The sequence below is a fragment of the Telopea speciosissima genome, chromosome 9, assembly GCF_018873765.1.
Source record: "Telopea speciosissima isolate NSW1024214 ecotype Mountain lineage chromosome 9, Tspe_v1, whole genome shotgun sequence".
NCBI classification, from domain to species: domain Eukaryota; kingdom Viridiplantae; phylum Streptophyta; class Magnoliopsida; order Proteales; family Proteaceae; genus Telopea; species Telopea speciosissima.
Window position 1 is genome coordinate 24,003,953 of NC_057924.1, and position 72,089 is coordinate 24,076,041.

Here is a 72,089-nt window from a genome sequence, read left to right on the forward strand (position 1 = left end):
GTCATCATTAGTTGTGTGTGTGCTCGGCCGGGCCATGGCGCTGAAATTGCAGTCGACTTGCGTAGGCTCCGACCATGGGGTCAGTAGACGTGAAGCTCGGCCGTGATGGGGAGATCTTTGGGTCAGTATTGACCTGTCGTCGTGCCGTGCACTCAGAGATCGGCCTAAGAGCTCAGCCTACCAGGTCAGCCTCGTCTTGCCCATGTGAGTTCCGCTCGGTGTCTGGGGTTGACTCGGGTGTGCTTGGCAGCTCTGCCAAGCAGTAAGGTTTATTGAAGATTGGGTCAGCCCAGTCTTTCGTTGAGCTCAGTTAGGTTCTTGGACTGACCTCGGCCTGGCCATGTGGCAGCTTCTGATTGGTGGGGTGTTTTGTGCCTTATCACAGGCCCCCCCACTCATCAGGGATCGGCTCGGCACTGATGAGTGAAGTTTCTTGGTCTGCTTGTTTGAAAGATTCTTGCGGCTGAGCCGAGCTCATTTTGTCGGGGATTTAACATTGTACGATCTGACAGTTGGGCGTCAGTGCCACATCAGCAGAGTCATTATGTCAGGCTTGGGAATTAGAATCGTCTTTTGATCTGGGCCGTTAAATCTTGCTGAGTTCTTCTTGGCCGTTGGATCAATTAAGCCCAAGAGTTATAAATAGGCGACTCCTCCCTGTTCATTCTTCACTGTTACAAGTTGTTGATTGCTCGGCTAGCTCGGATTTCTCAGCTCCACAGTGCTCGGTGCTTTCCAGTTCGTGCTCAACTCGGCTTTTGCTTCATTCATGTTTAGCTCGTCTTCAGCTCTTCTTCAACCAGTAAGTCCTCTATGCCCAGTCTATCAGTTGGTAGTAGTCATATGGGCGAGCTGTTCGTCGGGGCGGCAGAGGGCGCGAGTCCGAGCCAAGAGCTCCCAGCTCATTCTCCCACAATAGACTTGTTGGGCTCGACTTCGGACGAGCTCGGTGTAGGGGAGCCTCGTCAGGCCGACATTGCCGAGCTTTCGTTGCCTCTGGAGTCCTGCCTCGAGGCCCAACCAATTCCCGAAGACCAAACCGAGAGCTCTGGGTCATCCTCGTTCGATGATGAGGAGTCAAGTGAGGACAGCTCTTCAAAAGCGGGGGTCGGTTCGGTCAGCTCGTCTGCTGACGCCCCTGAACCTGAAGAAGGGAGTGTCGGCACTGTCCCGAGCATGATCAAGGATGCCGACCTCAACCGCCTCAGGACGATCTACGCCATCCCCGAGAACATCCAGCTTCGAGCTCCCAACCCAGGGGAGATGGCCTGCTATATCAGGCCCGGCGAGGTGGCTTTGTACGAGCTACCCTTCAAGTACGCGTTCAGGCTCCCCTTGCTCGACCTGGTGGACCAGATCTTGGACCACTTCCACCTGTCTCCAGGTCAGCTGGTGCCGAACTCTTGGCTGGCCGTGTATGGCTTCTACGCCCTATTTTGTGAGATGGGTCAAGGTGCAAGCGTAGCGCTTTTCTCTCAACTCTTTTTCTTGAGGAAGTCGCCAGAGAAGGGGTGGTACTATTTCACCCGTCGAACTGGGAAGAGTGCGGCCCTGGCGGCCACAAGTTTTTGGTCGGCACGCCGAGCTTCAATAAATATTGGAAGCCTCATTTTTTCTTTGCTTCCGTTCTAAACAGCTCTCTTCGAGCCGAGTAGAAGGAGATCCACTTGAACTACGTCAACAAGGTATTGCCCCTGACTGAGAACGAGCTAACCTCGCTTGACCTGATCCTTTAGCGTTAGCCCTTCAATGTCCTCCAGCTTCAAGACGAGGGGTTCCTCCAAAGGTGGCATATGACCCCTGGTAGGAGCCCAAGCTGACCCCTTTACTTAGTTTTCTTTCTTTTTTGATATGCTTCTAACGTTCTATCTTTCTTGTAGTGGTTGGCCACATTCCCCCAATGGATTCAGCTCTGCTCAGGGCCGAGACCATCGCGGACAGGAGGAAGAATGCCGCGAAGAAACCTCGAGGCGAGTCTTCCAAGGCGCAGAAGGGCAAGACGACGCTGCCGAGCCTAACTAACACGGTGGTCGGCCTCAAGGCAGAGAAGGATAGAGCTCCGCTGAGCCCCTCCAGAAGAGGGAAGGGTCAAAAGGGCGAGCTGAGCCTGCCGAGGGAGATCAAACGCCAAAAGCTCTCAGTCAATTTGACGAGTGGTGGTCCTCCGCCCATGGCCTCACCCCCCGACATCTCCCGATACGTCTTGGGAAGGGCCTCAGCCAGCAATGTTCTGCTGAGGCCGACCTGGCGCCTCTTCCCAGGGGACTCGGCTTTGATGTCGGCCGTGCATGCCAAGGAATGGCTGGACGCGGGTTGGCTCCCAGCCGATAGGGAGCAGCTCGAGGCACTGTCCGACCCCGAGCTCCTCTCTACCCTGTTCCAGGATTTTAACATGGTAAGTTTTCTATTCGGCTCTTGTGACTAGATCCGACCTGTGGAGTCTAATCTGACCTTTGTTCTAATGCTTTCTTGCAGGGCTTCGCTAAGGCAGTGGAGACCATGCTCCGTTTTGAGCGGCTCTTGATCGAGAACCACTCCCTGGGCGTCCAGTGTAAAAAGGCCAACCAGGATGCTCAGGAGGCCGTTTAGAGGCGTCGGGAGACTCAAGAGAAGCTCATTGCCATCGAGGCTGAGGTGAAGAGCTCTAAGGCCGAGGTGACCAGGCAGAAGGAAAAAGTCAAGGCTCTACAGGCTCAGCTCGACGAGGTGAGGGAGAAGGCCAAGGAGGACCTGGCTCTGGCTCCGGAAGAGGCGATCAACGACTACCTCCTATCGAAGGAGTACGCTGACGTATGCCATGAGATCAGGAAGCCTCCTTATGTTGATGGTTTTGAGGCAGGTCGGGCTAAACTCTTGGCCGAGATCAAGGCCGCCTATCCCAATCTCAATCTCTCACGCTTTGACGATGATGCGACCACTGTGGCTGAGGAGTTGGGAGATGAGGAGGGCGCCGAGGTCACGCAGGCTCTGCTAACCGAGGACCCTAAGCAGGCCGATCCCCTCGCCCTTGGCGCTGAGCCCCAAGACCTCCTTGTTGAGCATACTGCCGTGGAGGTCGCCGAGGTCGCTTCTAAGAACGCTGCCGAGGAGAGTGAAATGTAAGTTTTTTTTTTTTTTTTTTTTTTGGTGCTAGGCCGAGCTACCCACTTTTGTAACCATGCCGAGCAGTCGGCTCTTTAATCAATGAAAATTTTGTTTCTCAAAATTTGTCTAAGTGTTTTAGCTCGAAAATTTTAGCCTTCTTTTCCTTGTGCATGTTGTTCCATTTGATGTTGTGGCCTAGCTAACGACCCGTTCTATTAGCCGAGCTTAAGGACTTGGCTGTGTTTTAGCTATGCTTTATCGGGTCGTTGGTTCGGCCATGCCATGTCCGAGGTCAGGATGACTTTCGCCTTGGTTAATTAATTTACTGTCCCCAACGGTCAGCTCAGCTCGGCTACCACATAAGTGGCTGTGTGGCCGAGCAGCCTCTATGGCTGAGCATAATGCCTTAGCTTAGTTTTAGACTTTGTTCAATTCGGCCATGGGGAGAGTTTGCTCTTATTGGTTCGAGACGTCGGCCAGTCTTTGTGGGTTGGTCTTATGACTTAATTGCTGACCTATGAGGGTCGATCTTTGAGGTCGGCCAGTCTATGAGGACCGGTCTTATTGGTTGCTGACCTATGAGGGTCGGTCTTTGAGGTCGGCCAGGTCTATGAGGACCGGTCTTACAACTTGGTTGCCGACCTATGAGGGTCGGTCTTTGAGGTCGGCTAGGTCTATGAGGACCGGTCTTACGACTTGGTTTTGGAGCTTGAAAGTACGCCAAGTGGTGGAGAAAGACTTTATTTTATTGAATCAAACATCGAGGCCAAAGCCAAATACAAATATGCTCGTCCTAAATCGTGCCGAGAAGAATACTTAGGAAAATTACTGAAAAAATTTCTTCAAATTTTTTGAGTTCCAAGGTCTCAGTACCTTCTTGCCCCCTGGAGTTTGCAAGTGATACGTCCCTGGGCGAATTTGCTTGGAGACTATGTACGGGTCTTCCCAATTAGGTGCTAGCTTCCCTTGCTGCTGTGGTTGTGACGCGCTGAGCATTCTGAGGACGAGGTCCCCTTGGTGGAAGTGTCGCTCTTTTACCCTCGAGTCCTAGTATTTTGCCGTCCTTTGTTGATATGTCGTATTCCGGAGTAGGGCATTTTCTCAAATTTCGTTGAGGAGATCAAGGTTGGGTCTCAGCCCATCTTCATAGGTCTTCTCATCGAAATTGAACACTCGGTATAACGATCCCATAACCTCGACCGGGGCGAGGGCCTCAGTCCCATATGCTAGGAGAAAAGGGCTCTCCCCGGTGGGTGTTATTACCGTCGTTCTATATGCCCATAGGACACTTGGGAGCTCTTCCACCCATCTTCCTTTGGCCTCAACCAACCTTCTCTTAATGCCGGCGAGTAGTGTTCGGTTGGACACTTCTACTTGTCCATTTGCTTGTGGATGAGCTACTGAGACGGGTCGAAAGTCAATATAGAAGTGCTCGTAGAACTCTCGGAAGGCCGGGTTGTTGAATTGCGTGCCATTATCTGTGCTAAGCACTCTTGGTAGTCCGAACCGGTAGATGACTTTATCTCGGAAGAATTTCTCCATGCTCTTCTCGGTGATGGTGGCCAAGGGCTCGGCCTCGACCCACTTAGTGAAGTAATTGAACGCCACAACACTACCACGTACTTTCTGTTTCCCGACGCCGGGGTGAAATCTCCGAGAATATCCATCCCCCACATAGCGAAAGGGATTGGGCTTAGCATTGAGGTCAGCTTTGTTGCTGGTCGGCTCGGAATTGGTGCGAACAGCTGGCACTTTCACATGTCTTCACATACCTCATGGCCTCTTTTTGTATTCTCGGCCAATAGAATCCTTGCCAAAGTATCTTGTATGCCAAAGCTTGGCCGCCCATGTGACTCCCGCATATTCCCTCATGCACCTCGGCCAAGGCGTACTCGGCTCCCTTCGGTCCAAGGCATCGGAGAAGATCTGCCGAGATTGCTCTTTTGTAGAGCACTCCGTCGATCATGGTGTACTTGGAAGCTCGGATCTTGACCTTTCTTGCTTCGTCTCGGTTCTCCGGGAGTGGTCATTCTCAAGTAGTTGACAATGGGGTCCATCCAGTCGGCCCGTCCTCTTCAATGTGATTTACGCTTTCTTCTTGCAACCATGGCTTCTCCAAGATCTCTATGTACACGATCGCTCGGATATTGGAGGTCGGCCTCTGCCAACTTTGACAGGAGTCAACTGTCGGCATTCTCTTTTCTTAGTATTCGGGTCATCTCAAAGTGCTCGACCTCGGAGATCAGATCCCGTGCTCTGCTCAGGTAAGCTATCGTCCTTTCATCTTTCGCCTCATAGTCTAAATAAAAATAAACTTTAAAGGGGGAGGGTAAAAGAGGAAACTAAAAAGAAGAAAGAAAATGTGGGTAAGTTGGTAAAAGATCCAATCTAACCTAAAGGAGGGTAAAAAAGGAAAACCAAATAAAATCTAAACAAACCGTAAAGGGGGGGTAAATTAGTTAAATCACCGCTAAGATATTTAAAGTAGGGTAAAGGAAAAAAATCAATAAAATCTAAACAAACCCTAAAAGGGGTGGGGTAAGATGGGTAAATCACCAAATCAAACCCTAAAGAGGGAGAAATATAAAAGGCCAAAGAAGATTAAAAAAAGGGGGGAGGGGGCGTCATTCTCTAAGGAGAGAAGAGAGAGGAGAGAGGAGAGAGGAGGAGGGAATGTTTCCGAAAAGAGCAAAACGAGGAAAGAAAGGAAAAGACAGAGAGAGAGAGTCAGGGAGACTAAGAGAACAGAGAAGAACAAAAAAACGCAGAGGAAAAGGGGAGCTGTGATCGTATTTGAGAAAGAGCAGAGAGAAGGAATGAGAGTGAAGAACAGAGAGCATAGAAAAAGAAAGAAAGTGAAGAAGAAAAGGAGAGAGGCAGAGTGAAGGAAAGAACAGGCTGAGAGAGAAGAGGAAAACAGTGAGATAAAGTGGGAAAAATCGAGAGTAAAAGAGGGAGAGAGAACAGAGAGCGGAGAAAGGAAGAGAGACTGATAGAGAGGGAGATATACTGAGATTAGAAGGCCGAGACTTCCCTGAGTCAGGGACAAAGCTTCGCCGGTGGTTCGTGGTCTGCATTTCTTCCTCTTCCCATGTTCTTGGTCTGTTGAATCCATTCGGTTCGAAATCACAGCTTGCATCTCATCAGAAGTTCTACTATCCCATCTGGCCTCTGCAAGTTTGAATGATGGAATGTGTGGATTGTATTCATGGAGGCATGGAGCAGATCGCAGTCTCTTTGCTTCGTTCTATTTTCTGTATTTATTCTTCGTTTGGTTTTTAGTTTGTAATTGATCCCTTCCCACTTTACTTCCCCTGTTTTGTAATAATCCTTTTGGCTCGCGTTCATCACCGGCTGCTGATCGTTTTGGGGAGCTTCAGACAAGACCTCAGGTATCTCTTCTTCTCACTTCTCAATTTGATTTTATCTCCTTCATATCTCAGATATAGTTTTATGCTTCATTGTGTAGATTCAGTTTTTTTTTTTTCTGAATATTTGAGATGCTTCTTTTATTGGTCCTCTATCATATCTGAAATCATCCAAATCAGGGTCATTGTTTAAGATCGGTTTCTCTTGAGCGATGTTATTTTGTTTCTTCATTATGGTATATCTTCCGTATTGCTCATGAATGATTAAGTGTTATTGTTTTTTGGCTTTCTGTTACTGAATATTAGTATCATTTCTAGTACCATTTCTCTATTATGCCTTCTAATTTTTGTGTGTTCAACTGAATATTTTTCCGTTTCGACCCAATCCCCTGCTGATTTATTTGTTCCATCTTCGGATTTTGTTTGATTCCATAATTTCCATTAGACTGTTTTGTATTCTACATTCTGATCATGGTGTGATTTTGTTTGATTCAACCATTCTTTTATTTGACTGTGTTTTTTTGTATTCTACACTCTGATTTTCATGCCACTTGGGAATGGGATGTTTCGTATGAATGGGTCATAATGGATTAGATCAGTCCAATATTTAATTTCGGTCTGGATTTGGGGTTTTGATTAAGGTTCTTCAATCTTGTAATCAAATCTGATTTGAAACTAGTCTTTTAACAGTCCATGGGCCAAGTGAATTTAGGTTTTGGGCCTGGATTCAGGCTGGATCTCTAATATAGACAAGTCAATTAATCTTTTGGGCTTGGGCTTCGCAGTTGTAGGACCTTGGATCTGATTCATTTAAGACTTTGGCTATGGGCTGCACTAATAGTCTAGGCCCATTTGGATTTGGATCCATTTAATCTAGGCCTTGGTTTGGGCTTTGACCCATTAATTAGACATGGATCGAATAAGGGGTTTGGGCCCGAGGATTGCAATGACCCAATCTTTCACCCATCCAATATTAGTATGGTTTCCTTTGGGCTGACCCGTTATTTTCTCTTGGACTTTTAATACGTGTTGGGTTGTTAGTATTAATCACGAGTCTATTTGGGGAATTTCGGAGTTGGGCTTTGACCCATTGATCCAATTTGGGTGTGTGGGGAGGTTTGGGCCCATTCCCTTGGGCCCGCAAGTGCACTTTTAGCTCATAATTTAGGATTTAAATAACTTCCCCTATCTCTTTCAAACTCGAATCGGGGTATGGGATTCCAAATGAGTTTTAAAATTGTTTTGGGTAGAATATAGGGTTCCCTGTGGTCTCGACATGGTGTCTCTTAAACCAATGAGCCTATGACTTGTACTGGAATCTTGAATTCTAGTCTATCGACATAGTCCTCATGTTGCGGGTTTGGAGTGTGTGAGGAAGCGTGCCCACCAACGGGCCGAGTGGAATGCGGATTTTCCTTGAGATATAGATGTATGATCTTTAGTACGGGAGTTGGGCTAGCCCGTCATCTAGCTCATGAATGTTGTGGAATCCTCATGATTTGATCAGTCAAATTCTTTGCTCCTTGCTTTTTGTTCCATGATTCATGCCCTGTGTTTTGATATATCTTTGCTTGATTGAGTGTATGGTTTAATTGGTATAATTTGTTATGTTAATTTGATTTTCTTAATCACATTAGGGTAGAATAACTTAGAAACTTGGTTTAGGCGGTAACCCTTGCACATAGATGCCTAGTCTTAGGTGTTCAGTTTAAGATGACCTAGAGTTAGAATAATTAGCTTTAGGATTTGCAAGCCAGCTCATGCGAGCAATGGTCAAAAGAAGGATGACCGGCTTTGGGCCGGGCAAACTGGGTGCCTAACACCTTCCCAGTCTGTAACCTGACACTTACCCAATGATCTGGGTGGATCTTAGCCTTATCCATGGAGTCATTAGTCTCCCCTTGATGGGAATAGTTACAGGTCCTAGACCCTTTCTAGGTGGTGATTTCCTTTTGACTCATTTACCCCCTTTGGAGGAGTTAGAGTCGTTGGCTTAGGTTTCACCGGCGAGCCAGTTCGCATTTGAAGAGCACACTATCGGGTGGAATCTCGAAATTTGAAATCTTCGGAAACCATCGTTCTTACATACAGCCTTAGCTTTCTCACGGCCGTGACAAGAGCGAATGCTACTTTCTCGAACCTGGAGTATCTTGTCTCGGCGTCGACAAAGACATGGCTGATGTAGTATAAGGGTTTCTGAGCTCGGCCTTCTTCTCTAACCAACACCGCGCCGACCGCCACCGGGGTAGCGGCTAAGTAAACTTGAAGCTCCTCTTTTACCTTGGGTCGGCTGAGAAGAGGCGGGTTCTCCAAGTATTTCTTTAGCTCTTCAAAAGTTTGTTGGCATTCGTCCGACCAGACGAAGTCCTTCGGGTTCCGGATGTTCTTGAGGGCCTTGAAGAACGGTAGACACTTGTCGCCCGACCTTGACATGAATCGTGCCAACGCCGCCACTCGCCCGTTTAGCCTTTGTACTTCTCGGATCGTCCTTGGAGGGCTCATCTCTTGGATGACCTTGATTTTTGCCGGATTGGCTTTGATGCCTTTGACAGAGACCATGAAGCCGAGGAACTTTCCCGAGGTTACACCGAATGCACACTTGGTGGGGTGTTCTTCTTCAACACGCCAAGAGCCTCTTCCAGGTTGGCCAAGTGGTGATCGGCCTTCAAGCTCTTTACTAACATGTCGTCCACGTAGACTTCCATGTTTCTTCCGATCTGCTCGCTAAATATATAGTTCACGAGCCATTGGTATGTCGCTTCGGCGTTCTTCAATCCGAACGGCATGACCTTGTAGCAAAAGTTTTCTTGGTCAGTTCGGAATGCCGTGTATGACTCATCCTCCTCATGCATCATGATTTGGTTGTAGCCGGAGTATGCGTCCATGAAGCTAAGCATTTCGTGCCCTACAGTGGCGTCAATCAAGAGATCGATCTAAGGTAGCGGGTACTCGTGAAGCTAAGCCTTGTTGAGGTCAGTGTAGTCGACACACATTCTCCACTTCCCGTTCGGCTTAGGGACCATGACGACGTTAGCCAACCAGGTCGGGAATTTTTCTTCTCGGATGAACCCTGATCGGCGAAGCTTCCCCACCTCCTCTTTGATCGCGACTTGCCAATCAAGGGCGTAGTTCTTTCTCTTCTGCTGGATCGACTTTCAGCTCGGATCCATGTGGAGTCGGTGCTCGGCTATATGCCTCAGTATGCCCGGCATGTCGGCAGCCGACTAGGCGAAGACAACGGCGTTCGCCTTTAAGAAGTTTTTGAGCTGATTCCTTTGATCCTCGCTCAATAATGATCCGAGCTAGACCACCTTTGTTGGGTCTTCCTTGCTGAGGGGGAATGGGGTCAGGTCTTCCATGGGTCGTCGTCTCCTTTCGATGAGCTCATCCTGCTGATCCTCAGGGAGGTGCTCGACGCACATTGCCATTCCTCGGACATTACCTTTGTTTTGCTTGACAAAAGTAGCATAGCACTCCCGTGCCTTCTTCTGGTCACCTCGGACCTCGCCTATACCGTTCTCGGTAGGGAACTTCATCTTCAAGTGCGTCGGTGAGATGATGGCTTGGAGAGCGGTCAATGATGGGCGGCCGAGTATGGCGTTGAAAGCTACCACCGACCGTACTACCATGAATTTGACCTAGATCGTCGCTTGACATGGAGCTTGTTCGATCGTGACCAATAGGTCGATTGAGCCCTTGATGATGGCAGCGGCTCCCGAGAACCCATGAAGTGAGGTGCCCTCTAGTTTGAGTGCTTCATTGTCGAAGCCAAATTGTTGGTATGCATCTAGTGACATAAGGTCCACGGATGCGTCGGTATCAACCAATACCCGATGGACGGGTCTCTTCGCAATTTCTACCTGCACCACTAAAGCATCATCATGAGGTAAACTTATACCTTCAAGGTCGGCCTCGGTGAAGGAGATCGTCGCCACTGGTTTGAGCTTCTTGGTGGACATCTCGGCGACTCCGACGAACCGTGCGTTTGCCTTGGCCTTTCGAGTAGACTCTTGTCCAGGTCCTTCGAGGATGGTGTAAATTGGAGCTCCTTTGTCAATACTCGGCCTGGCCTCCTCATCTTTTTTGTTAGCTCGAGCTTTACTCTCCTCTTGATCAGCTCAGCGACCATCTGACCTCGGCTCAATTTTCCTCTGGTCGCGGTCGACGTTTTGGCGACCACTCCTTTCTTCCCGGTTGCCTTTAATGTACTTCTTCAAATGCCCTGCTTTGATCAGCTCTTCAATCTCTCGTTTCAGCTGATAGCAGTCTTCAGTGTCGTGGCCGTTGTCTTTATGGAACAGGCAATACTTGTTCGGGTTTCGGGATGAGCCGGCTTGCATTGGGCGATGTCGGCGAATGTATCCACCGTCTTGAATTTACATCAGAATCTCCTTCCGCGATGCATTCAAGGGAGTGTAGTCGGGACTTCGAGCTCGATCAGCTCTTTCGGCTTGGCGATCAGTCCGGGTCCTCTTCTCATCTTTTCGATCGCCAGTGGATGACCTCTTCTTCTCACTTTTGATTTCACTCCCCTTGCGTGCTCGGAGAACGTCTTCCATGTTTGAGAACTCGTTACACCTGTCAAGGAGCTTGGCCATACTTTTTGTTGGTTTTCGAGCCAGGTCCTTGATCAAGTCCTTATGTGCGAGTCCATTGCTCATCGCGGTGTGAGCTGTGGCCTAATCCAGGTCCCTAACATCCAGGGATTCTTTGTTGAATCGGGAGACGTACGATCGGATCGACTTGTTCGACCTCTATTTCACGCTGAGGAGGTTCACCGTCATCTTCTTATGCTTCATGCTACTTTGGAAACGCGTGATAAAGGCTCGCCCAAGTTGGGCAAAGCTTGTAATAGAGTTCGGCGATAGCCATGAGAACTAAGAAGTTATCGCACCCTTTAGGGACGAGGGGAAAGCTCGGCAAGAAACAATCTGAGGCCCGCCGTACATGGTCATCATTGCATTGAAGTAGTTGATGTGGTCGGTTGTCCCATCATACCGATCAAAGGGAGGTGGCTTGAACCCTATCGAAAGCGGTGCTGTCATGATCTCAGGTGGATAGGGGTGACGCCCGACCAGTGAGTAAGCATCTGGGGTGGCTTATTTCTTAAGCCCTTCAACTTGCTCGGTCTGCTCCCTTAGCTTCTTCTCCATTTCAGACTCTGGAGCTCGGCCATTTTGCTCCTCAGCTCGGATGGGGTCTTGCACTTTTTCTTGCTGAAGTCGGCCGTTATGGTCGGCCAGCTCATCCTAATGAGGTCGGCCAACTTGTTCCTCACGCTCGTGTTGATGAGGCTGGCCATTATGTTCAGCTTTGCCTGCATCACTTCTCCTTACGCGCCCGTCATTTCTATCGTCAGACTCATGTGGGCTCCTTCGTTCATCTCTCCGGCGAAGTAGACTTCGTCGTCGGGGGCTGCGGCAAGAATCCTCTCCTTCCCTTGCAATGGGCCGCCCTCGGGGCTCTTCTCGCGGGTCTTGGTGCCTCCTCGGTCCTTCCCCGTCACTTAGTAGCCCAGAAAAGACAGATCTATGCGTAGCCGACCCTGCTGGCTCGACGTCCCTTGCGGCCCTCGGGCTTCGACGATGTCCTCGCTCATCTCGCCGATTACTCCCACTTAGCCGTGGAGGGGGAGTTCTTTGGCCCTAGGGATGGGATGACGCAGGTCGACTAAGCTCGGCCCTTTGTCGACCACCTTGCTACTGTTGATCTGTGACACGCGCGGGTGCCAGTGGAGGAGCGATCCCGGGCTGACCCATTAGCCTGCCTTAAGCCATCTGAGTCATGAAGGTGTGCAACATCTCGTTGGTGTGGAGTATCTGTAGCCGTAAGTCCATAACTTACCGATTATTTGTCGGTACTTCGGGGTCCAAGTTGTCTGGCAAAGGCGGCGACAGCGGCAAGGTCAGCCCATTCAGGATAGGCTCATCTTGGGGTCACCCTTCCTCGACAGCCGTGTCCACCACCCTTCCTCTATTCTCACCCACCGACGGTGGGATTGGATCAGCCGCGGCTCCTGCACTCCTCCGCTATGCTGCTCCCCCTCGCAGAGCTCTTCTAGTCGCGCCTTGCAGCGACGTCTCAGGAGGTGGCGAGTGTCTCGCTTGCCTACCTATCAGGCTGCAGCTCATCCCCACGGGAAGTTGAGCCATGTTGACCTGATCTTGTGTGCACCATTGTTGCTGCTCGTGAAGTTGGTAGAAACGACGATGACTTGCTAACATCATTCCCACAGACGGTGCCAAATCTTTTGCGCGTGGAAACCTCCGATGCCCGGTTCGCCCATGGATGAGCCTGCAAAAAACCGAGTGAGCGCAAGGGAGCAGGTGTGGCTCCGGCCTAGGAGTCTCCGACGCTCAAGTCAGGTCTCCAATGCCACAGCGTAACAGCTGGTGAAAGTAAGATCTGCAATTGTGATCCATACCTGGGTATTTATAGAGTGAGGATGAGGTGAGGCGGTTGGGAGAGTCCTAATATGGTAGGAGTCCTTTTTTTGGAAGGCTCTCTCGCGTAGAGCAGAGTGGAGAGACATTTTTGGGGTCGGACTCTCGTTAAGGTAAGAGTCCATGTAAAGCGAGATTCCGTATTGCGCTGGGATTGTGGATCGACCCTTATACCACGATTCTCGGGTGGTACTGACGTGGCCCCGTGATCTCTGGTGGGGCGTTATGGTTGCCTTTGTGGAGAGCTCAGCTTCAGAGCTCGGCCTCGACCTATATGACCTGAGGGTCATCATTAGTTGTGTGTGTGCTCGGCCGCACCATGGCGCTGGAATCGTAGCCGACTTGCGTAGGCTCGGACCATGGGGTCGGCAGACGTGAAGGTCGACCATGATGGGGAGATCTTTGGGTCAGTATTGCGTCGTGCACTCAGAGATCGGCCTAAGAGCTCGCCCTACCAGGTCGGCCTCATCTTGCCCATGTGAGTTCGGCTCGGTGTCTGCGGCTGACTCGGGTGTGCTTGGTAGCTCGACCAAGCAGTAAGGTTTATCAAAGATCGGGTCGGCCCGATCTTTCGCTGAGTTCAGTACTGTTCTTGGACTAACCTCGGCCCGACCGCGTGGCAGCTTCTGATTGGTGGGGTGTTTTGTGCCTTTTCACATGGTGGGTAATTGGGTTAAGTTTGCTTTCCCCTTTCTCCTAATTTATAGTTTATAAACCTACCATCAGCGTGCTCCTGTGTCATCTTAATTAAAGGCTCCAAATTAAAATCCTTATTAGATTTTACTTGAGGACCAAGGGGTCACGGACAGCTCACATCTCTCTACACAACTCTACCAGTTTCATCAGAAAAAAACCTAAAAAACTCTACCAGTTGTCAGGGCCCACAACGCAAAGGCCTAGGGGTACTTAATTAATGGGAAAATGAAGAACCATAACCACATAGTTAGTTAGTTATATAGCATCAACTGCTTCTGATTTTCTGTTTTGATTCTAACTTCACACCCTTAACCGCACCGACAAGGTTTTTATCTCCTACAATTCTGACACCCTCCAATTCCCCTACAATCCCTCACATGGAGCTGAAATGACCACCCCTACCCCCACCTTGGGAAGTGTGTCCTGACAGTGGGTAGGTGGTCATTTCAGCTCCCATGTGAGGGATTGTAGGGAATTGTAGGTGATAATGATCCCACCGACAAGACAGGACGAGAAGAGATAGATTCGTTCAGTGTAGGTCTTTTGGGGGGTAAAATGGTCCAATCCAACCTAATACAACCAATACATATTGATATCAACGGTGACTAATATACATTGATCCGTGATTAGAATCCTTGCTCTTGTGTTGTGGGATTTTTTTCCTAAAAAAAAAGTTGCCAGCTGACTAATTAGTTAGCAGTAAGGGTGTCAAAGTTCTACATGAACCGGTTGAACTGACCAGAATGACCGATTCAACTGTAGACCGAAATCCTTATTGGTTTGGTTGGGAGGGTATGAAATCGTTAGAAACTGAAAATAATCAGATGCGAAACCAAAAACCCAAAAATAAATAAATACATAAAAAATTCTCATTGCCAAGCTGGATCGAACCCGATAGTAACTCGATTACAAGTCAATTATGAAAAACTAATCAGATATTAGACAAAAATTGTAACATTTTTAAAGGTTTGATTTTGATTGGCCGGGTAAGCCAAAGAGAAAACCAAACTTGGTTTTGGATTGGTCGATTCAGACTGACCAAATTGATCGATTGACACCCCCAGTTAGCGATGTGGCTACTGTTTCTGTTGAAATATTAGCAATGAGATGAACGTGAGGTTCTCTATGACATGAATGTACGCCTCCTTATTTAACTATACAGGGACGGACATTAATGGCCCTAAGATGGTGGTTGAACCCTGCTGTATATAGTATACAAGTGGAGATTTTTTTTTTTTGATGAAATGCAATTGGAGATGAATGTGAGGTTTTGTCTGACATGAATGCAACCACATCGATACATTGATGTTTGCCATGCATTTTTGTGGCTATGGTGATGAGCTAAATTCTATATAGACAATGTCATGACCATCTGAGGCTTTGGACAATGGAATTTTTTGTTTTTGGGGAAGGCAAGAGGTGCCTTTTTCTGGACCTTTATCCGCTCCAGTACAGCAGCCGCTGCTGTATGCATCGTGCGGCGTAGCAGCAGACATGTCTGCATAGTGGGGCCCATTGTGCACACATGGCCGCTGCTGCGCCGCACGATGCGTACAGTAGCGGATACAAATTCCCTTTTTCTCCAAACTCTTTTCATATTGGGTCCTTCAAAAGCCGTCCGTCCTTCTCAAAATTACATCTCTAAGCCATTTTTTTCGTTTTGCCTTCACAAATAGGTCCAGTCCCTCATCAAGGGGTGTAAATGAATAGCCGAAATCCGCTTCCATATCCGTTTAGCATTATCTGAATCCGTCTGAAAGCTAAACGGATGCGGATACGGATAGGCTATAGCTACCCGAAAAGCTATATTTACATGTAAATGGATAAAATATCTGATCCAAATCCGTGTCTGTATCCGTTTAGCACTATCCAAATCCATTCGATAGCTAATTGGATGCGGATGCGGATATAGCACTATCTGAGCCGAATCCGATCCGTTTACAGCCCTACGGCCTCATCTGCTTTTTCACATGCACCCTGTCTATTCCCTAACCACAGATTCTCAACCCTCCTTCGTTTAAGAATGTTAAACGGTCTAGTTTGATTTAAACCATTTAATTAAACGGCCTCAAATTTGAAACCATAATCAAACCATTTATTAAACGGTTTTATAATTTCAGTTTAAACGATGTGGTTCAATTTTGATAAACGGTTTCGATTTGATTTTGACACCCTTACTCCAATCCCCTCTTTTCTCCCCACTTTGTTATTATATGTCTGTTTACTCATGGCCCCAAGAGGTAGAGAAGGAAAATCTCTCTAATATCCACGTTTGTTGATATCTCATGACAGACAACACACAAAGTCAATCAAGTAATTAATACATGCATCTATACTAATTATTATGGGTTAGAGTTTTTTGTTCGGGAGTGCCTGCGCCGGACACATGGGGTGAGACAAAAACGGGTTTGCATCATTGGGGGGAGGGCTGGTCATTTTGTCCATCCCATGTGTTTGGGCATACCTTGCGCCCTCAGTACGGAGAACTTTATTCCACTTATTATATTTGACCACTCCAAGTACGACATCACTTGTTTGTGACAGTTGGTGGAAGTAGGAACAATATCTTTTTCAAATCTAACGGTATAGAAAGATGTAATGGCTGATGAAATCACACAGGTTTCATGCATGCACAGGTAACCTAAGTTTTGGCATCGCCTTACCCATAATCCAATACTCTTGGAATAATCTGGATTTTTATCTACTGCTGTACTGACACGCTCCATTTTACTGTTGTACATACTTAGATGCTTGACGTGTGTTTCTAACTGATCCAACGGACACTAAACCAAATTTGAACATTTGTTTTTTCTTTTTGTCATTTTGCTTTTCAATGTTTCAATTTTTTAATTTTTGGTTTCACTTTTTTATTTTTACCTTTCTCTCTCTTTTTCTCTCCCTTTTCACGAGACCTTTCGTTTTTCTCTGGTCTCCAGCCAGTTTGGAGAAGTCTCCGCCGATGATGGAGCAGATATGAAGAGCTAGGATTACTGGCGAGGTGTTCTGGTCCGACCTCTTCCGTCTCCAACAGCTTTCGTCCATCTCTACTCTTCCCAATCTCAAGAGGAGAGCGACATATCTGATTTACGATTGAGATCAAATCTACTCGACAGTGGATTTTCTATCTAGTTTACATGGCATGTGTCTGATCCAAGCTCTTCCTTCTCTAACCCCTTCCACTAACACTCCATCATATTTTAGTATGTAACAGATGGGAACAAAGAACTACTTTCTGCTGCTCCCAAGAATTCAAATGAACAGATGGTGGTATATACGTAGATGAACCCTTCTTCCCTATCTTTTAAGGCTTAAGAGATTGAAAGGGAATAGAATTCGGACACAGTATTGGTGAAATAATTTAGTAACAGATGGCTCTATCGAGGAAGCCAATACCTCCCTACTCGAGAGTAGAATAGTTTTTGGATTGAAAAGGCTAGTAGATTATTATCCCCTAAATTACCTCTTAAGAGTTATCTTGAGAAGAGGACTGGCAACCTCCTAATTGTGCCAAGACATCCAGCGGCTTCTTCTGTAAAGCCCCAAATTTATCTGTCTTCCTCTATTTCTCTCCCTATAATTTCTCTTTTATTTTATTTTCTCTTTCAGATTATCTTGCACGTATCAAATAGTATAAGAATATTGACCAATATAGACGTTCTCATCCTTGGAACGTACTATATTGGTCCCCTTTTGTTTATATCCCCTATTGATCGACGGTCCACAGGTGCCTATGCCATTTTCTTAGGGCCCAATATTATTTCTTGGAACTCAAGAAAGCAGAAAACAGTGTCCAGGTCGTCTACAGAGGTGGAATACAAAGCCTTAGCAGATGTCGCGGCTGAGTTGATCTGGTTGCAGGCGTTGTTTAAAGAACTTGCCATTCCACAGTCTACAGCCCCGATTTTGTGGTGTGATAATATCGGGGCCACATATCTGTCGACAAATCCTGTTATTCATGCTTGGACAAAGCACGTGGAGATTGACTTTCACTTTGTCCGAGAGCAAGTTGCAGCCAAGTCACTACAAGTGCAGTTCATCTCAACCCACGACCAAGTTGTAGACATATTGACCAAACCACCGCCAACCGCACGATTTCAGTTTATGAGGGACAAGGTAAAGATCCGCCACATCGGCTCTTCATCTTGAGGGGGTGTATTGACCAATATAGACGTTCTCATCCTTGGGACGTACTATATTGGTCCCCTTCTGTTTATATCTCCTAGCATGAATTGCCCATTCCATCTATACCACCTACCATACATTGAACATTCCATTTATATCACCTACCATGCATTGAGCATTCCTTTTACATTACTTTCCTTGTATTACATTGATTTGTAAATATTTACTACCTTGTATATCCACATGTGATATTAGACTGTTTCCTATTATCACATGTGGGATCTTCACCTACTAGGGATTCTCTAATTCTCTATATATACTCTTTGTAAACCAACCTTATTGAATTGAGGAATATAATCAAACTATCAAGTGGTAATGGCTAGAAATCCTAACTACCGGGACGTCCAACGGTTTCGCAAAGCCCCAAATTTATCTCTCTTCCTCTATTATCCTAACTAAATAGGGTCGACTACTAAATCAATGGTAGATTGGTTGACAAAAATACAACTTTCAAGTGGTAATGGCTAGAAATCATAAATAAGACCTGCTAATTAGTTCCCAAATCATCAAGAATGTATCTGAGGAACAATTCAAGAATCAAGTAAGCAAAATCCAATAATAAGAGATGCGAGTTACACATGAGAAATTCCAGAACCATAACTACCCATTTCAGTACTTCACAACAAAATCTTAGAAAACTACACTACTTTTTACAAGATTCGTCAAAACAAAATAGACTCATTTGTGGTGGGTAATCCCCTAAATAACGGATGTATGAGAAGCAATAGTTAGATGAGAGGAAGAACGGAGAATGATCCTCTCGGTATCGATTCACATCTCAAATGGCACCACTACACACTGTTTTTCTCCCATCTTTCACGTGAAGCTTTCATTCCACTATGAAAATATTAAAAAAAAAAAAACATACTCTAGTTCTCTCAAGTCTTCCCTAGTTTTTGCATTATGTATTGCCTCTCTCACTCTAGTTCTGCAAGTCTTCTTCCTCTTCTGTGGGTGCATCTCAAGAGCTTCCATCACTGCTCTAGGATTTGGACTGTGGAAGATCACATTAGCTGTGATCACCTATCGAGTAGATTATTTGCGTTCTCTCCGCTCGTGATGCATTCGTTCAGCTATCAATCAAGAACGTATATTATTTGCGATCTCTCCGCTTGTGATGCATTCATTAAGCTATCAATCAAGAACGTCTATTATTTGCATTCTCTCCGCTCGTGATGCATTCGTTCAACTATCAATCAAGAACGTCTCGGTTTATCTCTGCGGCGTTTGTGTCATCATTCAGGTAAACCCTAAACGTTGTCCGTTTAATAAGTTCGCATACTTGAAACATTTCTCATCTTTAGCATATGATCGAGTTATTATCAAAGATGTATAATTAAAAGTAGGAACTACATGATGGCTATTGACTTGTAATTGATAAAGCCATCTCACTTCTACCATGAGAGAAATCTACATCTTAGAAAGCACAATAATAAGCTAATAATATTTGATAAAAGCTGCACCTTTGCTAAGCATTGCCGGGCTTATTATGTAACCCATAGTCAGTCTGAAATTTAGTCCACATTACATGGCCGGCCATTGTTTACCCACTATTTTCGGAGAAATTTTTTGAACCAAATGGCTGACTTCTTTGGGTATCTCTTCAACCCATCTTTATAATCTACATAGTTGATACCGAATCGTACGGTATATCCACTGCCCCACTCAAAGTTATCCAATAGAGACCACACAAAGTATCCCCTCACATCCACACCATCCCTGTACAAATTACCAAAACACATAATTAATATTAAGAACAAGCCTTTTATCAGAGGAAGTGCTCTACGTACACTGGGCCGTGCACAAAGGCCATCTTAACCCTGCCCGAGTGGCGGTAAGATAGTCTTTGTACACGATCCTGTGGCTGCACAACGTGACAAGATGAGGCAGCTGCACCGTAGAGGATCTGGATCCATGTAGAACACAAACATCAAGAGTTTATTAACAGTACAACTCACTTGATCATGGCTCTTTGAACAAATAAAAGATGGCGACGGTGAAAGCTTGCTCTCAAGTCATCCTTTAGGGCTTCCTCCAGCGTTAATGAATTGTTATTCAACTCTCCCATTCCTGTTTAGAGGTCCAAAAGAATTTTAATTTTGATTACTATTAGTTTCTGTAACATTGTTTAGCTAGGTCCTATTTGTTTAGAAGTAAAATGAAGGAAAATAAAGAAAACAAAATAAATGGAAGTACAACTAAGAAAAAAAAATTTTCCTGGTTTTATTCAAATTTTCACTCACTTTATTTCAAGCCAAACGCCCATTCTAGCTAGCTAGTGGTACTCAATTAAACTTCGAATTGCCTTACCATTCTCAGTGATGTACATAACCGGATTGTTGTATTTTTTGTTTGTGTAAATTAGGAGATCTCGGATTCCCTGCGGACAAACAAACTGTCATGCTGCACCAGTCTGGAATTTAATAAAACAACGTAAACATTGAGTAAAATGTATGATGGACACCATCAAAGGATGAAAGGTTCTTGTAAAAACAGCAACAACCAATAATAATAAATGCTTTTGTTTATATGGTTTCTGCTAAACTCATACCTTCAGACCAATAGGCTTCCCATTTCGCTCAGTTGTTACATAAAAGATGTCAGAACAAACACCAATCAAAACACGAACAAAAACAAAAGCAGAGCAAGATGACATGGAGATTTAACGTGGTTCACACACCAAGATGGTGTGCTACATCCACGGGTGAAGGCGAATATGTTTCACTATGTAAATTCGAGAAAGTTACAATGAAGCTCTCACAAGAACACTCGAAACGATGTTGCTTCACTCTCCCAGAAACCCTAAATCAAAAACCCTAAAATTCTCACACAATACAACAAAGTAGGTAGAGAATATAAATACTTCTCCATCGGATCGGGTCAAACCGTAAACCGGTCTACATGGGGAGGTAACCCAATATTATATATGCCCACACCAAAGCCCTTACGGGATCGATGTGGGACTATTGTAGATAACATTACCCCACTCTTTAACGGCCGACGTCCTTGTCGACCCACTCCGGATCAGGTAGCCCTTTCTAGGCGGCTCCACCCTGCTCCAGGATTCTGCCTAGTGGTAGCTATAGGTAGCCCTTTCCAAGCAGCTTGCACTCTGGCACCAGGTCGCCCCTCCCAAGTAGTCAACCGCAAAGGACGGGTCAATGAATGCACCAATGTTAGGATTGGAAGAACTCACCCTCATAAACTGTTGTACAAGGGGAGGGAACCCAATATTATATATGCCCACACCCAAGCCCTTACGGGATGGCCCAAGCCCTCTGTTACCATCACAGATCTCAGAAAAAGGGTTATTCTTCAAAACGAGTCCAAGAATTCGAAACATACATAACAAACGATAATAAGAATTAATATATATTATATGCATTGAAGGCATCTGATTTTTTTTTGTTGGTAGAAAGCAAAAACCTGTTGTATCGGTTGGCAAAATAAAAATAAAAAAAGCATGCAAAAGTTGAAACCATGGACTTACTTGTACACTTAACATGATGATCAGTGGTGTAACTTTTTGTAAAATTGTTGGAGAAGGGGAGATTAGCAGCATAATTGGAAGTATAATAGTTTATTCCAAGGAAATCAAATGACCCTTTTAGCATGCGAGATTGCTCTTCAGAGAATTGTGGCAACCGATCACCAACTAAGGTTCTCATACTTTGAGGGTACTCACCATATGTTAATGGATCCAGAAACCTGTAGTAATTAATAAACCATAAAATTAATTAAACAGCAGTCTCATCATAACCACCAGCTTAATTTCACTACTAATACACAATTAATTTATAATCTAACCATCCAAACATGAAATCAAGAGCTCGTTGAGCAGCATCTTTATTAGAGTTGTCTTTAGAGAAAGGAAGAAACCAATGTGAGACTAGTGTTATTCCAATGTTGCCCTTTTGTGATTCCTGGATAACACTCACATACATATAAACTATGTTGACGCAAACAACAAGAAACACGAAGAAACAAAACAGATTCAAGCAAGAATGACAGAGAGATTTAACGTGGACATATCAGTTTAGTGAAACATGTTAATTAGTTCTCTCACTCACTTACTTGGTACTTCTCCTTGTATTCCCTTACTGCTGCAGCATGAGCAAGAAGCATGTTATGGGTCACCATATATGGTTCAGTCCCTGAATTTCCAGAACTACAATTTCCCACCGACTTGGAGCATCATCCCGGGGCCTTGTTTCCTTCGGCATACCCACCGTTGTTGAAGGCCCATGCCTCATTGATTGTCACCTAGTGCTTCACACGATCTCCAAATTTTTCATAGCAAAGAGCGGCATAGTCCCGAAAGTCATCACTGTTAGATAAATTAGAGAGAGAGAGAGAGAGAGAGAGGTAAGTGCAGGGGTAAGGCGGTCATTGCATGCCCTACTATGTCTATGCAGCACACAGCAACAGGCGGCAGTAGAGGATCCAAATTGGTAGATGACATCTTTAGGTTTCATGTTTATTAATGTTATGGGAAAAAGATCTCGATCCGGGAGTGTGGCCTACATCAGCACTACCATGAGTCTATCTAGGGGTGCAAGTTTGGCCCTGTTGGCCCGAACCCGCCCTGAGCCCAAATAGGGCTTGGGCTAAAGATTTCTAGCCTTGAGGGCGGGTTAGGGTCAGAAATGCCTGGCCCTGAGTCAGGGTCGGGTCGGGTCCGGGTTGAGGCCTCGGGCTCAGTCCGACCCTGATTTTGGCCCTGATTTTTGGCCATGCTTTTTGACCCTGATTTTGGCCCTGATCTTGACCTTGAACTTGGTCCTGAACTTGGCTCTGATCTTGACCCTGATTTTGACCCTGATTTTGGCCCTGATTTTGGCCCTGATCTTGACCCTGATCTTGGCCCTGATCTTTGCCCAGATGATGACCTTGATCTTGACCCTGATCTCGACCCTGATTTTGAACCTGATTACGTATAATGATAATATGATATTATAATATATAAGAAATTATTAATGTAACAAATAACAACTAACAAGGGTTCATAAATTAGACTTTTAAGTACATTATATATATTATATAATTTAAAATCAAGATTGGGAAGGATTGATGTGTAAATTCATTGAACAAATAAAAGGTTGAGAGAGTGAGTGACTGAGAGAGTTTTTCTATACCAGTTAATAGGTAATGCATGTTGTTATTTGATAATGAAAAATTTATAACTTCATATTATAAAATGAGAGAGTGTTACTGTTTGTGTGAAAACATGCGTGGTCATGGCTTATAGATATAGTCTGTTTGCACTCTGTACAATGAAAGCATATAGTCTATCAGGGTTAGGGTCAGGGTTAAGGTTAGGGTCAGGGCCAGGGTCAGGGTCAGAGTCTGGGCCAGGACCACGGTCAAGGTCAGGGCCAGGATCAGGGTCAGGGCCAATCAGGGCGGGCTTGGGTTGGGCTTGACCCGTCAGGGTCAGGGTTTTTAGGCCTTGAGTCAGGGTCAGGGCAGGTCTGGGCCGACCTAAGGGGACTCAGTGTTGGGCTACGATTTTAAAAAGCCCGACCCAACCCGACCCTGTTGCAGCCCTAAATCTATCTCTCTCCTCATGTGAAAAGACATCTCTGTCCCTTGTTTTAAGGAGGAGAGAGATAGACACATGGGAGTACTGGCGTAGGCCACACTCCTGGGCAGAAAACTGCTTCCCTAATGTTATATAACTAAGTTAGGCCTAAGCAGTGGACCCTAAGGATGCAAGTTTGGCCCAAAGAGTCCAAGCCGGCCCAAAAATTCAATGCGTAGGGTAGGATTTTCAGCCCATGGGCTGGACTAGGATTGGATTTCTAGGTGCTGGATTGGGTTAGGCTGGACTGAGGTCTTGGGCTGAGCCATGGGAAACTTTGGATGAGCTTGAGTTTTCAAAAACCCGGCCCGGTAGCACCCTAGTGGAGCCCCATAATTTTAGAAACTAAACTAGATATTGAACCTTTCAGAGATCCAATTCCAGTTTTCTTGGTTTAGCCATAGTTTTTGACAAAAAACAGGGTTCTGATACGAAAACCAGGAACTGGTTCTTGTCCAATTTTAGTCTAACCCAACTTGATTAACCAGTCTGGGCCGGTGCCGGTTTTTAAAATTGTGTTCAAACCAACTAACCAATACCTAAAACAGTATCGATGGTCCAAATCGAAATGTTTTGATAAGAATCAATAAACTGTTCAATATGGGATATTGGAACCATTTAAGAAACGGTACGGTTTTGGTTTCTACCTTTTATGCCATGAACTGAATTGGAACCAACCGATTACCCAGACTTGACCCGATTAACAACCTCAGGACTATTGGGTTGATTTTGGTCAAACCAATCAATTTATGACTCATTCATGAATGTTGGTGCTTAATACTTATTGAATGCTTTACTTGTCAAGGGAAATGAAGAATACCCACATGATGTGAGGACTTAAGAAGCCACCATAATCATCTTCATGGGCTTGTGGAAGATCCCAGTGAAACAAAGTCACAAATGGCTGCATTCCTGCAATGAAAAACAAACCAATGAGTTGTTAATAGAACTGGATCCATGGCGCTTATGATAGGCGGCCTGACCCGACCCGCAAGCAAGGGGAGGGAGCCTTTCACTTTGTGTTAATTGAAAGGCTCCCTGTCCCCCTTTTCTTGTTTGAGTGAGAAAGAGAGAGAGAGAGAGAGAGAGAGAGAGAGAGAGAGGACCATTGGATAAGAGTTCATTGATGAGCTTGTTGTACTATTGAATGCCTTCATTGTTCACTCCCCTTCTTAGCTTTCCACCTGAGATAGAATTAGATAGTGTTTAATCGTTGTACAAAATGAATGGTCAAGATGATGATCAGGATCAATCATACATACGTGGCAATAGCCTTGGCCATGAGATGGAGAATCTGTAAGCATTCATCCCCATTTCTTTCAAGAGACCAACATCCTCCTGCATGCCAATATTGATTAATGATATTATTGGACAACTACGAATAGAATATTATATAGGGAAAAAGTTCTCTGTCTGGGAGTGTGGCCTATGGGAGTGTGGCCTATGCCAGCACTCCCATTAGTCTATCTCTCTTCTTCCTGTGTGACAAGACACCCCTACCCCCTTGTTTTAAGGAGGAGAGAGATAGACACATGGGAGTGCTGGCGTAGGCCACACTCTCGTGCAGAAAACTACTTCCCTATTATATATATATATAATTTGGAAGAGGGTTATCCATGTTGTCAACGTAGAAAGGAATCTGCACATCACATCAATTAGTGTTTTGAAAAATATATCATCCATAAGGAAACTGCATTTTTAAAATAAATAAAATAAAATAAAAAAATACTTCCGAAAGATTATCACTTCTTATGAGAGGACATGCGAAAGAATCCTTATATGAATCTTGTCTATATGAAATCAGTTTGAATTTGATTCAAGTTTAAGTTAGAGCCTGAATTGACTGCTCAATCGTCCAATCCATTCACTACTTTTCGGATACTAAGAGCCACATCATTCTACCAGTTTGTGAACCATGGAGGAAAATTTATCTTGAGATGGAAATTTTTCTCTTGTAATTGTGCAAAGGGCAATATTACATTTACAAAAAGAAATTCATACTTAATGGACTAGGCTCATCAGGTAAGACAACAATGGACCCGGCTCCTGTCCAGCCGTGGTGGGAGCTGGACAGTCCAGCGCTTGGCAACCACCCCAAAAATAGAGGGATCATTTCATATAAGGAGCCAAGGTGGGACCCATCTATGAAATGACCACCCCACCCCTGATTTTGCTAACGGACCCAGATGCTCTAGGTTCCGCCACGGTTGCACAGAATCGTTTTTCGGCAACAATGACCCCACATTAATTAGCTTGTTCTTGGTTCTGAAAAGGAACATCAACAATACTGTACCTTATAACGATGATAAGAATCTACAGCTACATCTCCATTACTATGGTCCTTTATCTTGCCTTCCATTGCACCAACATATGATTTCATAAGCTAGACACAATCAAGCGATCAATCTTTAATCAGACCAAATCATTTAAGATACATAATAGCTGATAGTGTGGCATGTTTCCACCATTGTGATTCTGCCTCGTGTTCCTCAGATAAGGTTTATGATCTTATCCATCATAGTTTTCCACCAATGGAATGTGCCTGTTACCCTGCTGGTAACCAAATGAATGGAATAATTCACTTTTTCTTTGGTTCATAAATATCCTCTTAGTTTTAGTATTTTTTAAAATACTTTTTAAGATTCCCGTTGGTTGCCAGCAGCGTAATAGGAACATTCTGAGAAAAATGCTATCAATCCGGACAGTTGAGCTGCACATTCTATGTTCCCGCCTCACCTCTAGCGCTGCACATGCAATCCAGCTGTCCGAATTTACATGAGCCGAATCCGGAACATTCTATGTTCCTGCTACAGCAAAATTTCGTCTGTTGCTTTTAGGTCAAAACCTGATCATAATATTCGGACCTGACTAAAAGCTTTTGCCAGAAAACTAGATTTAAGGTCATATTAAGTCACTAATGTGCATGTTTTCCTCAAACCAATTTAACTGCATCACAAAAATAAACATATAAATGAGAGAGAGAGAGAGAGAGGACCCGGATACTTGTGAGTGTAAGTATCCCAAATGCTTGGGCCTTTACCGCCTTCTCTTAATCCACCTTCAAACTGCATAAACCATTGAAACATCTAACGTGTATTAGTGTTTTTTAAAAGTTAAATATGGATGAAATTTGGTTAGGGCCCGGCGTCCTTGACATCATGTTGTTTTTTGATGCCATCATCACTAAGGATCGGATCCTTCTACTACACAGGCTGCCCCAATGGCCCTGCTGCGCAGACACAGGATTGCGCATAATGATTGCCTTAACCTTATCTGTGTGGGAGTACGGAGGTCATTTCACACGACCATATGTCTGCGTAACACGGCAGAAGCAGTTGGGGCAGCACACAAGTAGAGGATCCAGATCCGCACACTAAACAAAAAAGTTTTCAAACTAAACCAGCCAGCCCGGATGCATACTGGAAGTTCCCTTTTAACACTACATCATGTGTGAATTGTGTGTAAGTAGAAATACCTGATAAGAAGCTGAACCAGCTCCAAAAATGAAACCCGGAGGAAAATTGCTTCGGTTGAGTACTGAATTCGCTGAGTCATGACTCGCTCCAACAACCGTAGCACTGTCCAACATTGAGTTGGGCAGCTGGACAACTATAATCAACAAACTTAGTAGTAAGGCAAATCTCACATCAATAATCACCATTGTTTTCTTCTTCTTCTTAGGTATGTTATATCCACTCTCTCTCTTTCTCTCTCGCCTTTGCGTCTTCTCTTTAAATAGAAAAAACAGATCAAGTCACCCGCCCATAGTCACGTGACACGTAATTAATGATTTAAATTGTGAAATATCGATTCGTTCCTTTGATTACTCCTCATTCAATGATTCCATTCAATAATTTCATTCTGAATGGACCCCATGCCATAAATGAATCATTGGAAATGCTTTTGCACTACCTACACTATGCGCGAATACTTAATCACAGAATGACAGTTTCTTACCACAAAAAAAAAAAACCATCACAGAATGACAGTAATGACCAAAAGTACTTCCTTATGTTTTGTGGCCAGAAACGCTTTGCAGCTTTTTTGACTACTGAATTATCACTGGCCCATTAACATGAGGTCCCTCGTGACTATATATTGCTTGAAAAGTGTATCAGAAAGTAGATGTTAGATAGATTATAATAAAATGAGAGATTAAATAAATATTTTATTATTTTGGAAAAAATGTTTTAGTTTCATATCGGAAAATTACAAGAGTTATAAATGGTATTTATTATATTATCTTCTTTATCTCTTGAATTAAATCGAAAAAGGGAGACATTCTATAGTGTATATGCGACATGTGCACGTGCGGCGTGGGCAGTGGGCTGTAGAGGCATCAGTTGCGTACGCACACACTTAGCACGCTTGCATCGCGATGCAAGCGATCTGATCTGGTACGTTGATTTTTTGAAATGATCAGATCCATCGGATTAGAAGATCCTACGGTCACGTTTGATAGGATGTGACTGTTGTGAACAGGTTCATCTCTGGTTTAATCTGAACCGTTAGATCGGATGGCAATCGATCTAATGGTCTAAATACAAAATGAATAGATATGTTTATTCAGAAAAGGTGCTCCACTTCTATAAAATAGAAGTGCTGTGTTCAAACGTATTATCTCTCTGTTGCAATTCAATATCTCTAAAAGGGAGTTCTGTGTTTTATTTTGTTGCTTTGTTGATTCCTAAAGATGAATTTGTCATGTGGGGCAAATATCTCTTTTAAGATAGTGAGATCGCGTTCAAAGCAGTTTGAAGTTTTCTTCTTCAAACAGAGTTTTTCCTAACAGTAGAGACCCGGATAGCTCGAAAAAGAAAACTGTCTCTTACACGTTAGAGGAATCCAAAGTACTGTGTCAGCATGGGGTGTCAATGTGGGAAAAAAAAATTTCTGCTATATAGGATGATATACATAGAATCAGATCTCCAATAACACGATGACACATGGTGGACCAAACCCAAGATACGGTTCACAAAATACGAACCAATCAATCCGGTTGGACCCTCAACTGTTACTGTACACTAGAATCATGCATGAGGAGCTTTACAGGTGGCCTATAGAAAGCACAATTGTTGACAATGCCAACTCAATCACTAACGAATTCGGTTAACAGTTCCCGTCCTGATCCCCAACAGACTTAAAGAACACACAACTCTAAAGACACGAAGGACATTTGGAGATGACAATATATAAGGAAGCCTCCCTTTGAGCAGAGGAGGAGGACAAAAATTTAATTCCTTGAGTACTTATGGATATGATCTCATTTTCTAGCTCTGATATTAGTTTTTCGTCTCCGATCTCGTTAACTATTATTTTACTTTGAGATTTGACTTAGGCATTGGAGAGTCCCCCCCCCCCCCCGCGAGCAAGTTTCGGGCCACTCACCCGGTCTGTCTTCTAGTTATCTTGTGTGTAGGCTTGAACCAGACCGCTTGGGGAAGATCTCAGCAGCAATAGATTGATGCCCACCATGGGGCCTAATAAAAAATTAGCTATAAAGCTAAGATTCACTAATCATGGCAAGCATAAACGATGGAAAAAAGACATGATTACAGTCAAAGAATGTTGATCTAGTTCCAACAGCGGCCAATCTGCAGTTGAATGCGCTACCATCAGCGAATTCACCCAACCAGGGTGATAGTCGTCATGGCTAGCAAGAGGAAGTACTCCAATACGAAGATGGAGTTGATCCAAACGCCCCAGTAACCCAAAGCCAATTCGCCACTACAGAACAGAAACTGGAGTTGTTGATGAAGATAATCCTATAGAACAATGAACAAGAAACAAGGCCTGTGATCGTTAGCCTCGCCAAAACCAATTTCAGGACGATGAGAATAGAAGGTCAGATTCAAACAGATCTAGCAAAGGTTATCACGTACTCCCTCGTGAGCAACTAAATCATGAAGATAGGTTAGGTTAGGTCGGATTCACCCAACAACGTTGACAACAGCAAACACTACCCAGGAACAACCGACAGTAGAACCATCGAGAAGAGATCCCTCAGAGAGGAGCTCCAAAAATAGAGAGTCGGCAAACCCTGGTTGAAAAGATCCATGAGTTACAAGAGCGCATGGAAAGGATGCAAATGAACTAGGATCTCCAGCCCAAAGATGAGAGAAACTTAATTGGATGCATAGTTGATCTAACGCGCTCTGTGTGGGCGAGTGGGAGATGTAAAACGGATATGAGCCCAAGGCCCGGTCCAAGCCACCCACAAGGAGTAGACCGGACCCAACCCGCGCATGGAGAGAGAGCTGACCACTTAAGTGGCTGACTCCCCCCCCCTTCCCTTGTTTGATTCCTAGTATGAGTCTACAAGGGGGAGGGGGCGCTTTAGGGTTTTTGGTTATAAATAGAGGACCTTTGAACATAAGGTCATAACATTGGAAACCAAGATTTCTCGTTCTCTCTACTCTTCAAGTACTTGTGTTCTTTATGGGATTCCATCTCTTCCTAAGAATTGGTGGTGTGGAGTTCTTTAGGGAGAACCCTTTCAAGATATCTAGAGATTCAAAAAGATTTGTCCGTGTGCTCATAACCTAAAGCTTGGTTCTTGATCCAAACCACATTTATTTTGATCTTGAATTGAATGATCGAACAAAAAGGATGCAATTGACCACTATCGTTTTCTCTACTGGTTCTACAAATAAACATCATCATACTTTAGCTATGGTTGCATTCAAATATTGGAAGTACAATGTTTGTATAGTCATTTCTGTTTTCGGCTCTCAGGGTTGGTAGTTTGGATAAAGGTTGCCTTTGCCAACATTTGGAGTCCATTGGAGAAGGAAATAATAAGATATTTGAAGAAAGTAAAGATTATCTCAAAGAATTGCCTTTTTGTGGTCCTATTTGTGATGACTTGAGTATATTTGGCTAAAAACTTTAGGGGACATAAGTTTTCTTTTTATTTCAAGTTGTCATTTATTATGCTGTACAATTGAAGAACAAATTTATATTGAAACTTCAAGAAATAATAAGCAAAGGAAAAATAAGTCATTATTGTAGTAATATTTAACAAAAAAACAAGAGAACTGAAAGATAATTGAATCTTCAAATGATGCTCAACCTAGAGTTTTTGTCCAGACTAGTCCATTCTCATTTATCCAATGGCAGACTTCAATCAGCCCTGGGCCAAAACCCAATAGCTTAAAAGCAAGATGGTTTGGATTCCAAGTTGATGTGTCATAGTGGCATGCCATGATCGCATGATTCACTTTCTTCTGAACATGTAAATCAACTGCATATATTTTTACTTTCTCTATAATGTGGCAATAATAGACTTGAAATGGGAATGGCTGACTATGGCATAAGGCTGGTGGTTCAGAGAGGTTTCCATATATTAGTTTCATAGCTCCAATTGTGACATTCGTATAAGATCCTTCAATACTCTCAGTACTCCATAAGTTTACATGGTGCCCTAATTTCTCGACGACAAAATCAATGAGATCCTCGGCGGAAGTTGCACAGGTACACTGCTCACCTTGATTGGGGCTCTGTTCACATTTCTTAAGGGTGTCTTGAATATACTCATCCATGTTTGATTCATCCACCACACCAAAAAGCTTCTTCAATTCCTCAATCCGGGCAAAGAAAAATGGGATTTTTAATGACAAAGGTCGCGGCAAGAACGATTTGTATGACATTGGGTCTCTTAGATCAGGAACAGGCATGAAACTCCCTTCTTGCACCATTGACTCCCGAAAAAATGGCAGTCCCCCTTGGCTGGCAACTGACAAGGGGGTTTCATTTGGAAGGCCTTCATATTTCAATTTGAGATCATTCCACTGTGATATTGGTGGCAGGGTTGTGTTGTCCATGGTCTTCTTCTCTAGTGCATTTGTAGAACAAGCAACATTAGATTGCTTACAGAAAGAAGGTAGGTGGGAAGCCAGCTCATTTTCCTGTATAAGTTTCATAAACATTGTCATTTGATGGAGGTTCAATGGAGAAGCCTTTGCAGCAAACCAATGTGGAGGGTGTGGAAGACCAATATGCTCTTCCCAGTATAGTGAGATGGCATTTTCAGCTCTATAACCCTGCAATTTCATGGGAAAATAATAACAAATAAATAGCCATGTGGAAATTATTGGATAATGGAAAAAAAATCATCATTTTTCTTACACTAAAGTATGCAACTATCAGAAATCCAAGCAACACAAAGAGATTAGTCATAGTGGAACTGAAATGAAGAATGGAATGCGTTGGGTGTGTTCCTTTGGGAGAATGATTTGGGTTTGTTGCATGGAGAGGGGATGTTTGAATTTATATAGAGGGGAAATTTTATAGTACTAACAAATAAAAGAGTAGGGGGTGCTCCTCTTGCCCCCCTTTAAAATAAAGTTTCCATTTACTAAAATAAATAAATAAATAAAAGAGGAGGGGGAACTTGGATCACAACCTCGTGCGAGAACACATTCTTGTACACTGGATGCCAACCATATGGTTAGAACACATTCTTGTGGTTGGCATCCAATGTACAAAATTCCTCTGTAATTCTTCCATCTTGCGGTGTCTTGCAGTTTGGGTTTCAGAGCTCGACACATGGAAGATGCTTCATGTAGCAGTGCGGGCTTGATTGACCCTGTTTTTTTTTTCTCTTTCTTCTCGAGCTCGGCACTGTTGGATGTCGAATGTTCCACGTGTCAAGCTCTCAAACCCGAACTACAAGGCACCACAAGATTAAGATAGGCTCTGTAGAGAACTTTTTTCCATGTACGAGAACTATGCTTGTGTAAGAATGTGAATCAGCCTCAAAGAAAAGAACTGGGATCACATCTCCGTACTAGAATGTATTCTCGTATGCTGGATGCCAACCATATGGTATCCATCCCCCTTGGACAGGGGCCCCGAAGTGGATACCCTCCTCGGGAAGTTTTTGTCAGTCCCCTAAATGGCTAAACATATAATGTTCTGTAATTCCTCAATTTCCCTTAATTATGAAAAAGTGAAAATTTACTCTTTCATAACTACAAGCTTCCCTCAAAATTTTAAATACCAAAATCACCCCTTTATTCTGGGAAATTCTTATAAAATCCAATTTTCTTATTATTATTTTTTTATTTGGTTAGGTTTTCGTGTAAAGCTTAACTGTAAGTTACAAGAACTTAATTGTCGAGAGAATTCTACCCGTAGTGTTGTTCCCCTCTGTCATGATGAGGATTCTTCAAACAGTGAAACTGTGACGAGGGATATAATTGGCAAATCAATTAGCTTGCGCTATGGGTAAAGGGGGCCGTGACATCTGACGAACTCCTAGACCGCTTTAAAACTGAAAATGCCAGACAGAGATGCAGCCCAAATCACATTGTCACCTCTACCATGAGGCCCCTACAATCAAACAAAAGCTACTGCTATATACAGAATTCCGATTTGTTGTATTTGGGTTTGAAAAATAAGTTTCAAAACATCACCTTCTAGCTTGGAGCTTGTTGCTTTTGTAAGAAAATTAAACGAAAGTAAAGGAGCTTGTTTAGTCCCACATTCCTCAAAAACAAGTGTGTGAATGAGATTATAAGTATCCATAGCACTTGCAGGGAATGTGTGGGTTGGGTCCATGGTTTGAGTTATCGGTGTTGGATCGGTCGGTACTACACAGCTTTGAAGATGACTGATACTGTATCATGGAACAGTATGGAAAAGGACTAAAATAATCAAGAAAGCCCATGTTTTCAAAGAAACCTAAAGGTAAACTTATCCGATACCCGATCCAATACTGTGCATTAAAATCATGGTTGGGTTTGAAAAAATTAATTTAGTGTAATTCAGTTTTCCTTACTTGGCATTTAAGTAAGGAACAATGTTTTTTTTTTTTTGATAAAAAGTAAGGGACATTGATTAATGATTTGCTCTAATATGGCAACTCAAGTTTTTTTTTTTTTTTTTTGGGTGCAATAATAAGGCAACTCAGGTAGAACTTCAAATTTGTTAAGATATAATTGGTTGACAACTAAACTTTGACAAACTTAAGGCAACAATTGAGAATGCAACGGTAGAAAACCCTATCATGTGGGAAATACAATAGAGATGGGACTTTGCCATCCAACCAATCAATATTAATAGAAGAGCCTTGCTAGGCTGCTAGTGGCATGACCTTTTCAATCGTGAGAGACTTAAACTTTTGTTTCATCCAAAAAAAAAAAAACTTGAACTTTTATTATAAGTATGTTTTACTATTAGGGATGTAAATGAATAGTTGAAATCCGTTTTCGTATCCGTGTCTGTGTCTATTTAGCACTATCCGAATCTATCCGAAAGCTAAACGGATATGGATATGAATAGGCTATAGTTATCCGAAAAGCTATATTTACATATAAACGGATAAAATATTCGATCCGTATCTGTGTCCCTATCCATTTAGCACTATCCGAATCCGTCTGAAAGCTAATCGGATGCGGATGCGAATATAGCACTATCCGAGCCGAATCTGATCCGTTTACATCCTTATTTACTATACAGGTAGGGCAAGGTGTAGTAATGTATTTACCCTTCCCCGAGGTATTCAACTCTGTGTGATTCTAACTGCCGGAGCCCCTATACACCCAAGAAAGGGAATTTATTGTCTTAAAAAAAAAATATTTATTAACTTCCCTTTTATAAATACAGCCACTTAAACAATAACATTTGACATACAGAATCCAAAATGCATTGGTAATTGCAAACGAAAAAAGAGAAAAGGCTACTATCACGCTCAACGAAGGGACCCAAACCTTCCCCTTTATAAAGATTATGTATTCCCCTAACATTCCTAACTTACCAAAAAAATGGGATGGGAAATTTTTCTAAAGCGAAAACATCAACCGAAAAGTTGGTGCCCGATAAAGTTTTATCTAATTAAGAAGTTATCTTTTTGTGAAGAACCTAATCCATATGTTTTTTGAGGTCAGAATAACCTCCCATATGTTTGGTTCTATCTATGAACAAGTCAAATTGCTACTCTAGGAACCAATTTTGAGACTTTTCGGTCAGAATGTATGACCATGGAAGGAAAATTTTGAGAAGTGTGGAAACTAAGAAAGTTAATTATAGAAAGAATTGGTGAAAACAATTCAGGGATAGAAAAGATAATGCAATTATTATTCAAGGAAATTTTGGTAATGGATAAATTAAGCCTATATCTAATGAAAGAAACTGGCCAAATGCTCAATTTTAGAAGCTTTTATGGCAATCTTTTTTTAAAGTGGAAGGCTCTAGAGGGTATCTCTATACTAGAACCAATTTTTGCCACAGCTAAGAGTGATGTGACAAGTTCCACTGCATGGATATTTAGAAAACTGTCCCGGGTTGGTCAAATGTCAAATTTTAGACTCAAATTCAAGGATATACTCTCTCATGTATCGACATATTCATTTGTAGTTTCAGCTGTCAGTTTTTTTTTGTTTATTACATTAGCATTGGATTTTTACAAGTTTTATTTTATCATTTGGCCACCCCATTTTGAGTAAAACTTGACATTTGAATTGGGGACCTTGGATTCTAGTTGTCCATAGAATCTCAACTTTGTTCAATGTGCCACATGGTAGATAATTGTATGATTTAAAGAACCCGTTGGACTACTAAAACTTCTCCCAAGTTTTATAGATATGCATGAAGAAAAATATTTCTTTTTCCCCATTTCATCTTCTTATGTGCCTCTAATACTTCAACTGAATGCCAATGCCAACTTAAATGAATCTAGACAGCTTCGATATCTATTCTATTATATCCTCTGAACAAAATTTTGTGATACTCAAAATAGCAATGTACCTCAGTCTAATGCAGTCTGCTTACATTTGAACATTCAAAACTCATTTATTTAGAATTTCAAAAACTAGGAGCTACATCTTTGAGTATACTCATTAACAAGCTTTGCAAATGATGAGGACTTGATCTCTAACAACTTGGTTGGGGAATCATATTCCAATATAAGGCCTGCTTGAGACAAAAAAAAAAAAAACACATGTCAAATTTGATTAGGAAAGCACCTAAAAAAGGATGAGAAGACGTATTACCAAAGTCAATTGAACCCATTTGATTGTGTTGAACTAATTACTTCCTACTAACCATTATCAAGAAGGAGGACCAGATTGATATCAAGAATTGACGTTATTCTATGTGCAATTGTGATTACAGTAGACTCTGAGAAGTATTGCCTAATCGTTTGTTGAATTAGATAGTCAGTCGCAGTATCCATAGATGCAGTAGCTTCATCGAGTACTAATACTTTGCTTCTCTTGAGTAGTGCCCGTCCTAAACAGACTAACTGTCTTTGACCCATGCTCCAATTCTCTCCATTCTCAGTCACTGTGACAACCATCATATGAAAATGGGTTAGCTGTTCAGGATTTTATTTTTATTATATTTTCTTCTACTTTTGTCAGAAAAGGGGCTGGAAGCTGGACGTCAAGTTGTGCTCTAAAAGTTAAACATATCACACAATAAGAATTTTGGAAGTGTTATGTACTTGTGTATGGATTTTGAATAACTTTGGTACAGAGTGAATATGAGAAGAAACCAACCTGTAGAATCAAGTTTCCCTTTTTTCTTTCTAACTTCATCACCAAGCTGAACTCTATCTAAAGCCTAAGACAACAAAAAGTCCACATCAACTTAAAATCTTTCTTAATTATTCAGGATGACATAGAATCAATAATTAAAGATGAACTAAGCCAAAGATGAAATGAACAAGCAAAGGGAGTCAAGTGGAAGTAAAAAAACATGGAAAGAAAAACAATACACTTCCATGTCGAAGAGAATATCCTAGTGCATCCAATGAAATGCCTCCAATATATAGTCAAAAGAATTTTAAGAAGTTGAACTAAATAAAAAGACAGATGATCATGAAAAAAGAATTCGCTGAGACACATGTCTCAACCAGTCAATTGTGATGTGTTAATTTTATGCGCAAATCATTAGTAAGCAGAAAATATGTACACCCTAACTTTGTCACTAATTATAGATTTCATCAAATGAAAAAGCTTACTTCCCAAATATGTTCATCAGTGTACTCTTTCATTGGGTCAAGATTGGTTCTTAGAGGCCCCTCAAACATTGTTGGGTCTTGTGGGATGATGCTCAATCTTGACCGCAAGTCATGCAAGCCAATCTTAGAAATGTTGATACCATCTATCCAAATCTGACCAGCTGTAGGTTCAAGTACGCGGAAGAGAGACTGTACAAGAGTTGATTTACCACTTCCCGTTCGTCCAACGATGCCAATCTTCATCCCTCCAGGAAAAGTGCATGTGAGACCTCGCAAGATAAGAGGAAGGTGTGGGGCATATCGGACCTACACACATATTAAATAATTAAATCATGTTGCTCAGTAGAATTCCACAAGAGTAGGAAGAACTATCCATCAACATTAGGCTTTAGAGGTCCTATTTCATAAAACAATGAAAGAAGTAAGGAGATAAAAACTCGAGGAGTCTACATTGGAGATTACCTGCAGATCAACAATATCAACTTTCCCTTGTGATGGCCATTCACAATCTAGCCCATTTTCTTCACCCAACAGAGGGGGTTCACTAGGAATGCAAGCATATTGTAGTATTCTCTCAACCGATATGATTTTAGTCTCAAGTTGGTTAAGATCCCATATGACTCCATGCATACTGAAACCAAGCCCATATGTGACTGCTAAACCCATAACACCTTCAAGGGATAAAAGAAAACAAAACATATTCGTAATTGTTCTTTCATGTGAGCAATCAACATAGTTTCCCTAAAGGATACTTTTATAAAATCTCAAGTTCAACTTTTTACCAGGACTGAGTACTCCCTTAGGTAAGGAAATCAAGAAAACCAAAGAGATAACATATGTGATCGATGCCAACATATCCATGCGGAAGCATAACCACTCCATTGCACCAGAGAAATGAAATTTGGGCCGAGCATAACTATCCACCAGCTTGAGGTTTGTATCCATAAATTTCTCTTCTTGATTGAAGCCCCTGATTGTGGATGAACCTAAACTAGATTCTGCAAAATGTTGTATAATTGGAGCCTGGCACACTCCAAACAGTCGTGACAATTCTCGTGCTGCAGATATGTAGTATTTCTACAAGACAAGGGTTTATAATAAAAAGGAAATTAGATACAATGTAAAAAAAAAGTATTGAATTAGCGTATAAGTAGTGAGAAAATGAGATAGACTTTATTTATGAGAGATTTCTTAATGTGAGCTGCCTAAATTTAAATGGATTGATAGTGACACCATCATTATGGATGAATTATAGAAAAATATTTAGTCTATTTATTTACTTCAACTGTTTCCTTCTGAATGATTTTCTTTCTTCTACTTTTACTATATGTTAATTGAATAACATTATCTATATGTTTACTATATCTTGCAATCTCTATCCCCAGTTTCTTGATGAAATGTTTATTGAACATGAACATCACTATATCTGAAATTTTTGGTATATGTATTTTCTTTTTATCAAAATTTTAATCATATTATCAAATTTCAATTCAATTAATAATTATGTATTTTCATATCCAATTTTTTGTCAAATATAAACTTGCTAAATGTAGAATGGATAATTCACTAACCAAAAGCACATGAATGTGTAGTTTAGTGCAAAAATGTTGGCTTAGTGTAGCTTAAGTACTTCATTTAGGCTAAGTGCAATGTTGTTTCATGCTTAGAATAAAATACAACTAGCCCATCATGCATTTCACTAGGAAAGAAAGAGGCATTTGATGGAAAGATGGAAAGAAAGAAGGAAAGTGAAAAAAAAAAAGATGGCAAGGAAGGAAAAAGATATTACCATTGAAAGTTATCAACTAATTATAATGTAACATTGGTGCTAGATGGTTCATCTAGATAGGCTTTTCTTGACTGCCCAAATAACAGCCACATGGTAGTTTCATTGGGGCTCGAATATTTTGTCGACTTGGGTTGTCCAAATCACAATGCTACCCATTTATCAACTTTGAGCCCCGATTGATTGAGGATTCAACTTATGCAACCTTAGGCAACTTCAATTCAACCATTGAAAATATAGGGATAAAATTCCAAATATGGTTGACCATACATCAAAGTTTGGAACCAAAACTTGACATATAGTCAATCCAAACAAAGAACAACTATCCAATAGCCGATTTGACTAAAGAAGTCCTCTAGATGACCGAAAATTGATGGACCCCTGAGACAAGGCTCTTAGGTAAGCCTTGTAGTGGACATTTTCTTTAACTCAATATTGTTATTGAGAATTAGTTATTAATTTAAAAATTTTCACCAATTTGTCATTTTAAAATTATCTACAAATTTATTTTTTATAATGTTTAACTAGTTGATTATTTAGCTAATGTAAAAAAAAATTTATCAATTTCTTACTTTTAAAAGTTACCTGATAGGTAGAACATGTATGGGGTTTATTGGCCGGGACACCTAATAGAGGGGTCAAATGGTAAATTTGACCATTGGATTCTAGGGGACGGTCTAAATAGACGACATGTTAAATTTTAGACCCAAATAAAAGTGAATGACTACATGTTAGAGTGAAAGACTACATGACAAAGTGAAATACCAAAGCTTTGCGTTAATTCACATGAAAATGTGTAATGGAGAAAATGGGTTTCTTGCACATATTATGTACAAAATTCAATAAGAATATTAAGGTTTAAATCTTCCCTCTCACACCTAAGCATATATACATCCACCATTAAACCAATTTTGGTGTAAACAAAGCAAATTTAATATACTAATCAAACAAAGCTTGAACCAACTTGTATTATGACATGCTAACCATAGAGAAATATGGCTGAGCAAGATTTGAAATTTAATCATAAGAATCAAAAGTAAAATTACCTGGTACCAAATGCATGTCACAGTCATCGGAATAAAAACTATTAGCATTTTCCATGCAACTTGTGACATTACTGCAACAGTTCCCAAGAATCCTAGGATCGAGATAATAAGTTCTTCAATTTGATGTGGAATAAAGGTATCAACTGCACTTTGATCTATGGATACCTGTACATAAAAATAGAGTTTATTTTAAATTTAAAATTATATTAACAATAATGGTGATTAAACAAAATTTTTGGATCTCAAAAGTAAATGAGTATTTACTAACCCGATTTAGAATCCTTCCACTTGGAGTAGAATCGAAAAATGATAGGGGAGCACGAAAAATACATAAGTGCATTTTGTTGAAAAGAAAAGTGGCGGTCTTATATCCAGCAGTTACAATAAGCATGGACCTTATAAGTACACATAGAGAGCTACCAAGGATCAAAGTAATATAAACAAAAATGATAGTGGATTCTTTAACATGAGGTATCAGATCCTCTGAAACAGGAGTAGCCAACACCATCCAATAACTACTGCCTATTTGGAGAAGCTTGACAAGAATTTGTGCTAGCAATATAAATGGTGCAAAAACCCCTCTATATGCAGCAGTAATATACTTCCAATAGACAGAAAAACTGACTCCATCCTTTTCTCTTTTTTCTTCTTGGACAAGCTGCCCTTCTGGCCTAACTAGTTTTTCTGTTTTGTAATTTTTGGGTTCCCTTCCCTCGTTATCTTGAATAGATTTATCGTTATGTAGTATATTACGATCTTCCTCACCATTAATTAAATTATCCAAAGCAGCCCTATGCTCGACAGAACTAAGGTATGCCAAAGCATTCTTATGTGCACCTACTAATTCCATAAAATCAGTTCCTGCACTAAGAATTTCATTGTATTTTCCTGCTTGAGTAATCTTTCCATCTCTCATAACCTGCCAAATGAGAGAAGTTAAATAATCACTCTTAAACAAAGCCGAGAAACTTGAAGTTTAGAAAGAAAGATGGCATACTCTCACCAAGATAAGATCAGCAGAAGGTAAAAACTCTATTTGGTGGGTAACATAAATTACTGTTTTTAAACCCAAAATTTTCAGCAAACATTCCTGTCATAAAATTTTAGATGTTCACATTTAGACACTAAGAAAGAATTTCTAGTTAATTAAAAGTCCAAAAACTATACATATTAATATCATAATGATAAGTAATATCAAACCATAGGTTTTATACCAAAATATACATCTCTCAATATCATGTGTCTGCATATCTTGTTTGTTTAGACAACCATGATTTCATTCTTCTTAGATCAAACTCAGTTTCTAGTGAATAAAATTGTGATGTAAGCAATGAGACGTATAGCTTTAATTCAGTTTCATTAAGGAAAACTTTGGAAATAGAGGTCAAAGAGAAGATACCTTAAATAGATGAGCACCTGTGTGAGCATCCACAGCACTAAAAGGATCGTCAAGCAAATAAATATCTGCATCATGGTACAAAGCACGTGCAATCTGAATTCTTTGCTTCTGTCCACCACTTAGGTTGATCCCCCTCTCCCCTATGATAGTTTGGTCCCCAAAGGTACACAATTCTAGGTCCTTATTCAATGAACATGCTTCAAGGATCATCTCGTACCTTTCCTTATCCATCTCTTTACCAAACAATATATTGTCTACTATCTTACCACTTTGTATCCAAGGTGATTGTGCAACATAAGCTTTTGTTCCATTCAACCAAATGTCTCCAGATACCTTTGGCATTTCTCCCAATATGCATGAAAGTAGGCTTGACTTTCCTGACCCAACAGAGCCACAGACAGCTACTCTCATACCACGGTATACACATAAATTAAGATCTTTTAATGTGAGATTAGGAGAATGAAGATCCCAAGAGAAATTCCCATTGACTATCTCAATTGCAACCTTGATGGCATCTCTTGGAAGATTTTGTACTGTATTTGGATGCAGATCATCAAGAGAGAGGTATGATGCTATCCGATCAAGGGAAATTTTAGTCTGGACTACCATGGAGACTGTGTCTGGGAGATTATAAATAGGCCATTGCAATATCTCAAATGTTGCAAGTGCAGATAAAATGTTCCCCGACTCTAGCGGGATTCCTATAAACATACAAAACCCGAAAGTAACCATGGATACAAACATGGGAGCAGAAGAGTAGACAAAAGCACTAATAGCTGACGTATAAAGTAACTTTTTCAACCATTTTGTTTCAAATTTCCTGAGCTCAATTATCTTAGCCAAAAACTTCATATCCCAACCCTGAAGCTTGAGAATCTTAATATTTCTTAGAGCCTCAGATGTCACCTTCATTCTTCTATCTTTTGAATCCATCAATTCCCCCTGAAATTTCTCATGTAGTTTTCCTAGTGGAACATTTGCTAACATTAAAATCAATGTGGCAATAAAAGCTGCAAGTGAAGCAAGTCCAAGACTCTTGTATAAGATCAACAATGCTAGAACAATCTGAATAGGCACCTTCCATATATCGTGTAAGTACCAACTAAAATATCCAATCCTTTCAACATCAACACTCATCAAATTAATGTTCTCCCCACCTTGTTTTGATTGGCTGGAAATCTTGAGACACTTCTTATAGATTGTTGAGAACAAAGCAGCACGGATCTTAATTGCCATATTTCGCAATTTAAAGAACAAATGTCTCTCTGAGAAGCACCCTATGAGCTTTGAAAGAAAGAAAATGATCACAAGAACATAGCCTTTATATTTTAGTTGGTAAGGGCTATTAAGATATTGAACAAAGGTATCAATAAGGTATGGTCCAACATAAGAAGACAATGTGCATACCATGGATAGTAAACCCGTCCATAAAATTTCTTTCCACGTTGAGAGAATCAATGCCTTTACCAACTTGAGTGTGCTTACTTGACCACCATTACCAATACCATTACCATCAGATTCAAGTTTATTTCTAAAATGAGCAAAGACCACATTGGCACTATGACAATTGGCAAGCTGAGGAACATCTTCAAGGTTTAGTGTTCTTTTATACCCTAATGCAAGCAAAGGGCCCATCCAAGAGAAAGTAAAAATACTAAGAAGATTGGCATTTGCATAAGGAGTTACACTGTCTCCACCGACATTTGGTTCTTGCTCATCATCACCATTTTTTTTGCTGGAACTAATTTTCAAAAGAGGCTCTAAAAGATGGAAAGATTCGTCTTCTCGTCCCTTACCAAACAATCCAGCATAAAAAAATAACAAACCAGCAATAACGGATACAACATCAGATACCCATAGCAGGAATGGTAAGGATGAATGTTTCCAATACAAGCCAAGATGTATAAGAAGATAGGAACATGACATTAGGAAGTAGAAGGTGCACCAAATCCTTAGTAGAATAGGGAACTTATGCTCACTTGAATGGGAAAAATGGGTGTACATGTAAGTAGAGATCATAAACCAAGTGAGTGTTCTAAATGCAAAATCCAATTGAATAACATGCTTTAGATCAGACCAACCATACCTATACCCAGAAAGGTAAATTGACACACAAAAGAGAATATTACAGAAAGACAGACATATGCAAGATGTAAGGGCTAACGAGTAGTAAGAGTATGGATTCTTCAACATTAGTTTTGAATTTTCAAGAGAAGGCATCGTGCGTTTCTTGCATGCCCAGAAAATGGATAAAACTATTAACAGAATTAGGTGTGAAGAAGCAGAAATACCATGCAAGAAAATGATTACAGAAGACTGCGAAAAGAGTATCCAGATATTCTTTGATTCTTCAAAAACATCCATGTTTGCAAATTTTCTTTTCTTCTGTTTGTAATTTGGTGGCTCAGTTCAGGCTGCTCTAATACAAATCTTTTCAACCTTAACACATTTTATTTAATGCAGACCCATTTGAAAAACTGTTGTGGAATCTTTAGCATCTACATACAAACCATTTCCATCTCATGTGTTCCACTAAGACTTAGACGGATATTGGAGTCTCAATATCACCCTTGGATGTAGTTGGACCTATTAACAAACAAATAGAATGGAAAATGTTTGAAAGTATATAGAGAGCAAGAGAATTAGTAAAATTTTTATAGAAAAGAATCATTAATGGAAGAAGCTATAGTTATGTATAGTTTAGTCCATGTTCAATTAAGAACATCAATACAGATAATAGAAACTTAGTGATAATGGATTAAATAAACCAATAACTTTTAGAATTAACATATTGGAGCAAAATTTAAGGAAAGACAAAGAACTTCAAATCATAAGAACACCATGTGATGCATTGTAGTAAATTTTTCAGCAAAATAAAAAGAAAATAAAATTGAATTTCCAAAATACCAAATCCATATACGAAGTTTCAAATAATGTAACCACAAAAACAATATTAGCAACATAATTAACCGTTGAATAGAACTGTTTAATATGATATGCAATAGCCTTCTATAGTAAACCTTTCCAAATCATTGATGGCAACTTAGTATCATTGAATGTGAGGGGGAGAAATCCTAGTGACACAATACTGCAACTAACTACATCCAACCTAATTTTATATAAATCAATAATTGATTGAGTAATACACTACATTAAGTGGCTCATTTCAATCTGTAGGATATTATAAATATAATTTCATTTGTTACATATAGTAATCATATTTTTGAGGTGCCTATTACACATCATTACAGACTGCACTCAACCTGATTTTGTCTATAAATCAATAACGGGTTTAATAATTCACCAAGTTACTTACTTCAATCCATATCATATGATCAATACCAATTAATATATTATATACACTAACCAACATTTGAGGTACTAGTTATACTTCACTACTCCTAAATTGTGATAAATTTGGTAAGACAACTATTAGAACTCTTTAACATGTGTATTTATTAGTTACCATTGTAACAAGACTAGCCTAAAGTTAAAATCAACACATCAAACAATAATGGAAGCCGTGATGTAGGACAGCTATGGATAAGGCCCAAACTTGTTCATATGATTTTTAACTACTACCAAAAAATATAAATTAATTCAGAAAACAAACATGTCACAATCAATAATGCAACAAAATTCAATTGAGGCTTAGCTAGCATGGATGTAATTTAAGAAAGCGGAAAAACTTTACAACTACTATACATTGCATATCTAAGTTTTTAGGCTTTGAAACAATCAACTCATGTGATAAAGCTTCTTTAGAACTAGGAGAGAAAAATTGATATTTTATCATAATTTTATTGAAAATTTGAAAGAAGTAAACCACACTCCTTTTACCCTCAAAGGTGATATAATGCGGTTGCAACATTTGAGTCAATGATTTGAGGCTTGGTGCATAGAGAGAAGTAAAACAACTAAACTGAACTGAAGCTTGATGCATGTGCTTCCATAGTTAAGCCTTTTGTTAATTGTAAGTCTGATACTCAAAGGCACACATTTTCATCAACGCAGGATGATAAAACTCAGTTTGTTTAACAAAAAGTGAAATCATTCTCATAGCCCGTGGCCTTCCATTAACAAAAGTAGTATAGATATTTTGTGTTTCAATATATAATTTGTGCTTTTCTTAGTTCTATACAATTTTCTCATAGATCCTCACTATCTATGACAATGTTTTCAATTATTTTCCCATTATCATATGTGATGCCTATTGTTTTTTTATTTTTCATTAAAAAAATTTGGGGAAGGGATGCATGCGAGGAAGGCCATGGGCTTGCTGTCATCTGTGGACTAGGCACGGACATGTGCAACAGGTGGCTTCTACCGTGGGTGTGCATGCACTGCGTGCCCAAGGCCACAGCCTGCTGCCCTTGCCTATCGCAAGCCCCGTTAGCCGCACCCAACACCCCACCTACCTCATGCCCCGCCTGCCATGGGCAGCCCCTGCCGCGTGCTGCCCCTGTGACCCGTGTGCCCCTGCGTTCGATGGCCTGCCCTCTACCGTACGCTCCCTGCGTGCATTGGCCCCTGCCGCGCCTTGCGCATGCTACTACTGGTTCTGTTTGCGCGCACTAGTAGCCTGTGGTCTGCCTTTTGTTTTTCCTATATGCTACCTTATGTAGTAGAATTTATAAAAAAAAAATCTGGTTATTTTTTTATTGGGAGATCATTTGAAGAAGATGGGTGAAGAGATTCTTTTCTCCACCCACCTTCTCCAATTTGCATAATGGCTTATTTTATTTTATTTTATAAGCATGTATGTGATTATTTGGAGCAGCCATGGGCTAGTAGAAGAATTGGTTAGGGAAGAAGGGGAAAACTCACACCACATAGAGGGAAAAGACCCACAGGTTCCCCAAAGCTCCAATGGAGGCTAAGCAAATATCATTGGAATCTGTCTCCCATTATTACAATAAACTAATATATATAGAAATTCACACTCAATCCCATGCTCACGATTGAGAATAATCCTAAAACCAAAAATAAGAAAGATACTAATAATAGGAATGCTAGAATGGGAATGTAATCAAATGTAATCAAGTTTATTTTGGCATGGGATCCCCAAGATATCGTCTCAATCCAACTAGCCACATTTGGCTCGAATCCTCTCAGAATGCCTTAGCACTTTTGGGTGGTTGAGCTGGCTTTCCACATCAGCCTCTAATGCCTCTCAGCCTGCATCATTCCCTCCCGAAATAGAACAATTCGACCGTAAATTGGAAGCACCATCATTCGAAGAATCACCAAGATAGAGGGTCAGGTGACGCAAGTTGAAGATGTCATGAGTGCGAATGTGGGATGAAAGTTGAATACGGTAGGCATTAGGGTTAATGCTCTCGAGCACCTCTAGAGGGCCCAACTTGAGATTGTTGAGCTTGTGGTAAGAACCGGCAGGCTGATGCTCTGGGGAAAGGTACACCCACACGAAGTCGCCAGGTTCAAAAATCACCTCGCTACGACATTTATCGGCAGCTAGTTTATAAGTAGTAGCGCTAGAGGCTAAATGTTGTTGCACTTCATCATGCATAAGTTGCAGCTGTGAGACAATATCTGTGACCGCCGTGAGAGGTGTACTGGGCAAAAGGAATGGGTGCCAAGTCAAGGGCGGTATGGGCTGCCGGCCGTAGACGATCATGAAGGGGCTGTAACCTGTGGAACGATTGATAGAGCAGTTGTAAGTGAATTCACCTTTAGAGAGGTGACTTTCCCAAGAGCGAGGGTTGCCATCAATGAGACTTCGCAGGAGATTTCCCAACGAATGATTAACCACCTTAGGCTGGCCATCCATTTGGAGGTGAAAGACAGTGCTAAATTGCAACGACGTTTCCAAGCACTTCCACAACTGTCTCCAAAAATGGCTGAGAAATTTGGTGTCCCTATCAGATGTGATTGTCTTGGGCAAACCATGAAGCTTAAATATCTCCCCAAAAAATAACTCCGTAATACGGGACGCATCCATGGTTGTTTGACAAGGGATAAAATGGGACATTTTGGAAAACAATTGATGACCACAAATATGGAATCCATTCCCTGAGTAGTCTGTAGTGAACCCAGCACAAAATCCATGGAGATGTCTTCTCATGGGGCGTGTGGAATGGGTAATGGTAAATAGAGGCCAACATTGGTGGCGTGGTCTTTACTCACATGGTAGATTGTACATTGCATAACAAAGCGGTGGACGTTGCGCTTCAGATGTGGCCAATAATACTTGGAAGACACTAGGTGAAGGGTCTTATCTCTCCCAAAATGCCCCTCGACATGCGCCTCTGAAATGATTTTCTGTCGAAGTGAGCAATTAGGGATGCACAAACGGTTACCATGGAACAAAAATCCATCACAAAGAATAAATTTGGAGGTGCGGTGGGCAGGCACATCCTCAAGAATGCGAGAGAAGTAGGGGTCGCCAGCGTATATGTTGCGGAAGGAATCAAACCCCAAAACAGTCGTGCACATAGTAAAGAGCAAGCTACGCTTTCTACAGAGGGCATCCGCTACCTGGTTCTGAAAACCAACTTTATGCCTGAGGAGGAAATTAAATTCTTGCAAACACTCAACCTACTTAGCACGTCGTGAGCTTAGTTTCTGTTGACTGGAGATGTACTTAAGGGATTCGTGATCGGTGAACAGAATGAACTCCCAGTGTATCAAATATTGTCGCCAGTGCTCCAATGTGCGATAAAGGGCGTAGAACTCCAGATCATAGGTGTTGTATCGTGACCGTGCCACGCTGAGTTTCTCATTAAAAAATGCTACTAGACGGCCTGCTTGATTGAGCACGGAACCAATTCCTGAACCCAATGCATCGCAATGCACCTCAAACACTAAAAAAAATCTAGAAATGCAAGAACAGGAGTCTGCTTAATTTTTGTTTGAGCTGATCAAAACTAATTGGAGCATCACTGGACCATTTGAAAACCCCCTTTTTCATGCAGGCGGTAAGAGGGGCTGCAATGGTACTAAAATGGGCGATGAAATGCCAATAGAAGGGTGCCAGTCTGTGGAAGCTACGTACATCATGAATATTTTGTGGGGTCGGCCAGCTCTTGATGACTTCAATTTTGGACTCGTCAACTGCCATTCCTTCGCTGAAGATGAAGAATCCCAAGAAGAGGATCCTGGTCACCATGAAATAACATTTTTCTGAAGCTACAAAAAGGCATGCCTGGCACAAAACTGAGAGAATCTCACGAATATGTTGCAGATGATCGTCAGTCATTTTGATATAAATCAAAATAGACGATAGCAAACCTTCCCAAGAAGGGGCGAAGCACCTGAGTCATGAAGCGCATAAAAGAGGAAGGAGTGTTGGAGAGCCCGAATGGCATAACCAACCATTCTAACATCCCATCACGCGTCTTGAATGCAGTTTTCCATTCATCGCCTGGTCAAATTCAGAGTTGATGATAACCACTCTTCAGGTTCAATTTGGAAAACACCATTGCGCCGGCTAATTGATCTAATAAATCATCCAGTCTGGGGATAGGAAAATGGTATTTTACCGTAATCTTGTTGATGGCCCTACTATCGATACACATTCGCCATGTTCCATTTTTCTTGGGGATCAAAAGTGCAGGGATGGCGCAAGGACTCAAGCTTTGGCAAACAAATCCCTTATCCATCATCTCAGTAACCTGTCTGTGTAGTTCTTTGTGTTCTGTAGGACTCATCCTATAGTGTGGGAGATTTGGTAGAGTAGCCCCAGGTACCAAATCGATCTAGTGTTGAATCTCTCTGAGGAGTGGGAGTCCCTGTGGGAGATCAATGAGAAAAACATCACGAAACTCGTGCAGCAGGGGCTGTACCCATTCAGGAGCTGCATGTGTCATACTGTCCAGATTACCTATCTTGTTCAACAAAATATAGGCCACATCAACATTTACAAGAGCACCCCTGAGATCTTGCAATGAGAGCAGGCCAGGGGTAGGCGGACTAGGGGCAGCAACTGGTTCTTTAGAAGGAGCCAGGGTAATTATTTTTCCTTTATGAGTAAAGGTGTAGGTATTGTACTTGTAATACCCATCATGTTTAGTTCTTCTACCAAACTGCCAGGGCCGACCGAATATAATGTGACTCGCATTCATTGGAAGAGCATCGCACCAAACAGTGTCATAATACGTGACAGCAATGGACAGAGAAATCAAACAGCATTTGGATACTGTTACCTTGGTTCCCTTTTGAGCCAAGTCATCTTATAGGGAGAAGGATGGTCTTTAAGTTCCAAGTTGAGTTTGCGAGTCGCCTCCTCAGAGACAACATTTTCGCAACAACTAGAATCGATGATAAGTTGACAAACATTCTTGGAAACAATGCAAGTGGAATGAAATATGTTATTGTGAAGCCAACGATCACCCACTTCCATACGTGGACTAAGAAAGACACGACGCGTCATGAGCATCTCACCAGTGTCAGTATGTAAGGTTTGACCAACTTCATCCAATTCAAGGCTATCATAAATCGGATCTCCAACCAGATCGGCTAGATACGGGTCATCCTCATCTTCGACATCAATCTCAATCAGTAAGCCTTTACCGCTGGATCCCCTTGTTACATTGCGACAAGCATAGGAGTGGTGTCCTAGTTCCCCACAAGCATAACAGCGAACTTCTGCCATTGATCGTTGACTTCGATTGGGTGCTTAGTTAGAGCGGTTTGATTGGGGAACAACAGCAATGGGCGTGGGAGACTGACTAACCTTAGTCATTCCAGCCTATGTACGAGCAACAGGGAATGGTCATTGTTGGCGTCGTTGACGGGAGCTTTCAATTTTTAAGGCCCGTTGATGGGCATCGCTCAGGTCCCAAATCTCTAGTACTTCAATCATTTCTTGGATGTAGGCCTGCAATCCACCAATGTATTTGTTCACCAACATCCCCTCCGGGTCATTGATATTATTACGGATGAGCAATTCATTAAACTCGGATGTGTACTATTCGATGGTCTTCGTACCCTGTTGCAGGTGTTGGAAACGATGGTAGAGTTATCGCTTATACGTTCTAGGCAGGAAGTACTTGCAGATGAGTTCTTCCATCTTACGCCACTTAGTAACGGACCTTTGACCATCATGACGGAGGGTCTACTTATCACGTTGCAACCACATGATTGCCTTGTCACGTAGTCGCATCACCATAATACTAACTTGTTTATCTTTCGGTACTGATCTGGCATAAAAAATCTCGTTCACTAATGCCTAACAGTTGACCACTTCATCAGAGGTTTCATTCCTTGTGAACTCTGGAATATCTCCCTTCAATTTCCTAAACCAGTCAACCTCTCGTTCTTCTTGCACAGGTCGACGTGGTGGTCTTGGAGCATGTTGCTCCTACTCTGATGAAGGTGATAGACTACCCGTGGTGTTACCTGATATACTAGAATGATGGGATGAGGTTCGCAAATGCTCTAGCTCCACAGTCATTGCAGCAATTTGTTGGTGCAGTTGAGTGTTCTCGTCCCTCAACATAACATCTTCAATGTGGCCGGTGTGTCCTCCTCTTCGCTTGGGGGGCATCCTCGCTAGACCCTGGTTGGCTCTGATACCAGAAATGGAGCAGCCGTGGGCTAGTAGAAGGATCGGTCAGGGAAGAAGGGGAAAACTCACACCACATAGAGAGAAATGAACCCACAGGTTCCCCAAAGTTCCAATGGAGGCTAAGAAAATATCATTCAAATCTGTCTCCCATTATTACAATAAACTAATATATATAGAAATTCACACTCAATCCCATGCTCACGATTGAGAATAATCCTAAAACCAAAAATAAGAAAGATACTAATAATAGGAATGCTAGAATGGGAATGTAATCAAATGCAATCAAGTTTATTTTGGCATGGGATCCTCAAGATATTGTGTCAATCCAACTAGCCACGTTTGGCTCAAATCCTCTCAAAATGCCTCAGCACTTTTGGGTGGTTGAGCTAGCTTTCCACATCAGCCTCCAATGCCTCTCGGCCTGCATCATTATTTCATGGGTGCATTGGATGCACATGACCATAGTAATATGGCATGTCATGGTGATGGTATTTTTATGTGCTTTTGGGTTTTTTTCACATAAACTAATGAATATTAAACTTGGGCATCATATATGTAATGAGGACCATGGTTATGGGATTTAAATTATATATGCATTAGATGGATGTGTGTGCTGGACATGGCATAGATGTGGTTATGGATGTAATTTTATCTTTCCATTCTTTTCCCTATCTCTTGATGTAAATTCCCCTCGGGCAGTTCAAATTGGTGGACTAGTTTCCTGAGTTTTTATTATTATTTAAAGGGGTTATAATATTTTTTATATTAGTTCAATTTATTTGATGTAATCGTTCAAGGTCATGATATGATCGGGATCGTGGTTGTGATCGTGGATCAATACTCTTGGCGGTTTGTTGGTGAAAAGATTGGAGGAGGGACTTACTCACTTGGAGTGTTCAAGTTGTTTACAGTTTTGGAATTTATTTTCCTGTAATAGCTAATTGCATTTGCATTATCACATTATTATTGCCATGTGTGGGAGTAATATACGAAGCTAAGATTACTCCCATCCATCTTGTAATCAAAGTGAGTTTACATTGGATATGAACTCATGTTGATTAAAGATGCTATCCCATAACCATTGGTATTTATTTTTTCGGTGATGGATGTGTTTATGTTCTTATACATTGGATGTATAGTTATGATTTTATGCGTTCCCGTTATCCCTCTTTGATCAAAACAAATGTGATATGGGAAACCCTGATCGGTAGGATTCCCATGGCCTCCCTTAGTTGGTGAGTGTAGAAATTTTATTGATCTATTCTTGTAGATGTCGATCGGATAATACTTGGATAGGTTGATGAGATTGTCTACACCCATCTCACATATGATAGGAAGAGAATGTGGTCAATGGTACGAGTACTATGATAGTAGGCATTAACCCACAAACACCATAATTCCCTCCAAAATTAAGGGTATACACTTGACTTGAGTGTATGTCAATTGATAGGAATGGGCATAACACTCAGGTGACTAAATCACATTGGAAGTCTAAGTGACGAACAAAATAGTTTACTCGTCCCATATAACAAAATTTCTGTGATGGCTGCCAAAGGAAGCAAGAGAATCAGCTACATAATTCCCTTAACTAAAAACATGGTCAATAGTTAAAAGACGTAAACTTGAGATGAGGAAATGGCAGTTGCGGAGGAGAACCAAACAAAGAGGGGGCTAATGGGTTGACTAGTTGGTAGTGTACGCGTTGCTTTTTCGTGGTGGAGTGGGACTTTCTCCTGGCTGTCCTTCAAAAATTTTGGTTCGATGACAGGATGGTGCTGCTCATCAACAATAGTATATCTTCTGCATGGTTCTCTGTCATGGTAAACGGCTGTCAATGTGGCCATTTCTTGGGCACCAGAGGAATTCGTCAAGGTGACCCCCTCTCCCCTTCTGCTCGAAGTGCAACATGTATGCTTATGTGCGAGTTGCTATTCGCCCGTAGATCGGGTTCTAGCTTCTTCCCTTGAACTCCCAGAGTGGTATTTCGTAATGTAAAGCTAGTCTAAAGTAGATTCAGGATTGGGGCTCAAATCAGACTTCGCCGAGCAATGATCACCTTAGGACCTCCGTACGTAAACTCGCTAGTCAAAATCAACTTCGAGCCCCTCTTCTCTTTTTTAATCATCAAGAATAGAAAGACTCAAGAAAGATGGAATCAAATTATAAATGAGTTGATATCTATTTGAACAGGTAATTCTATCCCAATAGTTCTTCTCCAGAATCCGTCCTTCCCCTAAGAAGAGGAGTTCCGGTCCACACCCTGAAATATATCCTGGAGAAGCTTGATCTTTAACTGGAGAATCACGACTTTGATTTTAGATCTTTTTAGGTCCTGGGATGGAGGGTAAAAAACTATTGATAGAACCTTGGTTTCTGTAGCTAAAAAGTGAAGTTTGAGATACCCGTGGGACACTTTGACTGGGTTCTTCTTGCTCAGAGATTCGGGTCAGAAGCGGAGCTCTCTTTCAACCAATCTGTGGAAAATGGCCTGAGGGAACAATTGGCACATGGTCGAAATATGAGAAAACTCCATTCAATTCTCGATGGAAATGGAATTTTGCGAATTCTCCCTAGAACTGGAAGATCATTTCGAGATCTTCGAACATATTCGAGGGTTCAATGTGACTATTGTCACTTTGGCCAACCTTTCGTCATCTTATTGTCACCTCTTATCCCATTGAACTTGGAGCTCCAACCTCGACAAACTCAGAATCTTGACTGAGCAGAATCTTGACCCTTTCTTGGAACTTGATCAGACTTCCTTGAAAGATGGGGCAGCTTTTTGGGGTGATAGCCCCAATGCACATACGAACAAACATACAAATGATGAACTCCAATAGGCTAAGTCAGGAGCATAAGAGTTGACAAGTTCCAATACATACCTCATAAGCAAGAGGGAAGCTTAGGGTATGATTGACAAATGACTGTTTTATCCCATTTTTCAATGGTTATTGATCATGCTAATCGTTAATTTTTTTACATCATGTAGATGTAATATTATGTAGACCCAAATCAACTACGCTACCCTTTTTAATGACCATATTTTGACCAGCCCAAACTATGTTGACTGTAGAAGGAACATCAAGTTACCCTTATTTGCAAAAGGTATGATGTTTGTCCTATATGAAGAAGAACCTGAATTTCCCAATGAGGAAAACCCTAAAACCAAAGTGGTCTATGAGTTATTCAGTCAGAAAAACTCTAAGGCCAAGCTCCTCGTGTTAAGTTCTCTGGAAAAGACTATCGTTGATTCTGTCAAGGATTTGTACTTGACAAAGGACATTATGGAGGAGTTGAAGGAGATGTATGGAAGAGAAGAAAGACATGTCCATCATCAACTGGTGACACTTCTCCATGATGAAGATGGCCCAAGGAACTGTAGTTATAGATTATATGATGAAAATACGAAACTTGTTCCAAGATCTGGAGAACCTTGGGACGTCTTTTAAGTAGAATTATAAAATAGATGTTATCTTCTACTCTTTGTTTCAAGATATCTACTAGTCGTCTATTGTTAATTATAACATGAATAAACTCTTCGTCGAATGTCCTGAGCTGGACAACATGTTACAAGAGGTAGAAGCTACATCCAAGAAGCAGAAAGTAGAGGTCTTGACCATATAGGACAAGTCTTCTTCTTCTAAGCCTAAGGGAAAGAAGAAGAAGAAGAAGACTGACAAGGGTAAAAATCCTAAGGTCGAGTCAAAGGGAATTCAAAAGAACAAGAAGAAGGGTACTTGTTTCTATTGCAAAAGGACGGGCATTGGACGAAGGAATGTCGAGCTTTCCTGGCATCTTAGAAAAAGAAGCTGGAAGAAGGTATTTCTGAAACCTTAGTCCTTTATGAGTCTAATTTGTCGGAGGAACCTACTAATATACGGTTGGTGGACTCGGGGTCTACCATCCATATTTGCAACATGTTGCAGGGGTTCAAGATGATAGAAAGGCTAAGTAAGGATGAAGTTCATCTGAGAACGGGAACAGGAGCTGAGGCCGTTTTAAATTTTACTTTACATTTTAACAATAAAGTTACTATGATTTTGAGAGGTTGTTTTTATGTCCCCCTATTTAGGAGGAACATTGTTTCTGTTAGTAAGCTACTGTTGGATGGTTACACTTTTATATTTGATGATAAGTTAACTATTTGGTTTAATAATTCTTTTGTTTCTACTGGCTTACTAGATAATGGATTATATCTCTTAAAATCGATGTTTGATGTGAATGAAATCTCCAATACATCTATAAAAAGAAAATTAGCTCAGGATATATAATTCAACTTATCTTTAGCACTAAAGGTTAGGTCATATTGGAGTAGAAAGGATAAATAGGTTGGTAAATGATAGACCTTTGGATTCCTTGAAGATAGAACCTTTTCTAACCTGTGAGTCATGTCTGCAAGGAGAGATGACCAAGAAAGTGGACTCATTAATATTCAAGTGAGGTATGGTTACGAATACTTTATAACCTTCACTGATAACTACTCTCGTTATGGTTACATCTACTTGATGCACCGCAAATCGAAAACTCTGAATAAATTCAAGGAGTTCCGAGCGAAAGTTGAAATATAGTTGGGTAATTGCATCAAGTGCCTCCGATCTGATCGAGAAGGAGAGTATTTATCAAATGGGTTCAGGGACTATCTTAAAGAAGCTGGGATAGTATCTCAGTTGATGGCCCCAAGGACACCTCAACAGGATGGAGTCTCAGAGAGGTGGAATCGAACCTTGTTAGACATGGTTCGATCCATGTTGAGTTATTCAGAATTACCATTGAATTTGTGGGGCGATCTATATACTCAACCGAGTACCCACAAAATCTGTACCTAAAACACCTTTTGAATTGTGGTATGGGTGCAAGCCCAGTCTCCAACATACTAAGGTGTGGGAATTCATAGCACATGTGCAAAAGCAACAAATGGATAAGTTAGAATCTCGTATAGATAGATGATATTTCTTAGGGTACCCTAAGACTACTATAGGCTACTATTTCTATGATCCTACGAATCAGAAAGTCATAGTTAGTAAGCATGCAACATTTCTGGAGGATGACATGATCTCACCAAGATCAGATCCAGTGGTAATAAAGGAAATATCTAATGACCAGGTTCCCTCTGCACCCATAAAAATTTCAGTTGACATACCCGCTAAGGAGCAACAACCTCAAGAGCCTAGACAGAGTGGGAAGTCTATCCCACCGCCAACTCGTTTGAATCTTCTTATAGAGGAAGATCAAAAGGTGGAAGAATTCCACATGGTGTCTGATTATTCTGACACAGATCCTTATACTTATGTTGAGGCTCTTAAGGATGTTGACTCTATGAAATGGCAGGAAGCTATGCAAATTGAGATAGATTCTATGGATTCTAACCACATCTGGACTCTTAAAGATCTGCCACATGGGGTAAAACATATTGGCTATAAATGGATCTATAAGAGGAAGAGAGGTATGAATGGACAGATGGAACATTTCAAGGCAAGACTGGTGGCGAAGGGATATAGCCAGAAAGAGGGTAAAAAACACATTGACTGTAAATGGATCTACAAGAAGAAGAGGAGTGTGGATGACAGGTGAAATGTTTCAAGGCAAGACTGGTGGCGAAGGGATATAGTCAGAAAGAGGGTATCGATTATGATGAAACCTTCTCACCGGTAGCGATGATTAAATTCATTAGGATTCTATTGTCAATTGCTGCATACTATGATTATGAGATCTTCTGGCAAATGGATGTACAGACCGCTTTCCTTAATGGATATCTTGATGAGATCATATACATAAATTAGCCAGAGGGTTATGCTTCCACAGAGGAAGTAAATAAGGTATGTAGGTTGTTGAGGTCCATTTATGGGCTAAAACAGGCTTCCAGAAGCTGGAACATCTGTTTTGATCAAATTGTCAAGAATTTTAAATTTAAGTAAAACATTGATGAACCATGCATGTATAAGAAAGACAGTGGGGATGCCGTTTGTTTCCTTGTCCTATATGTGGATGATATACTACTCATTGGGAATGATGTGGAACTACTATCATCTGTAAAGATGTGGTTATCCAAAACATTCTCAATGAAAGATTTGGGAGAGGCCAACTTCATCCTAGGAATTAAGCTTGTGAGAGATCGTAAGAATAGGATATTGGGGTCTGCACAATCCAGCTACATTGACAAAGTGCTTAACAGGTTCAACATGCAGGATTCGAAGAGAGGTAATGTGCCTCTCAGACATGGAATCATTCTTTCCAAGTCACTATGCCCTCAAACTTCTGAGGATGTTGAGGCTTTGAAGAGAGTTCCTTATGCTTCGGCAGTAGGAAGTCTGATGTATGCCATGTTATGTACCAGACCAGATATCTGTTATGTTGTAGGAATTGTGAGCCAATATCAATCCAATCTTGGACAAGAACATTGGGCAGCTATCAAGGGGATCCTTAAGTATCTAAGGAGGACTAAGGATTATTTTCTTGTGTATGGTTGTGATCAGTTGTTAGTAGTTGGATATACCGATTCGGATTTTCAAACTGCCTCTGGGATGGTCTTTATGATTGGTGGTGGTGTAGTGATTTGGAGGAGTGCCAAACAGAAGTCAATGGTCGATTCCGCAACAGAAGTTGAATACTTGGCAGCTAGTGAAGCAGCCAAGGAAGGTGTTAGGCTCAAGAAATTTTTGACCGACTCAGGGGTGGTCCCTGAGCTAGTGGAGCAACCCATACCACTGTTATGTGACAACAGGGGAGCCATAGCACAAGCAAAGGAACCAAGAGCTCATCAGAGAAATAAGCATGTGGAGCGAAAGTATCACTTAATTCGTGAGATCATTCAGCGTGGTGACATAGCCATAGTTAAAGTTGACACTGCAGATAATTTATCTGACCCTATGACTAAAGGCTTATCTCCTAGTGTTTTTGAGAAACATATTGGGAATATGGGTATAAAGTTCATGGGTAATTGGTATTGATATACAAACCTTTATTGAATTAATGAATTTAATTTTGATTAACATGATCGGTTCTTGAGCTCAATTACTGTCCAAAGGTATACTTGCCAAAAATTGTTTACCACTAGGGACAAGACTGGACATTTTGTCTAATATGGTGGTCACAATGTGTATGCTTAGAGATGTTGTTTTTCGCAAGACACAACTGTGAGTGTACATATGAAGTGTACATTGGACTGGATCATTTGAGAATTTCACATGTGGTGTACTGTCAGTTTATAAAGAAAATGAGATTCTCTTAAGTAGTTCACGATTGGTCCCTTGACCTGAGGGATCCTTATTGTTGCATTCATATGCTGTGAATTTTGGTGCACCAACGGTTGATGTCTTCTTGGCTATATATCGGTACACTGGATTTATAGTGTTTGATTGTATTCGAAAGAGATACCCAACATGGAACCCACAACCCATACGTTGGGAGTATGTTAAGGAGAGCATTTTATATAGGATTGGACAAAAATCCGGTTCCGGTAGCATTTTCTAAATGTTTTTGAAATGTTTTTAGATATATATTCATAAAACCAGTATCTATTTTCTTGAGCATTTGGTTTGAAATGTTTTTCCTCTGACCAATCAAAGTAATAGAATCTATTGTACAGTGTATCGGTTTATTAAGGATTGACAGTCTCGAACACATGTCTTATATTGAACCATGCAACATTGTGATTGCGGGAGACTAATGTGTATCTTAACTACTTATCTTGAGTGTTGATTGTTATACTCTACTTGGCATCTTCTGTGTTAGACACCTTAGAAGCTGAGTAGAATCCCATTGCGATCCTACCCCTTTCCTTTTGGTTCCATTCATTTACGCAGCACAGTTAATCATGATTTCCTTTTTGTGATCCTCTTGTAAGATTTGGTCTTACAGTAGAATGGAGGAGATTGTTAAAAAATGAAAGATGTTGAGTCAATATTAGATATTGGACTCAATATTGAATTCCTCTAGCAATAGGAATCTTTCCTTAGTTGTGAAGATTTGTGGGCTAAGCAATTGAGCCCTATTAGGAAACTCACTATTGTTTGCCCTTGTGTTCCACCAATTAGGGATAAGAGAGGGCAATAAAATATTAATTTAAAAATTGCCAAAAACTAAGCAATACTCTCACAACCCAAAACGTGGAGCACTACCCTCTATTGGAACCGTTCTCTCTTCCCTTCCCTCTCTTGGTGTTTGATCTTGGAGATAATCTAGGGTTTTGAGAACCCTAGAGTGTAGAGAAGTTGGCTTGATGTGAGGGAACACAAAACTGTGCGTGATATGTGGAACGACTGTGAAACGGCTATCATCGGTTGAAGGTTTTGCATATATGAAACTCTAGGTAACAATCGATCCTTCCATTGTTCCTGCTTATTGAATGTCATCTCCCATCGATAGCCATAGATCTTATTATGCTTCTGCTGGATCGCACACTGATTACCAACAACATCTCCATCAACAAGTCGAGTCTACTATTGCAGTAATCTTAGAAGGGGGAAATGTGATTAATTTCTACTCATGGTGAAGATGGTGTCATGATTACAAGACCCTTCCTCTATTGGTCAGTACGTAGCAAGTTATTTTGAATCTTTTCAGAAGAGAGATCTCTCGGTTAGGCCAGCTGATATTTTATCTTGTGTTCCAAAGGTTATTGGGCATGAGGATAAGGCTATTCTTACTAATGTTCCTTTTATTTTAGAGAAGATGGTAACAAAGGGTGTTAATAGCAATTTTATAACTCTTATTCCTAAAGTTGAGGGAGCTAAGCATGTGGATAAATTTTGACCAATCTGTTTAGGGAATTTTTCTTCCAGCTCATTCCTAAAATCATGACTTCTTGGCTTTCATCTATCATTCCTAGGTTGGTCTCGGAGGAGCAAGGTGGATTTTAGAAGGGCAAGATTATATTTTTCAATATCAGTATGGCGTCAGAGATTGACAAATCCGATGCACATGAAGTCTCATGGTGGTAGTATGGATTTGAAGTTGGATGTCCAAAAGGCACATGATACTTCGAATGGCTTTTCATCAGCTTTTTGACTTTACCTGGATTTTGGTTCTTATAAAGGAAGGCATAGTGGGTTTCTATAGGGATCTTTATCGCCTACAGTTTTCTGTTTGGTACAATTCCTACAGTTTTCTAACAAGGGAGGCAAAATGACCGTTCCAACCTCTAACCGAACACTTTGCTCAAGTGGGTTCACCCTCCTCTTGTTAGAGGACTGTAGGAACCGTACCGGGCAAGTAATCGTAGACGATAAAAATTTGTTTCTATAGGGTTGAATGGTTGATCGTGGCCTTCGTCAAGGTGTTCTCCTGTCTCCGCCTCTTGTTTATTATTGCAGAAGAAGTCCTTTGTAGAGAAATCAATGCTCTGAGATATGAGGGGAAGATTTGTGCTATGCGCGGTTCGAGGAATGTTTATATTTCTTCCCATCTTTATATGTGGATGATATCTTTATTTTTATGAATGTTGATTTGAGATTTGTGAAAAAGTTAGAAGTATTCTCAGACATGTACTAAGATTATTCTAACTAGATAATTAATTTGGAGAAAAAAAAATGATATTCCTTAGTAAGATCCATGTGATCGAAAATGAAGTATTAATGAGGCTCTTGGCATTGCAAAGATGTAAGTTTTCTACACGTTACCTAGGTGTGGAAATTTTTAAGGGTCACAGTAAATAGGATCTTATTTTGCCACTAGTTGATAAGTTTTAAATCCAAGCTTGTAGGTTAGAAGGGCAAACTTGTCTGTGGCTGGTAGAGTTGAATTGGTGAAATATGTTTTGATTAGTATTACAATTCATAATTTCTCAATGTGCCAATGGCCATCTTCATTAATTTTTGTGATGAAAAGGTGGACTAAAAACTTCACTTGGAGCAGTAATTTAGACTCTCCAAAGTCTATTATGATTAAATAAAGTACCATGTGCAAGCCTAAGAAGGAAGTCTGCTAGGTGATGAACCATAAAATAAACCAACAATCAAAGGTTGACACGTGGCAGACTCGGATCTGAATGGAAGAACCCTGTTCGATAGAACCAAACGTTAACCAGGTCAAGTCAGACGGGTCGGATAGAAGAGTACCAACATCCGAGTAGTAGAGACGACCCACGAAGGTCGGGTAAGATGAATCGCCACGAGGCCGAGCCCTATAACCTCAGATACCAGTTCGAGTCCTGTTGGCTCGGGCACAAGGCCGAGCCCTATACGCTCGATCACAGGTCACCAACCGTAGTTGATATGCTGGAAAGCCGAGACGCCCGAGGCATAAGGGTCGGATGTCCACGGCCGAGTCATGAGTCGAAGTGATAACCACAAACCCCGGAAGTCGCGGAGCTGCATAAGAAAATCCCTATATTCCCAGGAAAAGCTGAGTCAGTAGATCAGGTAATTATCAATCAGTGGAACCGTATTATACTCAAATAAGGACTCTTACCAAACGTGGAATCACTTCCCTACCAATACTCCACTGAGACGTCTCCCTACCCAAACAAGACATTTGTCATACGAGGACTCTCTCCACATCACCAAAATTACCATAAATACCTAGGTATGTGGCCTGAACAAGGGATCGATTTTTTACTGAGTTAAACTACTAATAAAACGGAGACATAACTTGGCATCGAAGAGTCCTCAGCCGGAGCCACACCGGCTCTCCTTTGTTGACCCATTTTTTACAGGTTCATCCACAAGCAGATTGGGTGTACGTTTTCTGATGGTTTATCTACAAGCAGATCGGGTGGAGGTTTCTTGATGCAACACTAGGGTGTTTGCTGTCTCGGAGATGTTATTTGGCATTTATTGTTAAATTGTCTTAGTCAATTTAAAATGAGTGGATCTCTCAAGTTTTTTTTTTTTTTAATGGTAAAAAGAAAATATTAACTTAGATAAAAGAGATATATACGAAGTCTTTAGATTGTCCAAGTCTAGCTAAATTAAGGGCAATAACCATACAAAAAGAATATCCCCTGTTGACAAATGAGATATTTTGAGCTATACTATTTATATTTAACAAGTCTTTTAAAAGATTCCAAGGCCAAGGAGAAGAAGTTGGAGATAGAAGTAGATCAGTAATCTGTTGATTTAAGCACCCGACTTTTTTTATCAAGTTGTCATCCCATTCTTCTTCAATCTGGCATGGTATTAAAAAGGTGTGGCAATTTGTCTCTGATAAAGAACAATGGATTGTAGGTGATGGCCTTCAAATCAGTTTTTGAAACGATCGCTGCCTGGGAGAATTCATTCTTTCATTAATAAATTTCTTTGCTCATCTCTAGACTCTAGGGGACCAAAAAAGGAAGGATTAAAAAAAAAAAAAAACTACTTCCATTTTAAAGGTCATGAAATTGTTTTGCTAAAAAAGTGGTGGTATCTTAATAGTTGATACACATCCATCAAGGTCATGTCACTGGATACTTTCTTTGCACTCAGGTCTCAATTGTACGGTTTGTACCCATATTTATATATAAATGCGTAAATGATATAAAATAAGGGAGCATTCTCTGTAGAAGTGTGGGCCCTGGGTATGCACAAGGTCCAATCAGAGTACACAGGGAAGCATCATGGGGATGAGATTTCTGCTATTCATAAGGGGTAGGGCAGTGATTTGTCACTGTGTCTGGTGGTGGGGGTATACTCCCCTAAGAGAGAAAAGTGGTGGGGGTATACTCCCCTAAGAAAATTTCTCTTATAGAAATATAAAAAGTTTTATAGATAAACCCAAGGGAAAAAGAAACAAAAAAAAAAAAAAAAAGAAAAAAGATGACGAAGAGGTTATGGAGCTCTTTTTCCCCATTTATAGAGGAAGAAGGAAGCCCAAGCAGTTAGAGGACTACATTTGAAAATTTCCTTGATCAGTTCTCCTTCTTAAAAGGCTTTTGTTAGCGTTAATTATGGTAGCACTACGTACACAACACCTGTAACCTCAATCCTGCTCAATATAATAGAAGGAAAACAGGGAGAGAGAGAGAGAGAGAAGGGTGCACCTTGACGAAAAAACTTCAAATTAGTCCGCCGCAAATGTTAACTTATTGTCTGCACTTCTTCAACGAACAAAAACCTTTTTTTTTTGGTTTTTTTGTTTTGGTAAGAACCTCTTCGAAGAACTATGATGAATTGTCGGTGAGAAAAGGTAGCATTTCTTTGTTACAAAGGAAATTGGCGTGTTTTGACCTGGCCTTATAACTCCTGACCTCCCGAGTAATAGGAAAGTAGCGGTCCGTATCCCCTGGAACGCACGTACTTCCTGACAAATAGGGAAGTGGGGTTTTTCTCCAAATCATTATCTTTTCCGGGTTCCCTGCCCGGTATAGTGGACCAGGTCCTCTCATAGGGGTTAGAAATGATGATCCAATCACCTCCCCGAACACACTGCCTGAGTGAGGTTAAATCGTCATTTCCACCTCCCTATGAGAGGAAATAGACCACTATACCGGGCAGAAAAGCAGATAGGAAAAAAATTCTGCATTCCACGGATTGTGGTGGATGTTCAAATACACGATAACTACCTAAAACGAATGGAAAAAAGGGATCCTTCATGATTTCATCGGGGACACAGATCATAGGGGGATTGATTTAAAAAAAGGACAATTTCTTAGATCTATTAAATAACAACGGAAATTACAAGATCAAGTTGTTTCAAATTTGTTTTATATCCACTATTTTTCATTTTGAAAAGATTTATCCAATTTCTTAGATCTATTAAATAACAACGGAATAAAATAAAAGCAAACTGTTTTTTTCTATTTTTTTTTTTTTTTTTTTTAATTGTTTCTCCTACTTTTTTCTACCGAGTTTTCTTTCACCCACGATGAATGGGATCCCATTCACCGTAGGGAAGGAGAGGAAAGGAATAGGCATCGAGAGGGTTTTTAGAACATACAAAAACCCTAGGAGGGGTTTGTGAACCCTAGGATGGTGGGTGAACCATCTTTTTTTTTTTTTTTTTAATATTTTTCTATTGTTTTCTATTCCAATAACTAAGGTGTACTTCTCTTTGGATTCAATGCTATAGCTTTGTTTTCATTTTTTTTGGAGGGGGTAATAAGAGCTTTGATTTCAACTTCTACAATTAAGGTGCACTTTCATCGGATTTCACTGTTTTTAAATCAGTTAAATGAGGTTGGGGTAATTTTGAAAGTTTACTTTTATTTTATTCTTGTGTAGCATGAGTACTAACCAAATAGAAAGTACCGGATGTAAAATTTGAAACCAACTTATCTTGTAATTTCCGTTCTTATCTAGTGGATCTAAGAAATTTACCCTTTTTAAAATGGCATAATTGGCAACTTGGCACTTTTTTTGTTTTTTGGTTAGAGTTTTCTAAAGGTCAACCATCTATTATAAAAAAGAAGGAAAATTTTTCAGGATTTAGGTCCGCTAATTACAAAATAAAATCAAAATTCGGATCACTTCTCCACCTTCGGCATCTGTTGGATTTGTGTGTCCATCAAACCCAGTTTGGTCCGGTTCAATCCGATTTTACTTTGTATTGAACTTTTATACATTTTGGTTTAATATTACCACATGCGATATAAACTTTTTTTAACATTATGTGTCCATAAGTTTTACTTAAAATGGTAGTCACGATTAGGGTTTGGGCTGGGCACCCTTATCATATGATCGTCGTATTGGGTATGCCTAGACATGTGATGTCAAGGTAAGAATATGAGTACTCACATGATTGACGTGTGTATTAGCAAAGAATCTATTTTTTCGATTCCCCCATATATTACTACCAGATGTAGGAAGGGATTATACATGTGTCACCGACACCCTTTACCTGAGGGAACTCTGTCGCTGCAAAGTGTGGCCGCATTCTTTGATTCATCTATGACTGAGACTCAAGTGAGTCGAAACTGGTGTTCTGGGAATGCATGAACACTTTGTGAGTGAAGGAGTTACTCAACATGGTCACCACTGTCCGATTGGGGATCACCAAGATTGAGATTGTCTGTGTATGGTCGGATCGGAATCTGGATCCAGTGCCGTTTTAAAAATGGTTTTTACAAAATCTATTTTACATAAAATAATGGATTATATCTAATTATTTGAATAAAGAGTTTTATCGAGTTTTGCGGGACCCGATCAGATATATAGACACTCTTATATGGATATGTACTATGGAATGGGGTTTGGCAGTACAAGTGTACATGCCTTAGATTGTATAATGATGGTGTCGATTAGTGGGGGGCTTGTACATGATAATTTATTATCAGAAATTCCAAATAACTCTATACATGATAATAAATTATCATGTACAGAGTTATTTGGAATTTGCTAAAATAATTGGTTCTTTATTTAATTAATAGATATGGTGCTAATTGTAATTATCCATATAAATAAAGTAACTAATTAAATCATTCCCTATTAGATTCTGCTTCTTCACCAATTAGAAGCACTTTGAGTTTAAACAGAACTGCCAAACAAAGAGAGAGAGAGAGAGTCAGACTCTCATAGGGTTTTATCTAAATCCATCTAAGATTTTAATTAAATCCTATTATTATAAAAGGGGACCAAGACACGGAGGGGGCACACAGTCTCCACGTTTTTCTGGCTGCCCCCTCTTGGATATGTTTTGGTCTCTCTCCCGCTCTTGTGATCTCTTCTTCTTATTCTTGTTTCTCTCTACTGTGATTGAGAGTTGGGGTTTTAGAAACTCAAATCTGTGCTTGAAGAACTGAAGAGCATCTGGGATTGCCTTGAAGAACCTTGGCTGCACCATTGGAGGTTCAAATCTGTTTACTTGGAGTGCTCATTGGAGGAAGAGCCATTGTCTATTGGAGGAGCAACACTTAAGGCTCACCAGGTTAGCAATTCTCTATTAATTCTTCTTGATTTTAATTATTGGTTATTCATGGGATACGAAAGAAACCCGAATCGATTTGTTTCCGCTGCGCATTCGGGTATGGGATGAATCCCTGTTTCCATGTGATGGATTAGAGATGATTGGACTGGGCATTGGTTTGTCACACCAAACCCTATTAGGGTTCCTGCAAGGACACCATGGGCGACCATGGTTAACCCTAAAATTGTAAACGGGGTGCCCATGCCATATTAGGGTGCCCTAGGGCAATCCTAGGGTTCCCTAAGGATAACCCTGGAGTTTCCTAAATCAGGGATCTTGAAATATAAAGTTTACCGATTCACCAAGGTGAACCGTCCTGATCCCATGGACCGTAGTTTGACCGACAACCATTGGTAGAGCAAACAAACCAAACTAGAATACATATTCACCCATATGACAATGTCCAAGAAAACTGTTTCTGATGTTTTTGTAATTTTTGGGAACACATTTGAAATAGAACTTGTATATGTCGTCTGCTCTATTTTTTTAGAATGAATCAAGTAAAAAAAACACACATATGGAAAATTTTTGAGAAAAAATATTGTAAAAGAAGTTCAAAAAAAAAAAACAAACAAAAACAACAGCAAAAAACCGGGACAAAAACATGCATGAAACCACCACCACCACCTCGACTCTCAACTACCACCACCACTATCATTGTCACACCTCCACCACCAACACCACAGCCACCAGAAAATGTATTTTGTTAATATGAATTTTATACAAGTTTCTATTCTTATGAAATGGCAGAATTATTTATTTTTTTCTAGTTTTACCATGCAACATTTGATGGTACAGAAGTATTCCAAAAAATCATAAACACAAAAAAAAAATTTATTTTTGACTCAGAAATAGTAATTTGTAACAGAAATGTTGCATCAACCAATTCAATGTCAAGGTCTTTCCCACGGATCCCATCGATTCTCCTCTGGAAAAAAATTTGGGCGCACATCCTAAATGGACAAGCATTTTGCTTTATTAGCTAAAGAATCCATCACCGTATTGATTTTATACTAGTAGTGGGAAATTCTCTTAAGATATTATATTCAGGTAACTCGCAAAAAACAATAATTTTTTGTTAGAAACACCACGGGATGGCTTGCTCTTTATTACTGATGAGTCCAGAAATAATGGCCCAAGAAAAGAAAGACACGTGGCCATCCAAAAGACTGAACCAGAATGACTGGTCAGACCAAGCCATGACGCAGTCCAGCTTTGACACACCCAACTAGCAACGTGCACCAGGGGAACGAGAGAAGAGCCGAGTGCTCAAACTCGGCCTACGATGAAGAAGAGCCGAGTGTGAGTATTGAAGAAGAGCGGAGTGCTCACACTCAGCCCATGCTAAAGAAGAGCTGCGTGTGATGAGAAAGAAGAGCCAAGTGCTCAGATTCGGCTTGTAATGCAGAGTAACCGAGTGCTCGCACTCAAATGAGGATTAGTCGAGATTGAGTACTCTCACTCGGACTCAAGCTCAAGTTTGAAGAACTAGGAGGACCTGAGTGGTCTACACCCGGACAACAAAACAACCCCTGACGAAAGAACCGAGTACTCACACTCGGACCACACTGAAGGAGAGCCGAGTGCTCATACTTGGATCACGATTAGGCAAGACCGAGTATTCTCACTCAGATTCGGATCCAATATTGGAAAATAAAGAAGACTCGAATGGCAGGACCGAGTGCTTACACTCAGACCGGGGCTTCGCACTTGGTCCTTGCACAAAATCGGCTTCAAATCACGGGTCGGCCTGACATAAGGTCAGCCTAGTACGAAAGACCAGATCTCCTTATAAATTCCTAAATCGAAATAGCAACCGTAGCCCGATCAAATCGTGAGGCCACACCACCTCATCACGGGATATGCTGAATCAGCCAGGATCTGCCATTATCTATCACTAGAACCGTATCCCACTCAACTAAGGACTCTTACCATGTAAAGAGCCCACTTCCAAAGATAACTCCGGCACAAGATCTCCGGCCCAAATCAGACTCTTTTCTTACAAGGACTCTCCCTATAACTGCCTAAGGACACACTGTAAATACCCAGGTATGAGGCTCAAACGCCATCTAACTTTTCACTAAGCTGAAACATTGTTGCTTTGGAGACCTTAGGCATCAGAGAGTCCTCGGCTGGAGCCACACCGGCTCTCCTCTGCTCACTCGGTTTTCTACAGGTTCATCCTAGGTTGACTAGACCAGAGGTTTCCTGATGCAACAGATTTGGCGCCGTCTGTGGGAACGACGTCTGCTAAAAATCGTCATTTCTACCAATAAAAAGAGTGAAGACAATGGTGCATACAAGATTGGGCCAATGTACCGCCACCTCCCGGGAGGAGGAGGTGCGACCTAATGGAGGCGCAAGGAACTCACCTCCACCCAAGACTTCACGTCAAGGAGCCGCGGGAAGACCCCTAGGGAGGAGTGACCAGGCGCCGCGCCAACACTACCACCGACCCCCTCCCACCTGTGAATGAGGGCAATGGTGGTAGCAGCTTGAGTGCGGTGCGGGAGGGTCGGCTGCGGAATGACCCGACCGAAGTCGGGGTAAACTTGCTGCCGCCACCTCCCATATTGGAGGACCTGGACCTGGACGCTCTGGTGAGTCATGGATCTTCAGTTACAGATGCTGCATATTAACGAGACGTTGTGCACCCTCGCGGCTCAGTTGGCTCGGGGAGGGAACCTAGTTCAGCCGCCAGCCACACCTCCACTACCCCCCGCACCTGCTAGCGAGGAACCTCAACTTATAGATGACCGAGCCAAAAGAGAGCCGAGTCAAGCAGTCCCAACCACTTCGGTGAGCTTCCCCACCTAGGCTGAATGGAAATGGAAATCGTGGAGAGCGAGAGCATCGAGTGGCATCTAGAACGCATGAGGAGCTCAGCCCGAAAAACTTGGTAGCTAGAAGGTCAGTCTTCACGGGATCGCTTGGGAAGAGTGGATGATAAAGAGGCCACCGAGGCAGACAAGAAGCCCCCCAAAAAAGTCGTAAATGTCAGGAAGGCTCTCGTTGAAGTCCAACTCGGCAGGAAGATAGGCCATAAAGCCCCCGAAGGATGAGTCACCATGAAGACAGACGAGGACGAGGATGAACCGACCAAACCGAGCGCGAAGATTGGTCTCGGGTAGATGACGGTAACGGCCGACCACTGGCCAAAGAGTGCAATGGTCGACTCCGAGAAGACTGGCATGAAGGCCAACCTCAAGAGACTAAAGTAGAGCGGCGATTGCGGGTGCTCACTGAGCAAGTTGAAGGCTAGAAGAAGCAGTCGGTCGGGGATGCCTACTCGATGATCAGGCAACACCCGTATCCTCCGAAGATCATGAACGCCCCTCTTTCCATTAGGTTCAAACCACCTCCCTTCAACAGGTATAACAGGACCACCGATCCGACCGATCATGTTAACTACTTCAAAGTGATGATGACCATGTACAGAGGAACGGAGATCGTCTCGTGCCGAGCCTTCCCCTCATCCCTCAAAGGTGCTACAATGTCATGGTTCTCATGACTAAGGCCAAATTCCATCACCAGTTTCACTTAGTTCTGCCCAGCCTTCATCACCCGCTTCCAGAGCAGTATGAAGCACAAAAAGACCACCGTCAACCTTTTAAGCATGAAGCAAAATCTTGATGAGTCCATCCGATCTTTCGCCTCCTGTTTCAACAAGGAGTCCTTGGACATTAAAGGTCTGGATGAGGCTACAACTCACACGGCGATGAGTAATGGCCTCTCAGACATGGACCTCATCAAATATCTGGCTCAAAAACCGACCAAGAATATGGTTGAAATCTTGGAGAGGTGCAATGAGTTTGCTAACATTGCAGAGGTGTTGCAAGCTCGAAAGGCGGTAGAGGGGAAGAGTGAGAAGAAGTGATCACCAATAGATGACCATAAAGAAGACAAGCATTCTAAGACCGACCGCCGATCCGAGAAGACCGATCGACCCCGAAGCCCTAACTACACACCACTGAACACATCCCCAAAGGAAATTTTGATGCAGATCTAGGATGAGGGGTACATTCATCGACCACAGCTGATGCAAGCAGGGTCATCTTGGAATCCCAACAAGTACTGCCAATTCAACAAAGACACCGATCACGATACCGAAGATTGCTTCCAGCTAAAAATTGAAATTGAAGAACTGATAAAGGTGGGATAGCTGAAACGGTACGTGAAGGGAGGTCGAGCTGAGCGTGGAAATTGACGAAATGGTGACTAAGGTCGGAAAAAGATGAGCCGAGGTACGGAGACCAAAGAACTAAGCATGAAGAAAGCAAGACTCGACCAGAAAGGAAAGAAGATGACTCCAAGCCAAGTGATGATAAGGGAGCCCCGATATATACCATCTTGGGTGGGCCAACATAAGAGTCGACAAGGAGGCCAAAGTTAGCGCACGATTCATGGGGGTCGCCCAACAAAATGGCCTAGACAGAGACAATTATCTCCTTCACCAACACCGAGTTATAAGTTATAAGTTTGCCTCATGACAATGCTTTGGTTGTGTAGGTAGAGATTGAAAAACACTTGTACATCGGATATTGATAGATACAAGAGCATCGATGGTTTGATGTCGGCTGACACATACCGACAATTTGGCTTTGGGGACAACGTGCTCAAACCTGAAGGTACCTCTATACATGGATTCTCAAGAGCCTCGGCAGCTATCAAAGGCTCAATCGAGCTAATAGTTACGACAGTTGACAAGCCTTGCCAAGCGACCATCATAGTCAAGTTCATAGTGGTGAGGTCGGTTGTGGCCTTCAAAGCGATATTTGGGCAACCAACCCTAACTGCCCTCTAGGCAATCAATTCAATGACCCACCTAAAGATGAAGTTCGCAACAGACAATGGAATGGGTGAAGTCAGAGGTTACCAGAAGAAGGCAAGAGAATGCTACACGATGTTCGTCAAGCAAAACAAAAACACTGTCTGAGGAATGACTATGTGCGTAAAAGATCTCGAGATCAGAGAGATGAGCTGGCCAAGCACCAAGGAAGACCAGTGGAAGACCTCATCCCTTTTTCACTCAGCGAGGATGACCCTACAAAGACAGTCAAAATAGGGTCACCAATGAGTGAAGAGCAAAAGACAATGTTCAATGAGTTTTTGAAGGAGAACTTAGATGTGTTCGCGTGGTCAGCCTCGGACATGCCCGGGATTCTGAGGCACATCGTCGAACATCTGGTACATGTTGATCCTACCCAGAAGCCCATTCAATAGAAGAGGAGAAATTATGCGCTCAATCGACAGTCAACAATCAAGGAAGAGGTGAAAAAGCTCTACCAATCGGGTTTCATTAGGAAAGAAAAATTCCCAACTTGGCTGGCGAATGTAGTCATGGTTCCCAAGCCAATAGAAAAATGGAAGATGTGTGTCGACTACATCGACCTCAATAAGGCGGGCCCCAAAGATGAATACCCCCTGTCGTGGATTGACTTGCTGATCGATGCCACGGCCGGTCATAAAATGCTTAACTTCATGGACTCCTACTTCGGTTATAACTAGATCCTTATGCATGAAGAGGATGTGTTACACCCACACCCGAAATATACCCTAATACCCCGGGTCAAATTAGACTTTACCAACGGGTAATTCCATGGTGGCAATGGTCAACACCAATGACCTTGAACTTAAATTACTGATATAAGTGTCCCCTCGAAGTCCTAGAAGTACGGGTCAAAGTCCTACAACTTTCCTTGAGGTTTGGGCCCTGATAGCAGCAATGGAGTCACGAATGGACTCACTCGACTGGTTCCGCTCATGGATCTGTCCATGCTGTTACCTGCTCTTATCATTTATTTCCTATGAGACCCATATCCCCATGTCCCGGACACCATAACTAGACCCTCGGACAAGATGAACCCTCACCCTTACCTTCAATTAGTTAGTTGGGTCCTAAAAGTGGGCCCACAAGACCTAAGTTAAATAAAGAATGAGTTTTCTATTCTAGCTTAAACCAAACAATCCTTGAGAGCTAATATGTCTTATAGGACTTAGGGATGACCCAAACATGTCCTAACTAAATAGACTTAATAGGTTATGACCTTGGCCAAATAGGCCTTCAAGCCCATTTAAATCTAAGAGGCTATTTTGTGTTTTAGGGGCAACTAAACAAACAAGACCTAAGGCCCCTTTTGATCTTTGAAAGATAAAATATTCATATTCTCTTCGCTAATATGTCTTATAGGACTTAGGGATGACCCAAACATGTCCTAACTAAGAGGCTATTTTGTGTTTTAGGGGCAACTAAACAAACAAGACCTAAGGCCCCTTTTGATATTTGAAAGATAAAATATTCATATTCTCTTATCTCTTCCCCTCCAAGCAAACTGTGGAGGATAAGAGACAAGGAAGAAGAAGAAGAAGAATTAGAAGTAGGAGAGGAATGAGAGGGGAAGGGAAGAAGATGGAAGGAATGCCAAGAAGGTTGGCTGCCCTACCTCTCCTCCTCTTATTGTCCGGATAAGGCTTGAAGAAAAGAAGAAAAAAGGGAGAAGGAGAAGAAGAGAAGGAGGAAGAGGAGGTGGATCTTCAAGGCTGGCTAGGGTTGGGATTGGAGCTCCACTCACCAAGGTATGACCTAACCCTTGGTATATCCCTCTTTTCCATTCCCATTCTTGATTTGAAGTAGATTCCTTGAGCTTGAGCTAACCTAGGGTTCCATTTGGGACTCAAGGTGAGGCTTAATCCTTAAGGGAGCTCAAATGGTGATGACCAAACCCTATTTAAGGCCCTTATAGGCTGCCTTGCAGCCATTGTTGCTGAATCCTTGGTATTAAACCATCATACCCTACCCTTGGACCCAATGGAGCTAAACCCTTATGAGATCTTGGATCCATAAGGTAAACCTAGGTTTTAGTGACCCTAGGGAGACCTAAGATACCCCCTCCATGACCCTGAGTGTCATGTGAACTCCAGGTTCCAAGCTGGAGGAAAAACCCTAAGAAAACTCAAAAAATAATTCCGACGAACACACGAACGGATTTACCATCGTGGTTCCGTCCGTCAGTCCATCCAGTGCAATCCCAGTGACTGGAGTCGAGCGGATGAAGGAATGGAATTTCTCTGTTGCCTCCGCCTGTGTGTCCATTCCCTGTCGGGAATGTCTTAGGGATCGAACGAATGCAAGGACGGATTAAGATGGCGCATCCATCCATGGTTTCGCTCACTCTCAGGTGTGTCTCAGAAATC

The 72,089-nt window shown here is 41.6% G+C and overlaps 2 protein-coding genes and 1 pseudogene across 3 annotated transcripts; all 3 read right to left on the reverse strand.

The window, feature by feature from the left end:
* Positions 1–19,310: 19,310 nt before the first annotated feature.
* Positions 19,311–26,425, reverse strand: LOC122639557 (annotated as a pseudogene).
* A 3,958-nt stretch (positions 26,426–30,383) lies between these two features.
* LOC122638771 (polygalacturonase non-catalytic subunit AroGP2-like) lies at positions 30,384–31,532 on the reverse strand. The gene is made up of 2 exons (XM_043831620.1): positions 31,482–31,532; positions 30,384–31,396 (listed from the first exon to the last, which is right to left on the reverse strand). Exons 1-2 carry the CDS (start codon positions 31,530–31,532, stop codon positions 30,422–30,424), a joined length of 1,026 nt encoding a protein of 341 aa, XP_043687555.1. The 3' UTR covers positions 30,384–30,421.
* A 3,549-nt stretch (positions 31,533–35,081) lies between these two features.
* Positions 35,082–42,543, reverse strand: LOC122639611 (ABC transporter C family member 3-like). 2 transcript variants are annotated; one of them, XM_043832485.1, is made up of 11 exons: positions 40,550–42,543; positions 40,154–40,240; positions 39,419–40,069; positions 39,151–39,315; positions 37,101–37,395; positions 36,781–36,989; positions 36,411–36,624; positions 36,319–36,335; positions 35,855–35,918; positions 35,400–35,639; positions 35,082–35,267 (listed from the first exon to the last, which is right to left on the reverse strand). In XM_043832485.1, exons 1-11 carry the CDS (start codon positions 42,473–42,475, stop codon positions 35,167–35,169), a joined length of 3,969 nt encoding a protein of 1,322 aa, XP_043688420.1. In that variant the 5' UTR covers positions 42,476–42,543; the 3' UTR covers positions 35,082–35,166. The 2 variants fall into 2 exon arrangements, with proteins under 2 accessions (XP_043688420.1, XP_043688421.1); XM_043832486.1 differs by having other exon boundaries at positions 36,319–36,624.
* Between the last annotated feature and the right edge of the window lie 29,546 nt (positions 42,544–72,089).

What these genes read in the sequence shown, in the direction of transcription:
- LOC122638771 (XM_043831620.1), bottom strand. Translation starts at nt 31,532, where the DNA reads ATGACTAATCTCTTTGTGTTGCTTGGATTTCTGATAGTTGCATACTTT. An exon ending in TGATAGTTGCATACTTTAGT is followed by an intron (nt 31,397 to 31,481) that starts GTAAGAAAAATG and finishes ATGAAATTGCAG; the next exon opens with GGTTATAGAGCTGAAAATGC.
- LOC122639611 (XM_043832486.1), bottom strand. Translation starts at nt 42,475, where the DNA reads ATGTCATGTTCCTATCTTCTTATACATCTTGGCTTGTATTGGAAACAT. An exon ending in TAAGGGAGTACTCAGTCCTG is followed by an intron (nt 36,990 to 37,100) that starts GTAAAAAGTTGA and finishes TATCCCTTGAAG; the next exon opens with GTGTTATGGGTTTAGCAGTC. An exon ending in GGTCCTCCTTCTTGATAATG is followed by an intron (nt 35,268 to 35,399) that starts GTTAGTAGGAAG and finishes TGTCTCAAGCAG; the next exon opens with GCCTTATATTGGAATATGAT.